Below are 71827 nucleotides of genomic sequence, written 5' to 3'. Positions count from 1 at the left end.
GGAGATCTGATCTAACCAATCCCCATCTTGCGTTTTTTTTCTTTGGTTTTGTTTTTGAGATGATGTCTTGCTGGCTCCTGGTCTGGAGTGCAAAGGCACGATCATGGCTCACTGCAGCCTTGATCTCCTGGGCTTAAGTGATCCTCCCACCTGAGCCTACCAAGTAGCTGGGACTACAAGTGGGTGCCCCCATGCCCGGCTAATTAATTTTTTTTTTTTTTTTGGTAGAAATAGAGTCTTGATATGTTTCCCAGGCTGTTCTTGAACTCTTGGCCTTAAGCGATCCTTTCTCCATCTGCAATCTGCCTGCTTTGGCCTCTCAAGGTGCTAGTATTACAAGTGTGAGCCACTGTGCTCAGCCTCTTCCCCTTTTTTTGTGGCTATCTTGACACTGAGTTTTTGAATAGCCCAGGCCAGTTGTTTTGTATAACATCCCATACTTCTGGGATTGTCTGATTGTTTATGATTAAACTATCCTTTACCCTAAGTCCCTGCTGCAAACAGATCCCGGAAATAAACATTTGCACATAAACCTCTAAAATAGAGGCCCGGACTCAGCTAGGTGCAGTGGCTCACGCCTGTAATCCCAGCACTTTGGGAGGCTGAGGCAGATCACTTGAACTCAGGAGTTCGAGACCAGCCTGGCCAACGTGGTGAAACCCCATCTCTACTAAAAATACAAAAGAAAATTAGCCGGGCGTGGTGGCGTGTGCCTCTAATCTCAGCTGCTCAGAATCCTGAGGCAGGAGAATCATTTGAACCTGGGAGGCGGAGGTTGCAGTAAACCGAGATCGCGCCATTGCACTGCAGCCCAGGCGGCAGAGTGAGACCCCACCTCAAAAAAAAAAAAAAAAAAAAAAAAAAAAAAAAAAAAAAAATAGAGGCCAGGACTCACAGCATCCTGGAAATGGTTGTGCAGAATCTACACTCCAGCCAGAAACACTGGGGAAAGAGGAGCCCACCTTTTCCTCTCCTTACCCTCCGTTCAGGCTTCTGCCCACTAGAGGGCAGCCAAGTCAAACAAGTTCTAAAGGTTTACCCAGATTTGCTGATCTCTTCTGAGATCTTTTTTTTTTTTTTTTTTTGAAACTAGATATGGCTCTGTTGCCCAGGCTGAAGCGCGGTGGCGCGATCTTGGCTCATGTTGGCAACCTTCGCCTCCTGGGCTCAAGCTATCCCCCTGCCTCAGCCTCCCGAATAGCTAGGATTACAAATGCGTGCCACCATGCCCGGCTAATTTTTGTAATTTTTGTAGAGACAGGGTTTTGCCATGTTGTCCAGGCTGGTCTTGAACACCTGGGCTCAAGCAATCCGCCTGCCTTGGTCTCCCAAAGTGTTGGGATTACAGGCATGAGCCACCAGGCCCGGCCTTCTGAGACTGTTAATGTGAAAAATTCTATCGAAGTTGTCTATCAAAGTTGCCACGCACCATTTGTCTCTTATGAGTGTTCTTTTTTTTTTTGAGATGGAGTCTTGCTCTGTCACACACGATGGAGTGCAATGTCGCGATCTCGGCTCACTGCAAACTCCTCCTCCCAGGTTCAAGCAATTCTCCTGGCTCAGCCTCCCGAGTAGCTGGGATTATAGGCGTGCGCCCGCATGCCAGCTAATTTTTGTATATATATATATATTTTTTTGAGACGGAGTCTCGCCCTGTTGCCCAGGCAGGAGTGCAGTGGTGCGATCTGGGCTCACTGCAAGCTCCGCCTCCTGGGTTCATGCCATTCTCCTGCCTCAGCCTCCCAGTGGCTGGGATTACAGGCCCTCGCCACCACGCCCGGCTAATTTTTTGTATTTTTAGTAGAGACGGGGTTTCACCGTGTTAGCCAGGATGGTCTCTATCTCCTGACCTCGTGATCCGCCCACCTCGGCCTCCCAAAGTGCTGGAATTACAGGCGTGAGCCACCGCACCTGGCCTAATTTTTGTATTTTTAATAGAGGCGGGGTTTCACCATGTTGGTCAGGCTGGTCTCGAACTCCTGACCTCAGGTGATACACCCGCCTCTGGCCTCCCAAAGTGTTGAGATTACAGGTGTGAGCCACCGCGCCCGGCCCTTATGAGTGTTCTTTTGGGACCCTGTCAGAGCAGCTTACTTACTACCACTGTAGTTTTATAAAATAAGGAGCAATGTTAATAGCAGTTTGTTTCTCAGAATAAATATAAGGAAAACATTTTCACACTTATTGAGTGACCCACATACAACTATTAATGAAAATTCAGATTTTCTCCAAACTTAAACTCTGTTGCATAAGAACTCATGCTAGAAAAATATAAAACATTTCATAAACTTCAGTCTGAAAATCCAAAGTCTATTTATGCTTCATCCATCATAGAGATTTTGAGCTCCGATTCATCAAAAACAAAACAAAAGAAACCTTTATTATTCTGTCCTGTTGGTCCCTCTCTTACAAACAGAGGCCCAGATGCACCAGTACTCAACACTATGGACAGCACCACAGAGAAAAAGCAGGTTTAGGGGTCTTGGACATCAAGGACAATATTATCACTGCAGCTTCAAATCCCTGGGCTCAGCCTCCTGAGAAGCTGGGACTACAAGTAGGTGCCACCACGCCCACAAAAAAGTTCTACTTTTTGTAGAGACAAGGTCTTGCTAAGTTGCTCAGATTACAATTATTTTGAAACAAGGGGAAAAAAAAGGAATTCTTTGAGGGCAATCGTTGAATTTCTGTGGTTCTCTAATGATTACTTAGATTGAAAACCTCTGATGCTAACTTTGTCTTATTTTTCCTTCAATTCCTTCTGGTTATCCCACATAAAGCCAGGCAAGTGTTGACACACAACATTCTTAGAACAACTGAAGGAATTAGGACATTTCATCTAAATTTCCCCAAATTAAAAGGTTTCTCCCAAAGCCTCCAGTTCCACCTGTGTGGCTGTTAACAGCTACCTAACCTTTCAGTGCTGTCAATCATCTGAGACTGGGTAAGGATTTTGGGTTAGAGTCTCTGACATAACTACATGCTACAGATGGACCTTACTCCTAATGGCGTCTCAGACATTCCAGGGACCTTGTCACTCACTCCTTGCGCCACAGGAAGGTTTATCCTCTTTGATTTCTTGATGCCTCCCATGAAACCCCTCAGGCCCTCTTGGTGATGACCACTTCTGCTTTATCCCCTTCAAGCAAAAACCAAAATGCTGTGAAGTTTGGTGAAGTTTTAATGAGCACGTGTAGGGGAAGGAGTGAGGAGGGATCATGCTGTTGTTAGCAGGCTCTGGGAACCGCATGGTCACGTAGAAAGAGAGATTCCTCGACAGTGGGGAGTATGGTCAGTACCTCAATCTCAGACACACGTTGAGATCAGGGAGACCCCTCTCCACACTTGCACCATCTTCACAGACCCTGGCAGGAGTCTACGGGCGAAGCTGTAGCAGTGTTGGCTACTTACCATTACCTGCAAGAGGAAAAATGCATCAGAAAGACAGTATTTTACCAAACAAGCTTTCAGCCTCCTTTCCACTCTGCCCCAGTACCTACAACATCCACCTAGAAAACTCCTAATCATGCATCAAAACCCAGCAGACACACTTCTGTTTACAGACTACACTTTGTGGCTATCTGAGACAGTTGCTCACTGTATTTTCAATATTTCCTCTCATTCTTCCAGTGAGGCTCTACCCCTCTGGGTCACATGGTCCCTGTTGGCTGGATCTTTCCTCTAGTCTGGAAGATCCCCATGGCCAGGGACTGTGTCTCATGGCCTTGAATTCCTGCATCTTGCACAGGGCCTGCCACGAGGTTAGTGCTTGACAATGTTTATTGAATGCATACTCTTAAGTTCCACCAACTATATGACTCCCATTCACTGCTGATGGCCCAGTTTCTCTTTGGAGTAGCCCAGATCTGGGCTGGAGGTGGCCAAGAATGAAACCAAGTGTTCTTAGAGAGGTAGAACAGGGCAGATGTTGCAAAACATAGGATATCATTTCAGCAGCCTATAGTAGGCATGTGAAAAGATGCCTCACTTAGAGCTGAATAAAATGTTCATCTTTTGGCCTACCCATTAGAGAAGGTGAGAAAGTTTGAAGATAATCTGCATTGCTATAACTATGAAGAAAGTCATCTTAAAGGTATTAATTTATGAAATTTTAACCCGATATTTTCACACAATTTTCAACCGGTTATTTTATGTCTTTGTAAGTATCCTGCAAGATAAGTATTGGTAGGTTGATAACTACAAAAGGGTTGATTAGAAAGCTTCATACAGCACCCTTTGTGACAGCAAAATACTAAAAATCACGCAGTAACTATCAAAAGGGTCAAGTTCAATATTTTTGGATAATCCTTCTACTGGCATGTTATGCAGTCTTTAAAAAATGAAGCAGTGGCCGGGCGCGGTGGCTCATGCCAGTAATCCCAGCACTTTGGGAGGCCGAGGCGGGTGAATCACAAGGTCAGGAGATGGAGACCATCCTGGCTAACACGGTGAAACCCCGTCTCTACTAAAAATACAAAAAATTAGCCAGGCGCGGTGGCGGGCGCCTGTAGTCCAGCTACTCAGGAGGCTGAGGCAGGAGAATGGCGTGAACCTGGGAGGCGGAGCTTGCAGTGAGCCGAGATTGCACCAGCGCACTCCAGCCTGGGTCACAGAGCGAGACTCCGTCTCAAAAAAAAAAAAAATGAAGCAACAGGCCAAGCGCGGTGGCTTATGCCTGTAATCCCAGCACTTTGGGAGGCCAAGATGGGCAGATTACCTGAGGTCAGGAGTTTGAGACCAGCCTAACCAATGTGGAGAAATCCTGTCTGTACTAAAAATACAAAAAATTAGCCGGGTGTGGTGGCGCATGCCTGTAATCCCAGCCACCTAGGAGGCTGATGCAACTTAATCGTTTGAACCTGGGAGGTGGAGGTTGCAGTGAGCTGAGATGGCGCCACTGTACTCCAGCCTGGACAACAAGAGTGAAATTTTGTGTCAAAAAAAAAAAAAAAAAAAAGGAAGCAGCACCATGGATAGGTGAATTCTCCAAGATATGTTCTTCGAGTGTAAATCGACTCGTTTCTAAAGTGTAATGCACAAAGACATTTATACCAGCGTTTATTTAAAAAGAAATGAAAGTATGTGTATATATATGAATATGTGTATAAGGGTATATATAAAAAGGAATGAAAGTGTATTGTATATATGAGGAAGAGGAAGCACGTGTATATATATACACACACATATACGCTTCTCTAATGGTGGATTGTCTCCGGAAGGAGAGCAGAGAAGCTGGTAGTGCTGTTCTGGGGAGCAGGAGTGAGGTTCAGGGGTGAAAGGAAGAGTTGATTTTTGAATAAAATAAAATGATTCATCTGATATTTTATCTATTTGGCCACATGAAAATGTAAATAACAGCGTGAACAGAAGTGACAGCTATGGAAACAATTCTCCACCTTGGGGGAAACGGCAGGTGAACCAACCTTGACCTTGGTCAGATTTGGGAAAGAGCTGAGGGCGGCAGTGCAAGCAGAGGGTGCTCTGTGATGAAAACCTGGGGCAGGGGTAGTCATGGGAGATGGGCCCTGAGGGACAGGTGGGGCCAGGGCAGGGAGAGCTGCCTCCTGCTCTGGGAGTCCACGGAGGCTGCATGCTGGGAGCTCCCGGGGGCTCACCCAGTACTCGTTGTCCAGCACTGAGACGTGCAGGTCAAATGATTTGCCATCCTCAAAGGGCACATTGTCAGATTTCACCTCACACTCCCAGACCCCACACTCATGGCTGTTCATGGCCACACAGTGGCCAAAGCACACTTGGAAATGGAAGGCGATGTCTGAGTCTGCATCCATTCCGGTGTGGAAATCCACCTGCAGCTGTGGCTCCTTGCTGAGGGCAAAGCGCACTGTGTGTCGGGCAGGTCCTTCCCTTGCGGGGCACACACTTACACCAACACAAATTCCTGCCCCGCTCAGAATCCCTGGGAGAGAGATGCGGGTATCAGTCGATGTCATTTCCCTGTGATTTCAATGTGCAGACAGGATTGAGAAGCAGCGGGTTAGAATAAGTTGTCACAGAATTGATGGTGTTATGTGGCGGATACCCTTTTTCACAAGAGGTGTTAGGAGGATTTGGGGAAACGCTTATATGAGTGTAGCCTAATTTTAACTGGCCCAGCCCCATGAAGAAGCCCACCTTCATTTTCTTCAGTGAAATATAAAGGGAAAAAGAAAGATACAGAGACCAAATTTTTTGTTTATTAGAAGTCAGAACCTGGACAACATGGCAAAACCCCATCTCTACAAAATATAACAAATACAAAAACAAACCAACAAAAAATTAGCCAGGCATGGTGGCATATGCCTATAGTCCCAGCTACTCAGGAGGCTGAGGCAGGAGGATCAGTTGAGCCCGGGAGGTCAAAGCTTCAGTGAGCCATGATTGCACCAGCCTGGGTGACAGAGCAAGATCCTGTCTCAAAGGGAAAAAAAAGAGAAGTCAGTATTCGTAGATTTATTATGGGAAAGCACAGTTGCAGTTCTGGGACGACCTCTAGAAATAGTCCATCTCCTCAAAATATACACAAAGTTTCAGAGGAGACCTCCACTCAACAAGGTAACAACAGAGGAAGTACTTAGTAAGCTGCTCTGACAGGGTCCCAAAAGAACACTCATAAGGGCCAGGCGCAGTGGCTCACACCTGTAATCCCAGCACTTTGGGAGGCCAGAGGTGGGAGGGTCACCTGAGGTCAGGAGTTCGAGACCAGCCTGACCAACATGGTGAAACCCTGGCTATACTAAAATACAAAAATTAGCTGGCATGGTGGAGCACGCCTGTAATCCCAGGTATTCAGGAGGCCGAGGCAAGAGAATCGCTTGAACCTGGGAGGAGGAGGTTGCAGTGAGTCGAGATCGCACCATTGCACTCCAGCCTGGGTGACAGAGCAAGACTCCATCTCAAAAAAAAAGAACACTCATAAGAGACAAATGGTGCGTGGCAACTTTGATAGACAACTTCGATAGAATTTTTCACATCAACAATCTCAGAAGGCTGGGCCTGGTGGCTCATGCCTGTAATCCCAACACTTTGGGAGACCAAGACGGGTGGATTGCTTGAGCCCAGGAGTTCATGACCAGCTGGACAACATGGCAAAACTCCATCTCTACAAAAATTACAAAAATTAGCCTGGCATGGTGACATGCATTTGTAATCCTAGCTATTCGGGAGGCTGAGGCAGGGGGATAGCTTGATCCCAGGAGGCAAAGGTTGCTATGAGCCGAGATCGTGCCACTGCACTCCAGCCTGAGTGACAGAGCCAGGCCTTATTTCAAAAAAGAAGGAAAGCAAGCAAGCAAACAAACAAACAAAAAAACAAACAAAAAAACACTGTCTCAGAAGAGATCAGCAAATCTGGGTAAGCCTTTAGCTTCTCTCAAGATTTGACTTGGCTGCCCTCTAGTGGGCAGAAGCCTGACCCGAGGGCAAGGACAGAGAAAAAGGTGGGCTCCACTTCCCCCAGTGTTCCTAGATGGAGTGTGGATTCTGCACAACCATTTCCAGTATGCTCTGAGTCCTGGCCTCTATTTTTCTTTTTCTTTTCCTTTTTTTTCTTTTTTTTTTTTTTGAGGCGGAATCTCACTATGCCACCCGGGCTGGAGTGCAGCGGTAAGATCTCGGCTCACTACAACTTCTGCCTCCCGGGTCCAAGTGATTCTCCTGCCTCAGCCTCCCGAGTAGTTGGGATTACAGGCATGTGCCACCATGCCTGGCTAATTTTTTTTCTATTTTTAATAGAGATAGGGTTCCACCATGTTGGCCAGACTGATCTGAAACTCCTGACTTCAAGTGATCTGCCCACCTCGGCCTCCCAAACTTCTGGGATTACAGGTGTGAGCCACCGCACCTGGCTGAGTCCTGGCCTCTATTTAGAAGTTTATGTGCAAATGTTTTATTTCCAGGATCTGTTCACAGTAGTGACTTAGGGGAAAGAGAGTTTAATCATAAGGAAACAATCAGAGGCTGGGTGCGGTGTGTCACGCCTGTAATCCCAGCAGTTTGGGAGGCTGAGGCGGGCGGATCACCTGAGGTCGCGAGTTTGAGACCAGCCTGACCAACATGGAGAAACTGCATCTCTACTAAAAATACAAAAAATTAGCTGGGCGTGGTGGCGCATGCCTGTAATCCCAGCTACTCGGGAGCCTGAGGCAGGAGAATCGCTTGAACCTGGGAGGCAGAGGTTGCAGTGAGCGAGATCACACCACTGCACTCCAGCCTGGGGAACAAGAGTGAAACTCTGTCTAAAATAAGATAAAACAAAACAAAACAAAATAAAATAAAATAAAATACAATCAGACAATTGCAGAAGTATGGGATATTATACAAAACAACTGGCCTGGACTATTCAAAAACTCAGTGTCAAGATAGCCACAAAGAAGGGGAGGAGGCCCAGCGTAGTGGCTCACACTTGTAATTCTAGCACTTTGAGAGACCAAAGCAGACAGATTGCAGACTCGAGGAGGATCGCCAAAGGCCAAGAGTTCAAGAACAGCCTGGGAAACATATCAAGACTCTATTTCTACCCAAAAAAAAAAAAAAAAAAAATAGCCAGGCATGGTGGTACCCACTTGTAGTCCTGGCTACTTGGTAGGCTCAGGTGGGAGGGTCGCCAAATGGAGGCTGCAGTGAGCCACGATTGTGCCTTTGCACTCCAGACCGGGAGACAGCAAAACATCATCTTGAAAACAAAATCAAAAGAAAAATAAAAAACCCAAAAAAAACGCAAGTTGGGCATTGGTTAGATCAGATGTCTTCCACTGTCATAATTTTCTCACCGTTATCATTCGTGCAAAGGTGGTTTCAATCCTAAGCATAAAAATGAACCATTTTTCCTGTATTTTTGGGTCTTCAATCTGAAAGCACTTGTGTATACATGTTAAATAAATTTGTATACCTTTTCTCCAATTAATCTGCCCTTTGCAAATTGATTTTTCAGCAACCTTGAGGGGACCAAAGCCCTTGGCGCCTACAAGGGATTTATGGCTTTTATTTTCAGACTTCTTATGGAAGTTGGCTGCCTTTCGAATTAAAAAAAATACTTGCCATAGGAAATTGTTTTCTTTTTTATTTTTTTAAATAATAGAGACAAGGTCTTGCTATGTTGCCCAAACCAGTCTCAGACTCCTGGGTTCAAGCAGTCTGCCACCTCAGCCTCTCAAAGTGCTGGGATTACAGGTATGAGTCACAGTACCCAGCCAGGTAATTCTTTTCATTTGTCATCCTTGTACGGTAGCTGAGACCACACAGGTGTGCACCAACATGTCTGGCTAATTTTTGTTTTTGTTTTTGTAGAAACAGAGGCAGGCTGTGTAGCCCAGGTGGGTCTCAAACTCCTGGCTTCAAAGAATCTCCTGCCTCAGCCTCCCAAACTGCTGGAATTACAGGCATGAGCCCCTACGCACTGCCTATAATCCCATGTAGCTGGGATTATAGATACCCACCACCACTCCCAGCTAATTTTTGTATTTTTGGTAGAGACAAGCTTTCACCATGTTAGCCAGGCTGGTCTTGAACCTCAAATAATCTGGCCGCTGTGGCCTCCCAAAGTGCTAGGATTACAGGCATTAACTATTGTGCCCAGTCTGTCACCTTGATTTAAATGAATGCAGCTTTCTTAGAGTCTTGATGTTTGTGAATTTCTGTGGAGTTTGACACTGCTCCTTTTGCTGCTTGTTCTGTTTTTCCAGAGTCCCCTTATCACTTGACCTGCTGTTATATTATGTTTGATTTATTACAGATACCCCCATCAGCCTGGGTCTCTCTTTACAGCCTTTGTACACATATGTCTACACATAGGGATTTGGATTATCTCAGTATCCCACATCCTCACTGTCCCCTGTCCCCGCCAACACCTTTCTGAAGTTTTCTAGTCCCTCCTTTTCGTTTGTGCTCCTTAAAGCCCAGCCCCATGCCTGACTTTGGTTCCCACTGAGTTCTGCTACAAGCATTCTACATTTGTGGATATTAAATCTTTGGCAAGGTCATTTACCTGGGCTGGAATAGGGTTCTCGGCTGATCTTCCTTCTTAAACACCCACCCAATGGGAGAGGCTGATACTCAACATGCAAACCTTGTTTTTTACTTCTCCAGGCAAAGGATGTTGGAAGACATTCTCAAAGGGGTGTGTTGTGAAGATTTACAAATAGTCTTTGAATATCTGCTTCATGATAGGTCTTGGAGGTGCCGTGTGGGTGTGGCTTTGGAAGGATGGTTACAAGGAAATTGTGGATATTAAGGAAGTCAGGAAAGGAAAAGATCAGTCACAATTCAATAATTCAGAGAAAGCTACTAGGGGACTTGCTGGCTGCTTGATGTCCAGAGGCCAGGCCATAACTTCTATCAAGGCTCAGGACTGTGGATAAAGAATTTAAAGGGGCACCAAAAAAGAAACAAACTCAGTAATCAAGATAAACAAATTTTTAATGTAATATCTTTAAAAACACAAACTAATGCATAAAGAAAACACCCATATTGAACAGAAAGTGCCTCTGCTTCAATTCCACCCCACCCTCTGGAAGTTTCCCTCAAGCCACACCTGTAAGATAAAAAAAAGATAAAAACCTGTAAGATAAAAGATAAAAATGAGCTGGGTGTGGGGGCTCAAGCCTGTAGTCCCACCACTTTGGGAGGCCAAGGCAGGTGGATCACTTGAGGTCAGGAGTTTGAGACCAGGCTGGGCAATGTGGCGAAACACCGTCTCTACTAAAAATACAAAAAAAGAAAGAAAAAAAAATTGGCATGGTGGCGGGTGCCTGTGATCCCAGCCACTTGGGAGGCTGAGTCAGGAGAATTACTTGAACTCAGGAGGCGGTTACAATGAGCCCAGATCTCGCCATTGCACTACAGCCTGGGAGACAGAGCAAGACTGTCTCAAAAAACAAAACAAAACAAAAAAACACCTCGGGAATTTCTGGCTCAAGCCTCCAATCCTCACCACCACTATCATCAGGGGATCTTTTGCTGTTCACCCAAGTCCAGCCTGCGTCCCCTAAAATCCTGGGGAAACGGTGACCAGACTCTCCCTATCTTCATTCCAGGAGTTTGCCCCAAGCCAATATTGCTCTCCCTGAGAACAGTCTGGGGGTTCCCTGTCCTGATACACTGTCCTACTCTAGGGGACACAGGGCTAGTGTCGCCCCCAAACCGGGAGTTCCGGGAGAGCATTGCCTCTCCCTGAGCCACTTCTGCCCCAACCTGGCATCTGCTTGGGGAAGGGTGCACCAGGGCAGAGACTTGCGCGGTGAGCTCAGCTCACCTGCAGGTGAAGGTCAGCGCACACTGGCCACCCGGGACCACATTTTCCAGAATCCTTCGGCGGTCACATGATGCTCTCTCAGTCAGCAGATTTCATTGACTGGCAGAGGAGAAACTTGTCAACGTCACTTGGGCATCTTAACAGTGGGCTCCTAAACTCGGCTGTGTGCGCTGTGCAGATGTCAGAGGCACCCTGTGTGGGCAAAGCCAACTGCTTGCCCGCCTCTCTAGCTCCAAAACTACAATACCCAGAGGCCTCTGCGGTCACTTCCACTACGTAACCTACACAACTTCCGTGCGTCGCGTTAACGTCAGAAGCACTTCTGGTCGCCGGTCCCGGCTGGTTAGGCTGGTTGGCACCCAGGGAGGCCTCCCTCCAGGTCTTGCCCACACCTCTGCACCTCGTTACCTGACCGGCTTCAGGATCCGCAGCGTGCACCCGCATTCCGTGAGTGCCCTATAGGCAGGCAGCATGCCCCTCTGTGCGTCCCTGTGTTACTCACGGGGACTCAGGCTGGGAGCCGTAGATCTGTCTCGGAACTCGGGCGCTCTCCTGTGGGCACCTCCAGGCCGTTTTCCTTTCACTGGAGCCCACAGGGTTAGAGACAAACCCTCACTCTGCTGCTTGGGGACAAGGGCTTCACTCCCTGGCCCGAGCTTGGGGCTGAGCTTGAGGGTGCTGGGTCATCCTGGGTCCCCTGTGGATGGGAATTGGCTGCCCTGGTGATTTCTGTGACATCCCCGACCCCAACTGTGGGGCTCTGGAGCGGACTCCGCTTCACCTCGTGGGGAGGGGGTTTCCACCTGACAGTCAAAAAAGAGGTGAGAGTTACCTGTAATTCCATCTTGGATGTCAGCAGGATGTCACCCGTTACCTTTTCTTGCCCTGGAGGCTGCCTTGTTGGTACTGGGGAAAGTTCATTCCTAGTTCTGGAAGAGGGGCTCATTCGAACAGGAGTCCTCCTTCAGCATTCCTTTCTGCTCCATCCCTACCGCAGTCATTCATGAAGTAGTTAATTGTAAACACACAAGGAATGGTTTAAATGAAAGTACAGAGACATGTGCACTTAATTTTTCAGTGATGTGGATGAAAGGCAGGGACAGCAGAGATGCCTGTGATTTCAAGTGGTTGGGGAGGACTCCCAGAAGTAGGGCTGTCTCAGCTGCCCCTGACCAGTTTGTTATCTTGGAGATGCCGGGAAAGGCGTTCCAGTGGGAGGCGGAAGGACGCCTAGTCTGGGAGGCTGGGCTCTTGCTAGTGTAGAAGGATTATGGTGGCCAAGGGCCTTCTTAAGGTTGATTTTTAAATATGCATAGGTGACGATACAGACTAGCTGTTCACACATAGAACAAGGAGAAGCTTGATATAGTCCGACCTGAATTTTACATTTGAGAGCATTTTCAGCTTCTGGCAATTGGGACATTTCACCCAAAATTCCAGGTTCCCTGCTTCTTTGAAAATAAATCTGCTTTAACTCTGCACTATTCTTGTTTTTTGAGATGTAGTTTTGCTCTTGTTGCCCAGGCTGGAGTATGATGGCATGATCTCCGCTCACTGCAGCCTCCGCCACCTGGGTTCAAGTGATTGTCCTACCTCAGCCTCCTGAATAGCTGGGATTTACAGGCCTGCACCAGCACGCCTGGTTAATTTTCTTGTAATTGTTTTTTTTAGTGGAGATGGAGTTTCACCATGTTGGTCAGGCTGGTGTTGATCTTCTGACCTCAGGTGATCCACCTGCCTCGGCCTCCCAAAGTGCTGGGATTACAGGTGTGAGCCACCTCACTTGGCCAGTCTGCACTGTACCTTAGTGTCAGACAATTTGAGCCAAACAATGCCTTTCTCATTCGGATATGACCTTCTGGGTCTAATTTTTGTATTTTTGGTATAGCCAAGGTTTCAACATGTTGGCCAGGCTGGTCTCGAACTCCTAACCTCATGTGATCCATCTGCCTCAGCCTCCCAAAGTGCTGAGATTACAGGCATGAGCCAGCGCTTGTCCTTGCCTGGCTAATTCTTTGTATTTTTGAAGAGACAGGGTTTCACCATGTTGGCCAGGATGGTCTTGGATCTCCTGACCTCCTGGTCTGCCTGCCTCAGCCTCCGAAAGAGCTGGGATTACAGGTGTGAGCCACTGTGCCCGGCCTCAGTGTAGCTCTTTATCAAAGTATTTATGTGGGAAAAATTAATCAAAGGGCACAAGCATTTCAATACTTAGGTTGTTTAAGATGAAATCTGTGACTGGAAGAGTGCCAGACACACATGAAATGTTTCCTGCAGGAAGGAACCACAACTGAAATAAACAAATTTGAAGGAACTAAGTAACAAATGATTTTCTGTTGTTTGTTTTGGTATATTATTTTGGGAATGTATTAATTACATATGTCAAGGGTGTTGGGAAGAATTTCCAGATACCCTGATATGCATGACAGCTTTATCATACAAAATAAAGCAAGGCTATCTTAGGAAATTAGGTATCACTGCCAAGGACCTTTACATGAGAGGATAAATTAAAATTACTATTAACTTGTAACAATCAGATGGGCTGGCAGGCAAGTTGTGTCATTTTTTCTTGGCATTTTTTCTTTTCCTTGATTCAGTAAAACAAACTTAAATGCCAGCTATCTGCAGAACACTCACTAGACTATGTTTAATGATATGTGAAACACAGCCTGCACACTCACAGATCCTTGCCACGTCCCTTTCCCATCCTCTCAAAACCTGTGTTGCCGGGTGCAGTGGCTCAGGCCTGTAATCCCAGCACTTTGGGAGGCCGAGGGGGGTGGATCACCCAAGGTCAGGAGTTCAAGACCAGCCTGGCCAACATGACGAGACCCTGTCTCTACTAAAAATACAAAAATTAGCTGGGCCTGGTGGCAGATGCCTGTAATCCCAGCACTTTGGGAGGCTGAGGCCGGCAGATCATGAGGTCAGGAGATCCAGACCATCCTGGCTAACACGGTGAAACCCCGTCTCTAGTAAAAAATACAAAAAACTAGCCGGGTGAGGTGGCGGGCGCCTGTAGTCCCAGCTACTTGGGAGGCTGAGGCAGGAGAATGGCGTAAACCCGGGAGGCGGAGCTTGCAGTGAGTTGAGATCCAGCCACCGCACTCCAGCTTGGGCGACAGAGCAAGACTCCGTCTCAAAAAAAAAAAAAAAAATGGCGGCGACGAGGCGGCTTCAGGGACTGGGGCAGCCCTGACAGCGGCGGCTGCGCAGTCCGAGGTGGCGGGTGGGAAGAGGACTATGAGAGGGGCCTATGGGAGACCCAGCGTCGGACCCATAGGAGTCCTGTTCTCAGGACTTTCTCCATCGGTCTTCTGCTTCGGTTCCCGGTGGTGCCGGCTGGCCTCTCCAGACTTCTTTTCAGATCCGATTATGGATCCGGCCGGGTGATCAGGAATGAGGTTACAGTGTAGTGAGGTGGGAAGGGTCTCGCTGGGGCACAGAAAGATCCCAAGGGCCACGGGGCGTACTATCCGCTGAAAATGCACTGACCGGTGAGCCTACTGCCTCCCTCCTTTCTGGGTGGAGCAGTGGACTCCTGCCTTAATCTCCAAGGCCCGGGTACTCCGCATCTCAACACTCCTTTCTGCCCTATGTGCAAAGAGAGACAGAGGCGAGTCCAAGATGGAGGCAATGTGACCACACGTGGCACTGACGTCCCCCAAGAGCAGATAGAGTGAGCGTGTGTCTTTGAGGCCATATGGGGTGATGCCCAGACGGACAGTGATGGAGGTACCCTGAGGCCACCTCCCTTGCACCCAGCAAAACCCAGTCCTTTGGCCCCCTGACATCCGTGGCAGCGAAAAGATTCAGTGCTTGCAGGCACTTTCCTCAGGAGTAGAGGAACTAGATGACCCTCAGGAATGAGACAGAAAGTGCAGGTGGGATGCAACACTGCCTTTTCCAGAAGGCAAAGGTGAGTCATGCTGGTGTCGTCTCCTGCTCTTCCTGGACCGACCAGGCAGACAGCAGTTGGGACATGGAGACCAAGGGAGCTTCTCCGTCCCAGACAGGTATGGAAGCCCAGAGCTCCAGGATCATCACACCTGCCCAATCAACCAGAAATAGGTTTGCAGAGGGAAGCAGTCATGAAATGGACCCCCACGAAGTTTGTCCCTGATAGACTGGGAAGTGATCTTTGTTGAAGACACTGAGCCAGACGAAGAAGCCTCAAGGCTTGTCCAAAATTGGGCAGACAGAGCAAGAGGGAGGACAGAGCAGAGGCCAGAGCCCAGGCAGGATACGGCAAATGCAACCATCACGGGCATCGGGGAGAAGTGCAAAATGGGTGACTTGGACAGAAAGGCCAGCGTTTGTGTAACAGAGATGCTTGCCCCATGTCATTGCCGGCTTCTTTCTCTGTTCCTGTGTCGAGCTGTGGCTAGATTACTCAATGAGGGCGGAGGGCAAAAGGAGTGAGAACCGTCTTCTTGAAGGTCTGTGGGCACCCTCCTGCGGGTGGACAATGAGCACCTGGGAGGCGTTTGTCCTTGGCTGGGGTGTGGTCCTCTGGATCCTAGCAAAGAGGCGGCTCAGAATGGAAAGGGGATGAAAACACTGTGGGGCAGGCTGGAGACTCGGAGCCCTGATACTCAAGCACTGCCACGGAGGGCTCCTTGAGCCCTCCTTTGCCAAACCTGAGGGACGATTTCTGAGACAACCGTGGGAATCAGTATGACAGGAGAGTCAGCTCGCGCTTCGCGCATGCGCATTGGCTGGTCCGACTCGCACTCTGCTCCTGGAAGTCATACTGTGGCCCCTTGAAACAATGGCGGCTGCGCGGCGGCAGGGGGGGCTACTGCTGCAGCCGCGGTGGCGGCTAGATCCAGGGTCCAGTAGGGGACAGCGTGGGAGAGGGGGCCGCGGGCGTCCCATGGCCAAATCCTCAGGAGTCCTGTCTTCAGGACCTCCTGGAGCCGACTGCCACCGGTGGAGGGGGAGCCTCAGGGCGCCTGCTGGGGTCTCAGGACTCCTCTTCAGATGCGATTTTGGACCCCTTTCGGTGAGAAAGGATGGGCTCACCGCATATGGTGAGGCAGGCAGGGCCTTGCTGCAGCGCAGAATGATCCTATAGGCCTTAAGGCGTGGTGTCAGCTGAAAATTCACTGACCTATGAGCCCTCTGCCTCCCTCCTCCTTTGAAAGAGCAGTGGCCTGCCTGGCTTCTAAAAGCCCTAGGGCTCCTGCAAGCCGACACCGCTTTCCAGCACAGGTTCACACAGGGATGGGGGCAAATCCGAGGTGGAGCCAGTGCAACCACACCGTCGCACTGGTGTATCCCAGAGCAGATGGTGTGAGTGTGTGATACAGAGGGCATATGGGGCAATGGCGAAACAAACGATGGTGTCCAGGCATGTGCCTGGTGGAAGGGGGGCACAGGTGACCTTTCCATCAATGCCAAGGAAAATCAAAGAACACCTGGGAACCAGGAAGGGGTCTCTGCGTGAGCCCAAGCCACATTTTGAAATGCTTGCCAAAGGAGCAAAGAGGTTTCTGCAAAGTTCACCCCACTCCCGACACTCCACCGCCCAGGTAGCCCTGACACAATCTCCCCTGTGTCCAGCCCCAGGCTCAGCCCAGTCCCGTTGGTTCCCCGACATTCCTTACAGCCAAAAGATTCAGTTGTGGAATGCAGCCCACCCAGGAGCAAAGGAGAGGATGTCCCTCAAGAATAAGACAGGAAGTACAGAGGAAATGCACTTTCCTAGAAGCCAAGGCCAGTCACTGTCGCCTACCGCTCATTCTAGGCAAACTACGCAACCATCAGGGAAACATGGAGACCGAGGGAGCTTCCCTGTCTGAGACAGGTATGGAAGTTCAGAGCTCCAGGTTGTCAAAACTGCCTAAGCAACCAGAAGCAGGTTTGGAGAGAGAAACATTGATGACACGGATCTCCACAAAGTTTCTCCCTGATGGACTGGGAAGTGTTTTTTGTTGAAGGCATTGATCCAGACCAAGAAGCACCTAGACCCCTCAAAACAGGGCAGACAGAGCAAGAGGGAGGACAGAGCAGAGGCCAGAGCCCAGGCAGGATACAGCACAGTTTCACCACCACGGGCATAAGGAAAGGAGTGCCAAATGGGTGAGTTGTCCAGAGAGCCCAGCGTCCCAGTACAGGGATCCTTGCCATGTCTCCTTTCCTGCTTCTTTTTAAGATTGTGTCCTGATGTGGTTTCATTTCTCGGAGAAGAGCCACGAGGAGATAGAACCATCTTCTTTGACTTCAGTTTGCTTCCCTCCTGCAGGACAATGAACTCCTGTGAGGCTATTTGTCCTTGGCTGGAATGTGGTCATCTTGATCCTAGAAAAGAGGCCGCTCAGGATAAGGATGAGATTTCAGTTTCTCTGGGACCGATGCCTCTCCACATGTCGTCGAAGCCTTCACAAACCCAAAGTGGAACCGCAGCAAAAAGGACTGACAACCTACCATGTGACCCAGCCAGAGACGCAGAAAAGAGGCTCACTAAAGACAGGCAGACATGCCAGAAATCGCTTTGTGGTGCATAGGGCACATTCACCCCAACACTTACTCGCACACGGGCCACAGACAGAGAGACAGGGAAAGTGAGAGAGACAGACAGAGACTGAGAGACAGAGAGAGAAGAAAGAATGTGATACACACCCACAGACACACAGCAGCGGCACAGAAACACCCCCGCCCAGGCAATCCCTGTGGCTGTGGGGTTCTGCTCTTTAGGAGAACGACTCTCGGGTGAGAGAGCAGTCCACGGGCACACAGGCAGACCTGTCCTCGAGATCACAGTGGGTACGACTTTTGGGGGGACTCACCGGATCACTGTCCGGGCAGGCCTGAGGCTGGGATGCCGCGCTGCTTTCCTTGGACTCCGTCTGTTTCTGCATCCTGGTAGGCCCTTTGTGTATCGCGGTGTCCCAAAACGGTTTTGTCGATCCCTTGGATTGGTGAGGCTGGTGCCTCGACACCGACGCACTGCCACGGAGGGCTTCTGCTTTGTCGGGACTCTGGGAGTCGTCCTCAGCCAACCGTTGGAGTCACTGTGACGGGAGAATGGGCTCGCGCCTCGCGCATGTGCATTGCCCAGCCGACTCGTGCTTTGCTCTTGAAAGTCCCGCTGCGGCCCCTTTACACAGGTTCTCCGACATGTGTGCAGGGGCTTCTGTGGCAGTCGCGGTGGCGGCTGGAGCGGGGATGTAGTAGTGAGCATTGTGGGAGTGGGGGCTTCGGGCCTCGCAGAGTCGGCTCCCCGGGGGTCCTGTCCTCAGGATCTCCTTGAGCTGACTTCTACCGGTGGAGAGGGAGATTTAGGGCGCCAGCTGGAGTCTCCGGACTCACAGGCTGGAGTGTATTGGTGTGATCATAGCTCACTGCGGCCTCAATCTCCCAGGTTTCAACGATTTTCTTGCCTCAGCCTCCCACGTACCTGGGACTACAGGCATGTGCCCCCACACTCAACTACTTTTCTTCAAAAACATTTGTGTATGAATAGGGACTTACTATGTTGCCTGGCTCATGTCAAGCTCCTGGGCTCAAGCCGTCCTCCTGCCTTGGCCTCCCCAAGTGCTGAGATTAAGGTGTGAACTTCACATGCAGCTAAATTCTTATATCTTAAATCCCCACCTCCCACAATAAGCAGATGTTAGTCCTGCTTATTTTATAACTTTTTGCTGTTCATGTCTCTTTTTGTCCCTGGACACAGTGATTAGCAACCTACTCTCCACCAAATTTCAAGTCATTAAGGGCATTATGCTGTGTCCCAGGAGTGGCCCAGGCTTCAAGGACCGGCTGCTCTAACCTAGGCCTGCTGAGGAGTACAATTCATCTTGTGTTTCTGTGTTGTTTAACGACCTTCCTGAGCTCCTCTAAGTCAGTCCATCCTGCCACAACTGGGAAGAATCACGAAACTCTCCAGGAAAACATTTCTCAACCTTCCTGTTGGCAGGCAGAAGACAGGTCTGCTGACCATGGCAGGCCTGGCAGCACGGGACAGTGAGCACCCCCCACCGTGTTTGCTATTCACTGCATGTTCCACCTGAACTTTCCCATCTGCTCAGCGAGTCTTGACAGTGGGGTAAAGGAGACTCACACTCAAAGACCAAGGCTGACCCTCTCTGAATACAACTTCTTGACCTAGTTACTGTCACCATGGTTTTGTCTTCAGGGACCAAAAGATACAATAAGAATTTGTTCCTTTAATCGTCCTGTTGATGCACAAAATACTTAAATGCTTCTACATAGGTCTGCTCTTTTGCACCACAGAGCAGTAAGGGAAAGTCCCCACAATAAGAGTGCCTTTCACCTGAGCTGCTACGTGTGACAGTTAGGCAGCTAAAGGTTAAAAAAAATCAAAGCTCCCCAAATGTTGTGGATATGACAGCTGGTCCAACTTCACAGTCTGTACTTTCCCTCTCTAACAGCATGGATAAATACAGAGATAACTAGCAACTGATACCCTAGTGTGCCAAGTCATTGATGTATCTGGGTGATTAAAAACCAGCATTTAACCATACCCTAGATACATTAAAAATCAACCCGGCACTCATAGTAATCAAAGTAATCAAAGTAATTCCACTTTGCTTCCAGATGGCAGTTACAATTGGAAAGGAAATACCTAGTTTACAGGAGGCATTAATACTTACGTTGTTGCACAACCTGAACGCTTGTAAGAAAATATTCTGGACTTTCTGACCTGGATACTAACAAATAGTGAAAAATGCGTATCTGAGAATACTCTTGGAACAGAAATGTGAAAAACCCAAAGTAAGAGATATTATGAAGGATCAAATATAAAATGACCCACTGCTAAAGAGGCAACAAAGAAAATTGTAGAAGAAAATGACAAAAGGTACTATGCCTTAGTGGGTTTGTGCTACTGTGTAACAAAATACACTAGACTGGGTAATTTCTGAAGAACAGAAATGTATTTCTCACAGTTCCCTAGGCTGGAAGTCCAAGATCAAGGTGCCAGCAGGATTGGTGTCTGGTGAGGGCCTGGTCTCTGCATCCAAGATGGCGCCTTGTGCACTGTGTCTTCAGGAGGGGATGCACTGTGTCCTCATATGGCAGAAGGAGGAAGGGCAAAACAGGGGAAGCCCACTCCCTCCAGTCCTTGTGTAAGAACCCTAAACCCATTAGTGAAGACTCTCCTTTCATGACTGAATCACTTCCTAAAGGCCCTACTTCCTAATCCTGTGAATTGCTGATTAATTTTAGGGGGACACATTCAGAGTATAGCACCATATATTCAATTTCTTAAAAATTATTTTGTTGTTTTGCTTTTCTGTTTTTCAAATGGCTTAAAGTGCACAAAATTGGATTCATCATAATCCTTGGCTCATAGCATACCTTGGCTCCTATTTCATCCTTGTCTGTGCCTGGGCCTCTATATAAATATATTTGAATGTATTTGAGTAATACGGTAATCACTTGTGAACCCACAACACAACCCAAGAACTAGGGTTCTGATCCTAACATCTGCTCCTCCTTTGTCCCTTTTCCTGATTTACACCCTTCAGGCCCAGAGATAACTACTACCCTGAATTTATGTTTAGGATTCCCTTCCTTTAAAAACAATTGTTTTATTGCATATATATGATTGCCGTAAATGACATACTATTTAGTTTTTTAAGGGTATAATTTATTTACCCATTCTCCTATTAATTTGCACATTCTCCTATTAATGAACATTTGGCTTATTTCTAGATTTTTGTGATTATGAATGACATTACAGGAGCATTTCTTTTCTTTTTTTACTGCTTATGGTATGTATGGGCAAGAGTTTCTCCAGGGCCTACGGTAGAGGAATTACTGTGCCATAACATATGAGTATGCTCATTTTTATAAGATAATCCAAATTATTTTCCAAAGTGGTTGTTCTAATTTAAACTCTCACCTCCTGTATTAATTCAAGATGATCTTGTTGATCCACAGCCTCTCCATATTTGGTGATATGGTTTGGCTGTGTCCCCACCCAAATCTCAGGTTGAATTCTATCTCTCAGAATTCCCACATGTTGTGGGAGGGACACAGGGTGCGGTCACTGAATCATAGGGGCCAGTCTTTCCTGTGCTATTCTTGTGACAGTGAGTAAGTCTCATGAGATCTGATGGGTTTATCAGGGGTTTCTGCTTTGACTTCCTCCTCATTTTCTCTTGCTGCTGCCGTGTAAGAAGTGCCTTTTGCCTCCTGCCATGACTCTGAGGCCTCCCCGACCATGTGGAACTGTAAATCCAATTAAACCTGTTTTTCTTTTCAAACTCGAGTTTGTCTTTATCAGCAGTGTGAAAACGGACTAACACAGTAAATTGGTACCAGTGGAGTGGGGTGCTGCTGAAACGATATCCAAAAATGTGGAAGCAACTTTGAAACTTGGTTACAGACAGAGGTTGGAACAGTTTGGAGGGCTCAGAAGAAGACTGGAAAATGTGGGAAAATTCGGAACCTCCTAGAAACTTGTTGAATGGCTTTGACAAAAATGCTGATAGTGTTATGAACAATAAGGTCCAGGCTGAGGTGGTCTCAGATGGAGATGAGGAACTTGTTTGGAACAGGAGCAAAGGTGACTCTTGTTATGTTTTAGCAGAAAGACTGGCAGCATTTTGCCCCTGCCCTAGAGATTTGTGGAACTCTGAACTTGAGAGAGATGATTCAGGTTATCTGGTGGAAGAAATTTCTAAGCAGTAAAGTAGTATTCAAGAGGAGACTCAGGTGATGTTAAAGACACTTAGTTTTATAAAGGAAGCAGAGCACACAAGTTTGGAAAATTTGCAGCCTGACTTTGTCATAGAAAAGAAAATCCCATTTTCTGAGGATAAATTCAAACTGTCTGCAGAAATTTGCATAAGTAACGAGAAGATGAATGTTAATCCCCAAGACAATGGGGAAAATGTCTACAGGGCATGTCAGAGGTCATCACAGCAGCCCCTCCCATCACAGGCCCAGAGACCTAGGATGAAAAAATGGTTTTGTGGGCCGGGCCCAGGATCACTGTGCTTTGTGTAGCTTAGGGCCTTGGTGCTCTGTGTTTCAGCCACTCCAGCCATGGCTGAAAGGGTACGAGACAGATCTCAGGCCATAGCTTTAAGAGTGCAAGCACCAAGCCTTGGCAGCTTCCACCTGGTTCTGAGCCTGCACATACACAGAAGTCAAGAGTTGAGGTTTGGAAACCTCCACCCAGATTTCAGAGGATATATGAAAATGCCTGGATGTCCAAGCAGAAGTTTGCTGCAGGGGTGGGGCTCTCATGGAGAAGCTCTGCTAGGGTCGTGTGGAAGGGAAATGTGGAGTCAGAGCCCCTACACGGAGTCTCTACTGGAGCACTTCCTAGTGGAGCTGTGAGAAGATGACCACTGTCCTCCAGACCCCAGAAAGGTAGATTCACTGATAGCTTGCACCGTGAGCCTGGAAAAGCTTCAGACACTCAACATCAGCCCATGAAAACAGCCAGGATGTGGGCTATACCCTGCAAAGTCGCAGGAGCAGAACTACACAAGGCCATGGGAGCCCACCTCTTGCATCAGCATGACCTTGATGTGAAACATGAAGTCAAGGGAGATCATTTTGGAGCTTTAAAATTTGACAACCTGGCTGGATTTTGGACTTGCATGGGGCCTGTAACCCCTTTGTTTTAGCCAATTTCTCCCATTTGGAACAGCTGTATTTACTCAATTACCTGTACCCCCTTTGTATCTAGGAAGTAACTAGCTTGCTTTGGATTTTACAGGCTCATAGGCAGAAGAGACTTGCCTTGTCTCAGATGAGACTTTGGACAGCAGACATTTGGGTTAATGCTGAAATGAGTTAAGACTTTGGGGGACTGTTGGGAAGGCATGATCGGTTTTGAAATGTGAGAACATGAGATTTGGAGGGGCCAGGAGCAGATTAATATGGTTTGGCTATGTCCCTACCCACATCTCAGTTTGAATTGTGTCTCTCAGAATTCCCATGTGTTGAGGGAGGGACCCAGGGCGAGGTAGTTGAATCCCTTGGGCTGAGCTTTCCCATGCTATTCTTGTTATAGTGAATAAGTCTTACAAGATCTGATGAGTTTATTAGGGGTTTCATCTTCTGCTTCTTTTGCTTCCTTCTCATATTCTCTTGCTATTGGCATGTAAGAAGTGCCTTTCATCCATGGCTATTACTCTGAGACCTCCTCAGCCATGTGGAACCATAAATCCTTTAAGCCTCTTTTTCTTCACAGTCTCAGTTATGTCTTTATCAGCAGTGTGAATATGAACTAATACATTTGGTATTGTCAAACTTCTCAATATTTGTGGAGAGAATAGATATGTAGTATCTTGTGCATTTTCCTGATTACTAATGAGGGTGAGAAAATTTTTATGTTTTGGGGGCATTCTATTTGTGAAATCCCTATTAATGTCTTTTCCCAATTTACTGTTGGGTTGCTATTTTTAAAATTATAGGAGCTCCTTATACTTTGTTGATATGATATTAATCTTTCACAGGTTTTAGGTATTGCAAATGTCTTCTAGTTTATAGTTTATCTTTTTACTTTTTTACTTTTATTTTTTATTTTTTAATTTCTTTTTGAGACAGAGTCTTGCTCTGTCATTCAGGCTGGAGTGCAGTGGCTCACTGCAACCTCCACCTCCCAGGTTCAGACGATTCTTGTGCATTAGCTTCCCAAGTAGCTGGGATTACTGGTGTCTGCCGCCAATGAATGCCTGGCTAATTTCTTGTATTTTTAGTGGAGATGGGGTTTCACCATGTTGGCTAGCCTGGTGTCAAACTCCTGACCTCAGGTGATCTACTGTTGGGATTACAGGCTTGAGACACCATGCCCAGCCTATCTTTTCACTTTTTGATGTAAAAAGTTCTTAATTTTGTGATAGTCAAAACGTCTAATCTTTTTAAATGGTTAAGTGGCTTTTTGTATCTCATTCACTTACATTTTATGCTAAAAGTTTTAAAATTTTGTTTCTGATAGGTAAGTCTTTGGTACATCTGGAATTTAATGTTTGTATATAGAGCGAAGAAGGAATATAATTTCATTTTGTTTCCTATATCAATAACCATTATTTTTCTTTTCTATTTATTGAAAAGTGCTTTCTTCCCTTGCTGATCTGCCATGTCACTTGCATCACATATCAAAGATTAAATTTGTGGAGATCTGTTTGGGAGCTCTCTATTCTGTTTCATTGGTCAGTTTATCAGTGAAGACCACACTGTCTTAATTGCTGTAGCTTTATAAAACTTCTGATATTTGACAGGACATCTTTCCTCTTCTTCAATAATGTCTTTGATATTCTTGGCCCCTTCCCTTTTCCATATATATATATATATATAAGAGAGAGAGAGAGAGAGTGAGAGAGAGAGTGACAGGGTCTCACTTTGTTTCCCAGACTGGAGTACAGTGGTACAATTGTAGCTCACTGCAGACTTGAACTCCTGGGCTCAAGAGCTCCTCCTATCTCAGCCTCCCAAGTAACTAGGACTCTAAGGCATGCACCACCATATCCAGCTAATTTTTTAAAAAGTTATTATTTTTTTGTAATGATGGTGATCTTGCTATGCTGCCCAGGCTGGTCTCAAACTTTTGGCCTCAAGCAATCCTCCCACCTCAGGCTCCCAAAGTGCTGGAATTACAAGTGTGAGCCACCACATGTGGCTCCATTTTCCATATTTTAAGACCATATTTTAAAAGCTGCTCAAGCCTGCTTTTTTCTCTTGGTGCTACTTGCAACTCCCTTACTTAGCCTTGGAAATACTATTAGTGAAGAAAATTTGAAGAGTCGAAAAATAAAATCTTCTTTCTTTTCTTCCAATTGCAAAAGAGCAGACACCCTCCTGAATCATAAAACTAGTTTTGATAAATTGGTAAACTGAGAGCATATGCAGTATTATTAATTCTGTTCTAATTTCTGCTTCACTGTGGAGTCTCTTTGCATAGTCTTAAAAGATTATTGCTATGAAATATTCTTATACATTTAACCCATAACCTCTACAATTCTGCAGTTGTAATTGGTTGTCTTACCTAATAATCTGTTGCTTTGCTTCATAATATTTAAATTGGCATCTCTATTTTCCAAAAGGCATAAATACTAGTATAGATTTTTTAGTTAAGCCAGAAGAAAGTTCACTTTATTTACTAACATAACTTATACATAAAGGTTTAATACATCTCCCTGCTTCTTTTCTTTTGCATCATGACAAACACTGAAAATAATATTTCTATAGCAGTTGGGGGTAAATAGACAGTGGCTTTTGTGGTCAGAGGTGAATGGCCCAGGGTCTCCAGCACTCCAGGTCCCACTGAGCCTGCCACACAGCTGAGGGCATCGGTATTTCCACACACCTATAGTGCATGGTGCCCCAGAATAGAGATCGGATGCTCTCCTTTATTCAAATGGGGAGTTGAGAGTATTGTCATTATAATTAAATTAATACATACATATTTATACACTGTTAAAATCTAGTTGGATTTGTGTCCCTTCACAAAACAAATTGCTTAAATGAAACCACAGAGTTAACATAATTAAGTACATCTGCTTCTGTGAGATGCTGCTCTTTTAAATTGAATTAGAATCTAATTTGAAATGTCAATAAAAAGTTCAAATACTCAACTCAATTATATTTAGATTTCTTTTTATTTTGAGATGGAGTTTAGCTCTTGTCACCCAGACTGGAGTGCAATGACATGATCTCAGCTCACTGCAAGCACCTTCTCCTGGGTTCAAGCGATTCTCCTGCTTCAACCTCCCGAGTAGCTGGGATTACAGACATGTGCCACCACACCCAGCTAATTTTTGTATTTTTAGTAGAGATGGGGTTTCACCACGTTGGCCAGGCTGGTCTCGAACTCCTGACCTCAGGTGATCCACCCAGCTCAGCCTCCCAAAGTGCTGGGATTACAGGCGTGAGCCACCACACCTGGCCTTTTTAGATTATTTTACTTTATTTTAATTACTTATTTTTGTGATTTTATTGTTATAAAAATGCTGGTTTTAAAAAAAATCAATCAATATAACAAAGAACAAAGAAGATGATCAACAAGCATTCCCGCCTCCACAATCTGGAAATAACTGTCATCAGTCCAAAAGCTGACGCATGGTGGATCCCTTCACACCAGTTCACAGTACAAAGTAACCCCTTGCTTATAGAAAACATTATTATCATTATTATTTTTGAGACAGAATTTGATTCTTGTAGCTCAGGCTGGAGTGCAATGGTACAATCTTGGCTCACTGCAACCTCTGCCTCCCAGGTTCAAAGGATTCTCCTACCTCAGCCTCTCAATCAGCTGATATTACAGGCACGCACCACCATGGCCGGCTAATTTTTTGTATTTTTAGTAGAGATGGGGTTTCACCATGTTGGCTAGGCTGATCTTGAACTCCTGACCTCAGGTGGTCCACTTGCCTCAAGCTCCCAAAGTGCTGGGATTACAGGCGTGAGCCACCGCACCAGGAATAGAAAATATTATTAAGTAGCAAACAGTAGCAGTATGCTTGGGGGTTTTAGGATTGGTTATTTTCAAATCTCTAGAAAAGCTATAATTCCAGGGCAGAGTCTCATCTGTTAATGGGGGACTGGTCTAAGGTTCCTTCCAGCTCTCAGATAAATTGTTTCCCAGGTTGATCTGCTCCCTGCCACCCACCCATCCTCAGTTTTGTTTGTTTGTTTGTTTTTACAGAGACAAGGAAGGTCTCACTATATTCCCCAGGCTGGTCTTGAACTCCTGGCCTCAAGTGATCCTCCTGCCTTGGCCCCCCAAAGTGCTGGAGTTACAGATGTGAGCCACTGTGCTCAGCTCATCCTTGGCTGTTCAAGTGTGGAGGTAAATAGATGCCAAGGTTACCTCCAGGTCAGAAGCGGCAGATGCCCCAGGGCAGAATCGTAAACCTAACCAGGCCTCCCGCTGCACAAAGACTTTATTTTCTGAAGCTTAAACCTGGACAAAGGTCTGACCAGTAGTACTGTGTTCATGAATATCAGGTCAAAATTTAAAACTGGGACTATCCAGAAGAACCTGGTAGCTGCAGGTGCATTCTGCAGTCCAATGGTCAGCTACGAAAACAGCCTACTCGTACTTTCTCTTTTTCATGGAGTCTTTGACGTAAAAATTGATAACACTTTCTTGCTTCTGGTGTGCTTCCCTTTCTTCTTCATTTTCCATAAGTAGCTTCCTCCATCCCACCTCCCAACAGGCCACAGTCAATTCAAGACATTTTAACCATGAAAATGAGTCTCCGTAACACAAATTTAGAGGACAGGCATGGTGACTGATGCTAGTAATCCCAGCACTTCAGGAGGCCGAGGCGGGCAGATCACCTGAGGTCAGGAGTTCGAGATCAGCCTGACCAACATGATGAAACCCCGTCTCTACTAAAAATACAAAATTAGCCAGGCATAGCAAAAGGGCTGTCATCTGCCATCTTGGTAGGAACTCCAAGAAGCTGAGAATGGAGGCTGTGGGTAAGTGCTACAGAGAAACGTTCCCAGGGAAAATGAAAATAGGTGTCTGGTTGGTTTCACCAATGATATGGATTAGGGACTGCTGTCTATTTTATTTTGCCCCTCTAAAATAGGTGTGTTCATTGCCTTTTTCTTGTCTTTTTCAGTCTTCTTTGCTTGATTTGTATAAAGCAGATAATGTGTTCCTTTGACGCACAGATTGAGAGAGATTGCATGTGATAAGTTGTAGTCACATCACAGACACCATATTCTGATTAGATAAGACACTGCACTTTACTCTGAGCCTGTTCCTATAATTGTATGCCTTCAGAGATTCCTTACAGGGTGTGTTTTTGGTATATGGGAAGTAGTTCTCAGTGGAACTAGTTGCCAAGGATGGCCTCTCATGACTACAGTCACAATAACTACAGCTTGTGGAGTGCTCTCCTTTTGATTAGGGCTGTCTGTGTGACTCACCTTGATCAATGTAAAGTCATAGAAGTGACACCGTCTGCCATTCAAAGGTAGGTCCTGTGATGCTGTGTATCTTCTCCATGAGCCTTTTGGAAGACTTTCTTTGGTGAAAGCCAATCACCATTCATTAAGTCTAAGAACTGTGAGAGTCTATTTGAGGAAATTAAAGGCATGAATGGGAAGGTGAGGTAGTGAAGGAAATAATTAGCCAGTTTCCAGGTGTTCAGTCAGCCCTAGTGTTGAATTGGGCATGAGTAAAGCATCCCTTGAAATCCCAGCCTAAAAGATCCCTCAGAAAATTTGACTCCCATCACATAATCTACCACTCACATGAGTTCAGTAAACCTGTAAAGCTGGGAGAGATAAAAATACATGATTGCTTTTAACCAATATGTGTTGGGTGGTTTTCTATGCTGCAGTTTATCACAGGAATAGCAGCAAAGCAGAGTCTGCTCACTGTGTCCATGTACATGAATTGTGTCTATTCCAATAATAATCTTCGTGTTCTCTGATCTAAAACCATGACCATTTATTTCCAAAGAGAAACCCCTGGATTCTCCCCACATAAAATGAAAAACTTTTCAAATATTTGCAAATAAGAATAATTGGGATTATTTAAGGGGAATCACTGGGCTCCCGTGATTCTCTATTACTTGGATTGAAAACTTTACATGCAAAACATGTCATCTTTTTCTTCACTTCCTTCACAGCAGCCTGCACAAAGCCAGGCATAGGGTTCATACACAATAAGCATCCTGAGAACATTGGAAAAATTAAGAAATTCCACATAATTTTCCTCAAGTTATAGGTTTTCCCCAAAGCTACTAGGTATACCTGCATAGCTGTAAACAGCTGTCTAACATTTAAGTGCTGTGAGTCATCTGAGATTGGGTAAGTATTTTGGTTCAGACTGTCTGACGTCAACTACGTACTATAGAAGGATGCTGTTCCCAATGTCTTATCAGACATTCCAGGGACCTTGTCACTCACTCCCTTTGTCACAGGAAGGTTTATCCCCTTTGATTTCCTGATGCCTCCCATAGAATGCCCTGGCCCCTCTTGGGGATGATCACATCCTGTTTCCCCCTCTTAAAGCAAGAACCAAATCATGTGCGGTTTCGTGCTGTTTTAATGACCAAGTGTAGGGGAAAGGGTTGAGGAGGGATAATTCTGTTAGCAGGCTCTAGGAATCCCATGGTCAGGTAGAAAGAGGGTTTCCTCAACAATGAGGAGTGTAATCATCTCCATCCATTGCTGACAAGCACTGAGTCCAGGGAGACATCTCTGCACACTTGAATCATCTTCACATATGATGGTGGGATTCGATGGACAAAGGCGTAAATGTATTCACCATTTACCTTTACCTTTAAGAGGAAAAATGCATCAGAAAGACAAGTTTTCAGCCTCCTCTCTACTCTGCCCTAGTACCAATAACATTCTCCAAGAAAACTCCTAGTTATACAAGTGAATGTTGTAGATACACTTCTGTTTACAGATGATGTTTTGTGCCTATTTGAGACAGTTGGTCACTTTATTTCTAATGTTTCCTCTCATTCCTCTAGTGACGTTCTACACTCTGTGTCACACAGTCCCTGTTACTCAGCCTCCCTTCTAAACTGGACGACCCCATTACCAGGGACTGTGTCTCAGGAACTTGAGACCCTGCATCTCACACAAGACCTGCCACAGGGTTAGTGCTAGACCATATTCATTGAAATGCATACTTTTCAGTTCCACGAACTGTGACCGCCTTTCATTACTGATGGCACAGTTCCTCTTTGGAGTAGCCTACGTTTGAGGTATTAGTGGCAAAGAATGAAGCCCAGTGTTCTTAGAGAGTTAAAGGAAGACAGGTCTTGTATAACATAAGATATTATCTTCAACAACTTCTAAGCATAGGAAAAGATCCCTCACTTGAATCTGAATGAGATGGGAATCTTTTGGCCTACTCATCAGAGAAAGCAAGAAAGTATGGATATATTCCTTATATTGAGGCTATAGAGAAAGTCACCTTATTAGTATTAGTTTTTCAAATTTAAAATGCACATATTTTTCAACCAATTTTTTTCATTTTTTTTTGTAATTATGTCCCAATATAAGTATTGGGAGGTTGGTAATGACAAAAGGATTTATCTGAGAGCCTGATACAGCATCATTTGTGAGAGCAAAATACTGGAAACAACTTCAATGCCCAACTGAACAATTGAAGCAGCACCATGGATTGAGAATGTCTTCATGATATATTCTTTGGTAAAAAACCAACTTAGTTCCTAAAGTGTAATGTGTAGAGCAGCTTATACCAGGATTTGCTTAAACACAAATGAAATCATAGACATATCTGTATGCTTCCATAGGCAAAGATTTCCTCTGAAGGGGTTGGCACGGTGGCATATGCCTGTGATCCCACTATATTGGGAGGCTGAGTTGGGCTGATAACTTGAGACTGGGAGTTCAAAACCACCCTGGCCAACATGGTGAAACCCTGTCTCTGCCAAAAATAAAAAAAATTAGCCAGATGTGGTGGCATGCACCTGTAATCCCAGGTACTTGGGAGGCTAAGGCAAGAGACTCACTTGAATCTGGGAGGTAGAAGTTGCAGTGAGCTGAGATCACGTCACTGCCCTCCAACCTGGATGACAAAGTGAGTCTCTGTCTATAAAAAAAAAAAAAAAAAAGGGGATTCTCTCTGAAGGAGAGCAGAGCTCTGGTAATGTTATTCGTATGAGTAGAATTGGGGCCCAAAAGTGAGACGAAGACGTAATTTTTTTTTTTTTTTTTTGAGACGGAGTCTTACTCTGTCGCATGGGCTGGAGTGCAGTGGTCGTATCTCAGCTCACTGCAAGCTCCGCCTCCCGGGTTCACGCCATTCTCCTGCCTCAGCCTCCCGAGTAGCTGGGACTACAGGCGCCCGCTACCTCGCCCGGCTAGTTTTTTGTATTTTTTAGTAGAGACGGGGTTTCACAGTGTTAGCCAGGATGGTCTCAATCTCCTGACCTCGTGATCCGCCCGTCTCGGCCTACCAAAGTGCTGGGATTACAGGCTTGAGCCACCGCGCCTGACCAAAGATGTAATTTTTGATTGATAGAAAAAACTTTTTTCTTAAGTATGATTGATAGAAAAAACTTTTTTCTTAAGTATATTGTATTCATTCAGCTACATGAAAATTTAAATACTGGCATACATAGAAATGAGCACTATGTGAGAAGACAGAGGAGATTCTCCACTATTGGGGAAATGGAAGGTGAGCCGACCTTGACCTTGGTCAGATTTGGGAAAGAGCTGAGGACGGCAGTGCAAGCAGAGGGTGCTTTGTGATGAAAACTGGGGCAGGGGTAGTTATGGGAGATGGGCCCCGAGGGACAGGTGAGGCCAGGTCAATGAGAGCTGCCTCTTGCTCTGGGATCCCAAAGAGCCTGGGTGCTGGGAGCTCCAGGGGTGCTCACCTCATACTCATTGCGACACACATAGATGCGCAGGTCAAATGGTTTGCCATCCTCAAAGGGCACATAGTGTAAATTCTCCTCCAACATCCATACCCCAAACTCACGACTGTTCATGACCACACGACGGCCTAAGTGCACTTGCAAATGGAAGGCAATTTCTGACTCCTCATTCATCTCAGTGTAGAAATCCACCTGCAGCTGTGGTTCATTGCTGAGGGCAAAGCACACAGTGTGTTGGACAGGTTCCTTCATTGTGCAGACACACACTTGACACACACACAAATCCCTTCCCCCATTTACTCAACAAAAAAGTCTCCCTGATGATACTGCAGGCCTGATCCCTGTGGGGATGCTTCAGCTCCTTGTGCCCCCAGCAGAGAGATTCTGTGCTCCCCATCCCCAGATGGAAACTGAGTCACAGTCACTGACCTGGGCCTATGACTTGTTCATTCCCTGAAAATTCTATGCCCCTTGATGAAGAGCCACAGCTCCAACCTACTGAGTGTCCTCCTTCCCTAGACCCCATGAGTGGCCCACATGTAGTTGCTGCAGGTTTCATGCCTGATGCTGGAGGGTCTCTAGGACCTGCATCTGCATGGGGCCTCCGTCCTGCCAACTGGACATTTCCACACCACCCACACATAAGGTCGAACTGTTAGCAAATATACTCCTTTCTCCTCCACCCTCTCCATTGGACCATGGAGTACTCACACAGAAGAGTCGACTGGTGTCCCTTTGATTATCACGCAGGAACCAACAGACAAAGACACAGGCAGTTTGTATGGCACCTGCCAGAGTATTGAGAGTAAGTGAGAGGTGCAGGGGTCAGGCGCAGTCTCCCCTCCTGTAACATATTCCCATAGTGCAGGAGGTTAGAGATCACAGGAAGACTCTGTGGACTCTCCCCTTTCACCCTACCACATCAGGACCCCATGTTCCTGAAAATATAGTGGACCCATAGGTAAGAGCAAGGGTTCAGGAGCCAAGATGCCCGGATTCCGGTCCTCATTCTGCCTTTTACTAGCCGTGAAATCTTAAATCGGTTACTTCCTCAGTTTCCCTAAAACAAAGAGGATTGTCACAAATTCCTACTTCGTAAGAAGTTCTCCATAATAGAGCAGTTAATATATGTAAACCTTTTACCCTAATCCCTGGCATGGGTAGGGCCTGTTAGTGGTGACCTAACAGAACCGGGGAGTCCTCCTGAGACACTGACCTGCCTTCATTTTCAACTCTGAAAATGAAAACAAGACTTGAGGATGTAAGAATTTAGAAATTCACTCCAGTGAGAAACAACACTTGTTGAAAGAGAGAGAAATGATGAAAGAACAGGAAACCCCTGTGTGTGGGAGGCACATGTATCACGATCATCAAGGGCATTGGACGTCCTTCCCAGAAGGGGCACACATTACTGAGAGCACAGCCCCAGTACTTGTACAAAAGAAGCCTGTGGGTCAGAGACATAGCTGGAGGGAACGATTGATTTCTACCACGACTACAAGTGGTCGATGATTTTTCTGTATTTTTGAGATAGAGTCTTGCTCTGTTGCCCAGGCTGACATGGAGTGGTGCGATAATAGCTCAATGAAATGTCGAACTCCTGGGCTGCGGTGATCCTCACACATCTGTCCCCTCTTGTGTAGCTGGGGCGAAAGGTGCCTGCCACTCTGACAGTCTGATATTTAAAGTTTTTTAAAGAAAGGGTCTCACTATGATACCCAAACCAGTCTCAAACTTCTGGCCTCAAGTTATCCTCTCATCTGTCAAATTGGTGGGATGATGGCCATGAGCCAGTAAACCCAGCTGCTTTGTTGATTAATATCCACTGTAAGTTCTGTCTGAACTGAGACTAAACTTGTTCCTTCATGGGTGGAGGAACAAGTTTAGACTCAGTTGAGACAGAGCTTACAGTGGCTATTTTACATGATTCAGTCTCTGAAACCACGGCCTCTAATGTCCTTCTCTAGCAAACCTCCTGTCTCACAGTGAAAAATACAGGGTAGGCTGGGGACAGGGAAGCTGAGCCTGGGAGGCAGGAGCCAGTGGTCACCCTGTGCAGACCCCACCTGAGGAACCATCACCCCCATAGTCTCCATTCCTCTTCCCCACTCTTACTGGGAAGAGACATCTACTGATCATACGTTCCACTCTCACAAGTGATCTGAAACAAGTCCTTGGTAACTCACAATCTCCAAGATCCCCACCAGTTAAACCATCTGGGATTCACATTGCCACACATGAAAAGACACACAGTTCCTTCATCAGAGATGCTGCTGTGTGGGGAGGAACCTTCACATGCACAGAAGGCCACATGTATGTTTTCCCTTCAATACCCAGTCACATCCCAGCACACAGATCCACAGTGACACAGAGCCACGCCACTCACTGAGTCACACACACCTGTTCACTGTATGCATAAGATGCTCATGCACTGGTCTGGCTGTGCACAAGCACACACTCATATCACAAAGAGGAACACAAAGCACAATCACCCGTTACACTGATATGCACACCTGCTTGACCTGGTGGGCCATCCACCTCCCACCTAAAGTCATATCATCTCAGCAGAGTTCACTCTCATCAGATACCACCTCATGCTCACACAGGGTTACATTGGTCCAGGATCCACACCGCACATGGTACAAGCATCTCAGATACCTAGCCTCAATGTTTCTCTTCCACACACCCAGAACTCTCAGTAAAGCATTCACAGTAGGAATGCTCATATTTTCATCTCATAAAATACCCCATTTCTTTCTTGGTTTGTGTGACTTGAGATCATTGAAGGCTGTGCCTTTTCAACTCACAGTTAGAAATGACATTGTTCTCTCCTTCTGGGCGACCTTCAGAATTGTGTCCAGTCTTCTGAGTGAATCTCTGAGTTGCAGCACTTAAATGACCCCTTTAAGCCTTGCCCTCTGGCTTCATTCCAGATTCCATGCTCCTCCCAGCAGGCTTTCCTTGCAGCATGAGAAAGGGTCAGGTGTCACGAAGAAACTCAGTCACAATCATAGCTATTTGCAAGTCTGTGTCTGTAATGCAGCAGAAATGACAGTGGGGAAGGTATCAGGCTGTGGATTGGGTTACCAGGGAAATGCATAGATGAGGATGATGGAGTGAGGGGTAGTGATTGTAAAGCCCAGCCTTTGTGCCTGTCAATCCTTTCTTCCACTATGCAGAATCTACCCAGAAGGTGTACATTTTCCCAATTTTGTACAATGGCTAAACAAGAAAAAAAAGTTGGAGATTTTGGGAAAACATGTTAACCCTATAGGGTAATTCTTCTCTCTACCTTTAAACGTTCTGGGACAGCACTGACCTTGATCCTGAGGAGGATCTGGGGAGAGAAGTAGAGAAAGTTCTTGAATGAACCTGCCCCACACTAAGCCACTTGGCTTTGCCAGGTAAGGGCCACTTTCATCTGACTGTCACACACTTGGGCTCTAGCTACACTCTCTGTTGATGTCCATGCAAATCAAAGTTTCAGAGACACTCTTTCTTCTGCATATTCTGGCAGAAAGGTGAGATTTATTACTATTATTATTATACTTTAATTTCTAGAATACATGTGCACAGTGTGCAGGTTTGTTACCTAGGTATACATGTCCCATGTTGGTTTGCTGCACCCATTAACTCGTCATTTACATTAGGTATTTCTCCTAATGCTATCCCTCTCCATCCCCCCATCCCAGACAGGCCCCCATGTGTGATGTTCCCCGCCCTGTGTCCAGGTGTTCTCATTGTTCAATTCCCACCTATGAGTGAGAACATGCAGTGTTTGGTTTTCTGTCCTTGTGATAGTTTGCTCAGAATAACAGTTTCCAGCTTGATCCATGTCCCTGCAAAGGACATGAACTCATCCTTTTTATGGCTGCCTAGAATTTCATGGTGTATATGTGCCACATTTTCTTAATTCAGTCTATCATTGATGGACGTTTGGTTTGGTTCCAAGTCTTTGCTATTGTGAATAGTGCTGCAATAAACATGTATGCATGTGTCTTTATAGCAGCATGATTTATAATCCTTTGGGTATATACCCAGTAATAGGATTGCTGGGTCAAATGGTATTTCTAGTTCTAGATCCTTGAGGAATCACCACACTGTCTTCCACAATGGTTGAACTAGTTTACAGTCCCACCAACAGTGTAAAAGCGTTCCTATTTCTCCACATCCTCTCCAGCATCTGTTGTTTCCTGACTTTTTAATGATCGCCATTCTAACTGGTGTGAGATGGTATCTCATTGTGGTTTTGATTTGCGTTTCTCTGATGGTGAGTGATGATAAGCATTTTTTCATGTGTCTGTTGGCTGCATAAATGTCTTCTTTTGAAAAGTATCTGTTCACATGCTTTGCCCACTTTTTGATGGGGTTGTTTGTTTTTTTCTTGTAAATCTGTTTAAGTTCCTTGTAGATTCTGGATATTAGCCCTTCGTCAGATGCGTAGATTGCAAAAATTTTCTCCCATTCTGTAGGTTGCCTATTCTGTCCCATACTAAGCCACTTGGCTTTGCTAGGTAAGGGCCACTTACCTGCCAGGTTGCCCACTCTGATGGTAGTTTCTCTTGCTGTGCAGAAGCTCTTCAGTTTAATTAGATCCCGTTTGTCTATCTTGGCTTTTGTTGCCATTGCTTTTGGTGTTTTAGTCATGAAGTCCTTGCCCATGCCTATATCCTAAATGGTATTGCCTAGGTTTTTTTCCCCAGGGTTTTCATGGGTTAACTTTTAAATCTTTAATCCATCTTGAATTAAGTTTTGTATAAGGTGTAAAGAAGGGATCCAGTTTCAGCTTTCTACATATGGCTAGCCAGTTTTCCCAGCACCATTTATTAAACAGGGAATCTTTTCCCCATTTCTTGTTTTTGTCAGGTTTGTCAAAATCAGATGGTTGTAGATGTGTGGTGTTATTTCTGAGGGCTCTGTTCTGTTCCACTGGTCTATCTCTGTTTTGGTACCAGTACCATGCTGTTTTGGTTACTGTAATCTTGTACTGTAATCTTTGAAGTCATGTAGCATGATGCCTCGAGCTTTGTTCTTTTTACTTAGGATTGTCTTGGCAATGTGGGCTCTTTTTTGGTTCCATATGAACTTTAAAGCAGTTTTTTCCAATTCTGTGAATAAAGTCATTGGTAGCTTGACGGGGATGGCATTGAATCTATAAATTACCTTGGGCAGTATGGCCATTTTCATGATATTGATTCTTCCTATCCATGAGCATGGTATGTTCTTCCATTTGTTTGTATTCTCTTTTATTTCATTGAGCAGTGGTTGGTCGTTCTCCTTGAAGAGGTTCTTCACATCCCTTGTAAGTTGGATTCCTAGGTATTGTATTCTCTTTGTAGCAATTGTGAATGGGAATTCACTCATGATTTGGCTCTCTGTCTGTTATTGGTGTTTAGGAATGCTTGTGATTTTTTGCACATTGATTTTGTATCCGGAGACTTTGCTGAAGTTGCTTATCAACTTAAGGAGATTTTCGGCTGCGACAATGGGGTTTTCTAAATATACAATCATGTCATCTGCAAACAGGGACAATTTGACTTCCTCTTTTCCTAATTGAATACCATTTATTTCTTTCTCCTGCCTGATTGCCCTCTCCAGAACTTCCAACACTGTGTTGAATAGGAGTGGTGAGAGAGGGCATCCCCGTCTTGTGTCAGTTTTCAAAGGGAATACTTTCAGTTTTTGCCCATTCAGTATGATATTGGCTGTGGGTTTGTTATAAATAGCTGTTATTATTTTGAGATACGTTCCATCCATACCTAGTTTATTGAGACTTTTTAGCATGAAGGGCTGTTGAATTCTGTCGAAGGCCTTTTCTGCATCTATTGAGATAATCATGTGGTTTTTGTCACTGGTTCTGTTTATGTGATGGATTACGTTTATTGATTTGCATATGTTGGACCAGCCTTGCATCCCCTATATGAAGCCGACTTGATCATGGTGGACAAGATTTTTGGTGTGCTGCCAGATTCAGTTTACCAGTATTTTATTGAGGATGTTTGCTTCGATGTTCATCAGGGATATTGCTCTAAAATTCACTTTTGTTGTTGTTGTTGTGTCTCTGCTAGGCTTTGGTATCAGAATGATGCTGGCCTCATAAAACGAGCTAGGGAGGATTCCCTTTTTTTTTTTTTTTTTTTTTTTGAGACGGAGTCTCGCTCTGTCACCCAGGCTGGAGTGCAGTGGCCGGATCTCAGCTCACTGCAAGCTCCGCCTCCCGGGTTTACGCCATTCTCCTGCCTCAGCCTCCCCAGTAGCTGGGACTACAGGCGCCCGCCACCTCGCCCGGCTAGTTTTTTTTTGTATTTTTTAGTAGAGACAGGGTTTCACCGTGTTAGCCAGGATGGTCTCGATCTCCTGACCTCGTAATCTGCCTGTCTCGGCCTCCCAAAGTGCTGGGATTACAGGCTTGAGCCACCGCGCCCAGCCGATTCCCTCTTTTTCTATTGATCGGAATAGTTTCAGAAGGAATGGTACCAGTTCCTCCTTGTACCTCTGGTAGACTTCAGCTGTGAATCCGTCTGATCCTGGACTTTTTTTTTGGTTGTTAAGCCATTAATTATTGCCTCAATTTCCAAGTCTGTTATTGGTCTATTCAGAGATTCAAATTCTTCCTGGTTTAGTCTTGGGATGGTGTATGTGTCCAGGAATATATCCATTTCTTCTAGATTTTCTAGTTTATTTGCATAGAGTTGTTTACAGTATTCTCTGATAGTAGTTTGTATTTCTGTGGGATCAGTGGGATATCTTCTTTGTCATTTTTATTGCATCTATTTGATTCTTCTCTCTTTTCTTCTTTATTAGTCTGGCTAGTGGTCTATCAATTTTGTAGATCTTTTCAAAAAACAAGCTCCTGGATTCACTGATTTTTTTGATGGTTTTTTTTGTGTATGTGTCTCTATCTCTTTCAGTTCTGCCCTGATCTTAGTTATTTCTTGTCTTCTGCTAGCTTTTGAATGTGTTTGCTGTTGGGTCTCTAGTTCTTTTAATTGTGATGTTAGGGTGTTGATATTAGATATTTCCTGTTTTCTCTTGTGGGCATTTAGTGCTACAAATGTCCCTCTACACGCTGCTTTGAATGTGTCCCAGAGATTCTGGTATATTGTGTCTTTGTTCTCATTGGTTTCAAAGAACATCTTTATTTCTGCCTTCATTTCGTTATTTACCCAGTAGTCATTTAGGAACAGGTTGTTCAGTTTCCATGTAGTTGAGCTGTTTTGAGTGAGTTTCTTAATCCTGAGTTCTAGTTTGATTGCACTGTGATCTGAGAGACAGTTTATTGTGATTTCTGTTCTCTTACATTTGCTAGGAGTGCTTTGCTTCCAACTATGTGGTCAATTTTGGAATAAGTGCGATGTGATGCTGAGAAGAATGTATATTCTGTTGATTTGGGGTGGAGAGTTCTGTAGATGTCTATTAAGTCTCCTTGGTCCAGAGCTGAGTTCAAGTCCTGGATATACTTGTTAACCTTCTGTCTCAGTGAGCTGTCTAACATCGACAGTGGGGTGTTAAAGTCTCCCATTATTATTGTATGGGAGTCTAAGTGTCTTTGTAGGTCTCTAAGGACTTGCTTTATGAATCTGGATGCTCCTGTATTGGGTGCATATATATTTAGGACAGTTGGCTCTTGTTGAATTGATCCCTTTACCATTATGTAATGGCCTTCTTTGTCTCTTTTGATCTTTGTTGGTTTAAAGTCTGTTTTATCAGAGACTAGGATTGCCACTCCTGCTTTTTTTTGCTTTCCATTTGCTTGGTAGATCTTCCTCTATCCCTTTATTTTGAGCCTATGTGTGTCTCTGCACATGAGATGGGTCTCCTGAATACAGCAGACTGATGGGTCTTGACTCTTTATCCAATTTGCTAGTCTGTGTCTTTTAATTGGGGCATTTAGCCCATTTACATTTAAGGTTAATATTGTTATGTGTGAATTTGATCCTGTCATTATGATGTTAGCTGATTATTTTACCCATTAGTTGATGCAGTTTCTTGCTAGCATCAATGGTCTTTACAATTTGGCATGTTTTTGTAGTGGCTGGTACCAGTTGTTCCTTTCCATGTTTAGTGCTTCCTTCAGGAGCTCTTGTAAGGCAGGCCTGGTGGTGACAAAATCTCTCAGCATTTGCTTCTCTGTAAAGAATTTTATTTCTCCTTCAGTTATGAAGCTTAGTTTGACTGGATATGAAATTCTGGGTTGAAAATTCTTTTCTTTAAGAATGTTGAATATTGGCCCCCAGTTTCTTCTGGCTTATAGGGTTTCTGCCAGGAGACCTGCTGTTAGTCTGATGGACTTCTCTTTGTGGTCTGACCTTTCTCTCTAGCTGCCCTGAACATTTTTTCCTTCATTTCAACCTTGGCTAATCTGAGAATTATGTGTCTTGGGTTACTGTTCTCGAGGAGTATCTTTGTGGTATTCTCTGTATTTCCTGAATTTGAATGTTGGCCTGCCTTGCTAGGTTGGCAAGTTCTCCTGGATAATATCCTGAAGAGTGTTTTCCAACTTGGTTCCATTCTCCCCACCACTTTCTGGTACACCAATCCAACGTAGATTTGTTCTTTTCACATTGTCCCATATTTCTTGGAGGCTTTATTTGTTTGTTTTTACTTTTTTTTTCTCTAAACTTCACTTCTCACTTTATTTCATTAATTTGATCTTCGATCACTGGTACCCTTTCTTCCACTTGATCAAATCGGCTACTGAAGCTTGTGCATGCATCACGTAGTTCTCATGCCATGGTTGTCAGCTCTATCAGGTTATTTGAGGTCTTCTCTACACTGTTTATTCTAGTTAGCCATTCATCTAATCTTTTTTCAAGATTTTTAGCTTCCTTGCAATGGGTTCAAATATTCTCCTTTAGCTCGGAGAAGTTTGTTATTACCAACCTTCTGAAGCCTCCTTCTGTCAGCTCATCAAAGTCATTCTGTGTCCAGCTTTGTTCTGGTGCTGGTGAGGAGCCATGATCCTTTGGAGGAGAAGAGGCACTCTGGTTTTTCAAGTTTTCAGCTTTTCTTCTCTAGTTTTTCCCTCTCTTTGTGGTTTTACAGCATTTTTGATGCTGATGACCTACAGATGGGGTTTTGGTGTGGATGTCCTTCTTGTTGATGTTGATGCTATTCCTTTCTGTTTGTTAGTTTTCCTTCTAACACTCAGGTCTGTCAGCTGCAGATCTGTTTGAGTTTGCTGGAGGTCCACTCCAGATGCTGTTTGCCTGGGTATCACCAGTGGAGGCTGCAGAACAGCAAATATTGCAGAACAGCAAATATTGCTCCCTGATCCTTCCTCCAGAAGCTTTGTCCCAGAGGGATACCCACCTGTATGAGGTGTCAGTCGGCCCCTGTTGGGAGCTGTCTCCCAGTTAGGCTACAAGGGGGTCAGGGACCCACTTGGGGAAGTAGGCTGTTGGTTCTCAGAGCTCAAACACCATGCTGGGAGAACCACTGCTCTCTTCAGACCTGTCAGACCGGGACGTTTAAGTCTGCAGAAATTTCTGCTGCCTTGTCAGCTATGCCCTGCCCCCAGAGGTGGGGTTTACAGAGGCAGCAAGCCTTGCAGAGCTGTGGTAGGCTCTGCCCAGTTTGAGCTTCCCAGCCACTTTGTTTACCTACTCAAGCCTCAGCAATGGTGGACACCCCTCCCCCTGCCAGGCTGCTGCCTCCCAAGTCGATCTCAGACTGCTGCACTAGCAGTGAGCAAGGCTCCATGGGCATGGGACCCGCGGAGCCAGGCACAGGATATAATCTCCTGGTGTGCCGTTTGCTAAGACCATTGGAAATGCACAGTATTTGGTCGGCAGCCTCCCGATTTTCCAGGTACAGTCTGTCATGGCTTCCCTTTGCTAGGAAAGGGAAATCCCCCGACCCCTTGTGCTTCCCGGGTGAGGCAATGCCCTGCCCTGCTTCAGTTCACCCTCCTTGGGCTGCACCCACTGTCCAACCAGTCCCAATGAGATGAACCAGGTACCTCAGTTGTAAATGCAGAAGTCACCATCTTCTGCGTTGATCACACTGGGAACCACAGACCAGAGCTGTTCCTATTCGGCCATCTTGGAACAGAATTGAGATTTGTTTTTTTCTTTGATTTATTTTTCCTTTTATTTTAGGTTCAGTGGTACATATGCAGATAAAGTTGTGTCATGGGTTTTGTGGTAAATATGATTTCTTCATCTGGGTACTAAGCATAGTACTCAATAGTTATTTTTTGTACCTTTCACCCTCCACCTTCAAGTAGGTCCCAGTGTGTGTTGTTCCCCTCTTGGTGCCCATGAGTCTTATCATTTAGTTCACTCTTATAAGTGAGAACATACCATATTTGGTTTTCTATTCCTGCATCAGTTTGCTGAGAATAATGACTTCCAGCTCCATCCATGTTAATGCAAAAGACATAATCTCACTCTTTTGTAGGACTGCATAGTATTCCATTGCATACATGTACCACATTTTCTGTATTTAATCTGTCCTTGATGAGCATTTGGGTTCATTCCATGTCTTTGCTATTGTGCATAGTTTTGCAATGAACATTCATGTGCATATGTCTTTATGGCAGAATGATTTTTTTTTCTTTTTCTTTTTTTTGCAAGAGGTAAGTAAAAGATTCAATTTGATTCTTCTAGAGGGGGGAAAAAGGAGTTGAAAGTAGGTCTTCATTTTGCAGTCATCATCTGTACGAATTCTTCATAGTTGCCTTGTCCGTCTCCATCAATATCTGCTTCATCTGTACGAATTCTTCATAGTTGCCTTGTCCGTCTCCATCAATATCTGCTTCTCTGATCATTTCATCTACTTCTTCATCTGTTAGTTTTTCTCCTAAGTTTGTCATGACGTGACGTAGTTCTGCTGCACTGATGTAACCATTGCCATCCTTGTCAAAGACTCGGAATGCCTCACAGATTTCTTCTTCACTATCTGTATCTTTCATTTTTCTAGCCATCATAGTCAAAAATTCGGGGAAGTCAATGGTGCCATTACCATCAGCATCCACTTCGTTGATCATATCCTGCAATTCAGCTTCTGTTGGGTTCTGACCCAGTGACCTCATGACAGTTCCAAGTTCCTTTGTTGTGATGGTGCCATCGCCATCCTTATCGAATAGGGAGAAAGCTTCCTTGAATTCAGCAATCTGTTCCTCGGTCAGCTGATCAGCCATGGTGCGATCGAAGGGAGGAAGAGCAGAGGGAGCGAGGGCGGGGATGCCTCCGATGATGTTGCTGCTGCTGCCGCTAAGGCGCGCTGTGCGCTGTGCGCTGTGCCGTCGCCGCCGCCGCTTGCGCCGCCGCCTGACTACGAGTAACCGCACAGCGTCCACGAGACTCCCAGCACCACTGCCCACTGCCCTATGGCAGAATGATTTCTATTCTTCTGGGTATACACCCAGTGATGGGATTGCTGGGTTGAATGGTAGTTCTGTTGTAGGCTGTCTGAGGAATCACCACGCTGCTTTCCACAATGGGTGAACTAATTTACACTTCCACCAACAACGTGTAAGTGCTCCCTTTTCTTCATAACCTTGTCAGTATCTGTCCTTTTTTGACTTTTTAATAAGAGCCATTCTGACTGGTGTGAGATGGTATCTCATTTTGGTTTTGATTTGTTTTTCTCTAATGTTCAGTGATGTTAAGCTTTTATTATATGCTTTTTGGCCACCTGTATGTCTGCTTTTGAAAAGTGTCTGTTCCTGTCCTATGCTCATCTTTTCTGTTGTTGTTTTAAAAGAGGTCTCACTCTGACACACAGGCTGGAGTGGTGTGGCACTGTCTCAGCTCACTGCACCCTCTGGCTCCTGGGCTCAGGTGATCCTCCCAGCTCAGCCTCCTGAGTAGCTGGGACTACAGGCTCATGTCGCCATGCCAGGCTAATGTTTTCTAATTTTAGTAAAGAGGGGTTTTTGCCATGTTACCCAGCCTGTTCTCAAATTCCTGGGCTCAAGCCATCCACCAGCCTTGGCTGCCCAACGTGCTGGAATTACAGGCATGAGCCATTGTGCTAAGCCCTTTACCCACTTTTTTATGGGTTTGTTTTTTCTTTCTTGTAAAGTTGTTTCTTATAGATTCTCAGATACTAGATCTTCTTCAGATACATAGTTTGAAAATATTTTCTCACATTCTGTAGGTGTGTTTGTAGTTCTCTCATTCCAGCGTGTTTCTAGTTTTGGATTTTACATTTAAGTCTTTAATCCATCTTGAATTGATTTTTGTATATGGTTTGAAGAAGGAGTTCAGTTTCAGTATTCCGCATATGGCTAGCCAGTTCTCCCAGCATCATTTCTTGAACAGGGAGTCTTTTCTTCATTGCTTGTTTGGTCAGATTTGTTGAAGATCAGATAGTTGTAGGTGTATGGCCTTATTTCTGGGGTCTCCATTCTGTTCCATTGGTCTAGGTGTCTGAGACCACCATATTTGGCAGGCTGGTCTCAAGTTATCTTCTGACCTCATGATAGGCCTGCTCCAGCCTCCCAAAGTGCTGGGATTACAGGCATGAGCCACCGTGCCCAGCCCCTTTGCCCACTTTTTAATGGAGTTGTTTGTCTTTTCTTGCAAAGTTACTAAAGTTCCTTATAGATGCTAGATATAAGACCTTTTTCAGGTACAAAATTTTCAAATATTTTCTCCCATTCTGTAGATTGTCTGTTGACTCTGTTGATAGTTTCCGTTGCTGTGCAGAAGCTCTTTAGCTTAAATAAATCCATTGTCAATTTTTACTTTTCTTGTGATTGCTTTTGGCATCTTTGTCATAAAACTTTTTTCCATTTCTACATTCAGAATGATATTGCCTGTGTAGTTTTCCAGGGTTTTTATAGTTTTGCATTTACATTTAAGTCTTTAACCCATATTGAGTTGATTTTTCTATATAATGTGAGGAAGAAATTCAGTTTCAATCATCTGCATATGACTAGCCAGTTACTCAGAACCATTTCTTGAATAGGAAATCCTTTTTACATTGCTTGTTTGGTCAGCTTAGTCGAAAGTCAGATGGTTGTAGGTGTGCGACCTTATTTCTGGGCTCTCTCTTCTCTCCCACTGGTCTGTGTGTCTGTTTTTGTACCAGTACCATACTGTCCAGTTACTGTGGCTCTGTAGTACAGTTTGATGTTGGGTAATGTGATGTTTCCAGCTTGGTTCTTTTTGCTTAGAATTGTCTTGGTTATTCAACTCATTCTTGGTTCTATGTGTATTTTAAAATAGTTTTTTCTAATTCTATGAAGGATTTCATAGGTAGTTCAATAGAAATAGCATTGAATCTGTACATTTCTTTGGGCAGTATGGCTGTTTTAATGATAATGACTCTTGCTATCTAAAAACATGGGATGTTTTTCCATTTGTTTGGGTCATCTCTGGTTTTTTAAGCAGTGTTTTGTAATTCTCAGGGTAACAATCTTACACCTCCTGGTTAGCTGTATTTCTAGGTATTTTATTCTTTTTATGGCAATTGTGAATGAAACTGCAGTCCTGATCTGGCCCTGTGCTTCACTGTTGGCATATAGGAGTTCTAGTGATTTTTGCACAGTGATTTTGTGTCCTGAAACCAGCCTAAGAATCGTTTGGGCGGTGACTATGATATTTTCTAGATATGGAATCAGGTCTGCAGACAGGGATTGTTCGACCTCTCTTTCTGTTTGGATGTCTTTTCTTTCTTTCTCTTGCCTGATTGCTCTGGCCAGGACTTCCAACACTATGTTGAATAGGAGGGGTGAGAGAGGGCACTGCAGAAATTGTGGTCTGAAAATCCAAATTCAATTCCTGTTCCATTCATCATACATTTTTTGAGGTGTGATTTATCAAATACAAAACAGAACAAAACAAAAAATTTCTCTGTTAATTCTGTCTTATTGGCCCCTCACTTGCAAATACAGGCCCATACACACAAGAGCTTAGCACCACGGACAGCACCACAGAAGAAACACAGCTTTGGGAGACTTGGACATCAAGGACAACATTGTCAAAGAGCAGATTTATTATTTGGGGGCTTTCAGCGAAAACAGAAAAGCCCTAAAGACTTTTCAGTAGGTAAGCTTTTAGAGTGCAGAAATAACGTACTGTGTTTTGAGCAATGATATATTTGCTGGGAGAAGACCATGAATTTGGGTTGACAAGCATGAAAGAGACATTCAGTAAGTCTCCAGAGGTAAATAAAAAATCTTTTGTTCAACATTGGTTCCTTGGCTCTATGTCTTCTCTTTTTATCTGAGACATCACTCCTGGCCACCATGAGCATAGGGTAGTAGCTGGTATGAAGATGAGTGTAACAAATGGCTTACATGAGCTGAACTGAACTGGTGAATATTAGCCAAGAAAAGGCAGTCACTGTGTGTTTGTATAGTAGGGGCAGCATGTAGGACACTGTAGGTTATTCAAATACAATGGGCATCATCCAGCGACATGTAGATATGAAATCAAATTCATCTTCTGCTCAGAAATTCATGGGTTCCAAGATAGTTTTTATCCACTCAGAGCAAGAATTGCCTAATTCCCCAAGAAATGATTTCCATGCTGATGAGGGGCCTATGAACCATCATCAAAATAGAGAGGTGACCAAAACTGTGAGAGGGATGATATAAGGAGGAAAGTGTACCTAACAAGAACCTGAGACTTACCAGTGAAAGTGGAGGGAATTTCAGTTCATACAGGAAAGCAACAAGAAAGAGAGGCATGAAGGTGTCATTTACTGTGCATTGACACCTCAAGGTATCTGGATATTAGCTTAAAGGAGGGCAAGGAGAGAGGCATACCCATGAGTAAGGTTGGAGTTGAACAAGCTGTGGCAATGAACATGGAAAGAGAGGATGAAGATGATCAAGTTGACACCTGTGATAGGCCCTGCAGACAAAGAGGCTATTTGTTGAGATCCTTTTCAATCTGCATTGTTTGGGTTTTAGGTAATATATTGTTTATCTTCTCGTAAACAGTTCTCTATTTGTGCTATGAACCAGATGACAACAGCTTTTATAGAGGGAAAAGGGCTGTCATTGTGCCTACTTGGTAGGAGTTCTAAGAAGCTGACAGTAGAAGGTGGAGCCAATTGTTGCAGAGAAACATTTTCAGAAAAGATGAAAATAGGGATCTGCTGATTTCAGCAATGATGAACCAGTGACGGATGTCTATTTTTGTTTGTTTGTTTGTATTGGTTTCTTTGTTTTAATTTTTATTCATGTACAAAAAGCTAGCACGATTTCTTTCACTGAGTGGATGTCTTGCTTATTAATTCAAGGAACATCACTTAATCCAACTTAAAGAGACCTATATCCTTTAAGTACTTATGGAAGCAGAAGCGGCACATATCAAGACAATATTTTCAGACAAGGCGATGCTGGTTTGAGCAGATGCAACAAGGGTAAGAACCCTGGCTGATTTTTTTTTTTTTTGTGGGTGGCTCCAGTAGAGCTGTTGGTGACCCATCTTGCTTTCAGGGTGCTGCCTATTATCTTTTGCCCCTCTAAAATAAATGTGTTCACTGCATTTTCCTACATCTGTTTTAGTCTTGTATGATTAATTTGTATAGGGCAGATAATGTATTTCTTTAGTGCTTATGTTGAAAGAAAGTGCATCTGATAATTTGTAGTCACTTCATGGACACCAGATCCTGATGGGATGATAACATTGTGGACGTCAATCTGAGCCTGTTTCTATAAGTGTATTGCCTTCAGTGGTTCCTTACAAGATTAGTGCTTTTGGTATATGGGAAACATGTAAGCCAGTGAGGACTGAATGGAAATAGTTGCCAAGGATGCTCCCTCATGACTACATGTCAAAATAACCACATCTTATGAAACCCCCCTCCCTTGATTTGGGCTTGTGTATGGCTCAGTTTGATCAATATAATGTCATAGAAGTGACACTGTCCACCTTTCAAAGCCAGGTCCTATGATGACTTGCACCTTCTTCCTGAGCCTTTTGGAAGGCTTTCTTTTGTGGCAGCCAATCATCATTCCTTAAGTCCAAGAACCATGAGACTCTTATGATTTGAGGGAATTCAAGGCATGAATGGGGAAGTGACGTAGGGAAGGAGATAATCAGCCAGCCCGTAGGTGTTCACCCAGCCCTTGTGTTGAGTCAGACATGAGTGAAGCATCCTCTGGAATCCCAAACTAAAAGACACTTCAGAAAACATGACTTTCACCACATGATCTACTACCCACATGAGTCCAGTTAACCAAGAAAGATCAGAGTAAATGATTTCTCTAAGCCAACATGTGTTGGGAGATTTGCTGTGCTGCAATGCCTAATGAAACGGCAGCAAAGCAAGGTCGGCTTACTGTGTCCATGTGTATGAATTGTGTCCATCCCAAAAATAAACTACATATTTTCTGATCTAAAACCATGACCACTTGTTTTAAAACAGAAATCCAAGGATTTTGCCACATACTTTTGAAAAAAATCTCGTAATTATTATTATTATTTTTTAGTTAAAAAAAAATTGTACTCTAGTTCTGGGTTACATGTACAGAACGTGCAGTTTTGTTACATAGATATACATGTGCCGTGGTGGTTTGCTGCACCCATCAACCTGTCACCTACATTAGGTATTTCTCCTGATGTTATCCCTCCCCTAGCCCCCACCCCCAAACAGGCCCCGGTGTGTGATGTTCCCCTCCCTGTGTCCATGTGTTCTCGCTGTTCAACTCCCACTTATGAGTGAGAACATATGGTGTTTGGTTTTCTGATCTTCTGCTAGTTTGCAGAGAATGATGGTCTCCAACTTCATCCATGTCCCTGCAAAGGACATAAACTCATCCTTTATTATGGCTGCATAGTATTCCATGGTGTATATGTGACACATTTTCTTAATCCAGCCTATCATTGATTGACTTTTGGGTTGGCTCCAAGTCTTTGCTATTGTGAGTAGTGCTGCAATAAACACACATGTGCGTGTGTCTTCATCGTAGAATGATTTATAATCCTTTGGATATATGCCCAGTAATGGGATTGCTGGGTCAAATGGTATTTCTAGTTCTAGATCCGTGAGGAATTGCCACACTGTCTTCCACAATTGGGGTTCCTTAAAAGAAATCTTTGGACCCCTGTGATTCTCTAACTATTGCTTGGATTGAAATTTTCATGTGAGAAATCTGTCTTTTTGTAAAACTCCTGGATGGCAGCCTGTACAGAATGCCATCCAGGCACCATGTTAACACACAATGAATATCCTGAAAATAATGGAAAGAATTAGGAAATTCCACGAGATGGTTCTTAAGTTACAAAATTTCTCCCCAAAGCCATGAGGTACATCTGTATGGCTGTAAACAGCTACCTAACATTTCAGTGCAGTGAGTCATCTGAGATAGGGTAAAGATTTTGTCTCAGATTCTCTGATGTCAACAACGTGCTGTTGAAGGATGCTGTACCTAATGTCTTCTCAGACATTCCAGGGACCTGGTTATTCACTCATGGAGTCACAGGAAGGTTTATCCCATTTGATTTCTGGATGCCTCCCATGAAGTTCCTCAGGGCCTCTTGGGGGATGACCATTTCCTCTTTCCCTCTTAAAGCAAGAACCAAATTCTGGGAAGTTTGGTGATGTTTTAATAACCAACTGCAGGGAAAAGGGTGAGGAGAGATCATGCTGTTAGCAGGCTCTGGGGATCCTATGGTCACATGGAAAGAGGGATTCCTCAACAATGAGGTGTGTGGTCTTCTCCCTCAATTGCAGACAGACATTGAGATCAGGGAGACATCTTCCCACAGTTGCACAGTCTTCACAGAACATGGTGGAAGTGGATGGGCAAAGATGTAATGGTGTTGGCCATTTGTTATTACCTACAAGAGGAAAAATGCCTCAGAAAGACAGTATGCCACCAAACAAACTTTCAGCCTTCTCTCCACTCTCGCCTAGTACCTACAACATCCCCTGAGAAAACTACTAGTTATATAACTGAACCCAAGATTCACACTGCTGTTTAAGATTAACTATTTGAGAGAGAGCTCACATTATTTCTAGTGTTTCCTCTCATTCCTCCAGCAAGGCTGTACCACTCTGTGTCACATTGTCTATGTTTGCTCAGCTTCCCATCTAGCATAGAAAATCCCCATGGCTAGTGACTGTGTTTCATGAACTTGAATCCCTGCATCTTGTACAGGGATTCAAATAGGATTAACACTGGATTATGTTCATTGAATGCATATATATCAGTTCCATGAACTGTGACTGCCATTCCCTGCTGATGGCCCCGTTTCTCTTTGGAGTTGCCTAGATCTGGGCTGATGGTGGCCAAGAATAAAACTCAAGTGTTGGAGAGGTAGAATTGGACAAGTGTTGCAAAACATAGGCTATCATTTTGAACAGTTTCTAAGCATAGAAAGAGATCCCTCACTGGAATCTGAATAAAATGTGAATCTTTTGCCCTACTCATAAGAAAGGGCCAGAACATTTGTACATATTCTTCATTACTGAGGCTACAAAGTAACCTTCTATGTTTCAATTTGTTAAATTTAAAATGCACACATTTTCGAACCAGTTATTTCATTTATTTGTGGTTATCTTTCAATATAAGTAAGGGAGGTGGATAAAACAAAAGAATTGACTAGAAGTCTTAATACAGCACCATTAGTGAGAGCAAAATATTGAAAATAACCTCAAGGCCCTTCAAAAGACTCAAGATCAATAATTTTGGGTAATCCTTATAATGCAATGTTATGCGTTCTTTAAAAACTGAGGAAGCACTATTAATAGATGATATCTTCAATATATATTATTTGACAACAAATCAACTCAGTTTTAAAGGTGTAATGTGTAGAGCAATGTATACTAGGATTTTCTTAAAAACAAATGAAATTATAGATCTATATGCTTCTATAAGCAACGATTTCCTGTGGAAGGAGAGCAGAGCAGGGGTAATGCTCTCAGAAATAAGATTGGGTCCAGGAGTGAGACAAAGACTTAATTTTTCATTAACTAAACAATTTTATTCTTATGAATATTGTATTCATTCAGTGAAGTGAAAATTTAAGTAGCAGCATAAGTAGAAATGAATACAGTGGGAAAAGACAGAGGAGATTCTTCACCTTGGGGGAAATGCCAGATGAGCTGATACTGATCACGGTCAGATTTTGGAAAAGAGCTGAGGATGGCAGTGCAAGCAGAGGGTGCTCTGTGATAAAAAGCCCGGGGCAAGAGTAGTTATGAGAAATGGGTCCTGAAAAACTATTGGGCCAGGCCAGGGAGAGCTGCCTCCTGCTCTGAGAACCCATGGAGGCTGGATACCGGGAGCTCCTGGGCACTCACCGGGTATTCATCGTCCAGCACCAAGATGCTCAGATCAAATGGTTTGCCGTCCTCAAAGAACACATTGCAGCATCTCCCCTCACTTCCAGGCCCCACACACGTGGCTATCAATGACCAAACAATGGCCAAAGTGCACTCAGAAGTGGAAGGTGATGTCTGAGTTCTCATTCATCCCAGTGTAGAATTCCACCTGCAGCTCTGGGTCACTGCTGAGGGCAAAGCACACAGAGTGTTGGGCAGACCCCTCCCTTGTGGGGCACACACTCAACACACACACAAATCCCTTCCTTCCTTTCCTCAAAGCAGAAAAAAGCCTCCCTGGTCTCCGTGGTGATACTGCAGGCCTGGTCCCTGTGGGGCTGTCTTAGCTCCTTATATATCCCCCAGGTGAGGAGATGCTCTGCCCCTTACAAGTTGGAAAGTGAGCCACAGTCACTTACCTGGGCCTATGCCTTGTCCATTCCCTGAAAATTTTATGCCTCTTGATAAAGAGCCACAGCCCTAACCCCTGAGTGTTCTCCTCCCCTAGGCTGTGTGACTGACTGACAGTTCATCCACTGCAGGTCTCATGCCTGGTGCTGGAGGGTCTCCAGAACCTGCACCTGTATGGTGCCTCCATCCTGCCAACTAGACATTTCCACATGTCTGGTTCACATGAGACCACCTCCTGAGTAAATATTCTCCTTTCTTTTCCACCCCTGTGCCATACAGTACTCACATGAAAGGGAGGATCAGTGTCCCTCTGATTTTCATGCAAGAACCAATGGACAAGGACACAGGCCTTCTGTGCGGCACCTGCTAGGGGACTGAGAGTGGGTGAAAGGGGCTGGGCCAGGTTCAGCCTCCCCTTTTGTGACAGATTCCCATGATGCAGAAAATTAGGGATCAACAGGCAAACTGTGAGGACTTCCCTCTTTCACCCTATCACAGTCAGAACTCCATATTCCTAAAGACACTAGAGTCTCATAGTTAGGAGCTAGGATTCAGGAGCCAGGCTGCCTGGACTCCAGTCCTGATTCTGCCTCTTACTGGCAATGCCATCTTAGATCCATTACTTGAACTCTGCTTAATTTAGTTTCCCGGGTACAAAGAGGATTATTTAAAACTCTTTTTTCCTCTACTTTACTTTTTATTTTTTGTCTTTATTAGTAATTCTTACTTTGAAGGGTTACCATAGTCTGGATTCTTCTTTTCCACTCTGCCTGGGAAGAGACATCTACAGATCATACATTCTGCTCTCGCGAATGCTCACAAATGAGTCATTGGTAACTTCCAGTCCCCAAGATCCCCACCAGTTCTGCCATCCAGGATCCACATTGACGTATATGAGAAGATACGTGGGTGCTTCATCAGAGGTCCTGATGTGTGAGGAGGAAACTTCGCATGGACAGAAGGTCGCGTGCATGTTCCCAGTTCAACGCCTAGTCACATCCCAGCACACACACAACCACAGTCAAACAGAACCACACCACTCACTGAGTCACACATGTCTGCTCACTGTCCATATAAAGATGCTCATGCATTGGTCTGGGTGTGCTCACACACACACTCACATCACAGGAAGACAAAACACAGTCACCCTCTTACACTCAGGCACGTCCCAGCCATCCTGGTGGGCTCTCCACCTTTTACCTAAAGTAACATCATCTCAGCAGAGCTGACTCTTATCAGACACTGTCACACCCTCACAGAGCGTTACACTGGTCCAGGATTCACACCGACATCCCACAAACATCTCAGACACCATAGCCCCAGGGTCTCTTCCACACACCCCCAATCTCAGTAAAGCACTCACAATAGAAACTCATATTTTCATCTCATAAAATCTCCCTTTTTCCACATTCTTTTATGTGACTTCAGATTACTGAAGGCTGTGCCTTTTTAACTCACAGGTAGTGGTGACATTTTTGCTTCCTTGGGTTGGTTCTTCTGAATTGTGTCCAGGCTTCCGTGTGAATCCCTTTGAGTTGCAGCATTGAATGGTCCCTGTCAGCTCTGCTCTCTGGCTTCATTCCTGATTCCAAAGCCCTCTCAGCAAGAATTCGCCACAGGGTGAGAAGGGGTAAGGTGTCAGAAACAGACTCAGTCACAACCACACTTGTTTGCAAGCCTGTGTCTGTGATGCAGCAGAAATGACAGTGAGGGAGGCACCAGGGGGAAGAAGGGGTCACCAGGGAAACGCACAGATAAGGATGATGGAGTGAGAATGAGGGATTGTAAAGTCCAGCCTCCATGACTCTCATTAAGCCTTCTCTCCACTGTGCAGAATCTACCAAGAAGGTGTGCATTTTCCTAATTTGTTCAATGGTAAAAATAGTGAGGATTCTGGTGGAAATTATTGGCAATGGAAGGTAACCCTTCTCTTTGCCTATAGAGGTTCTGGGAGAACACTGGCCTTGATCCTAAGCAGGACCTATGGAGGGAGGTAGAGAAAGCCCCTGTGTCCCCCTGATCCCACACTGGTCCCCTTGGCTCTGCTAGGTGAGGCCGGTTCCCATCTGCCTGTCACACAGCTGGTCTCTTAACTCCACCCTTTTCTTTTCTGAGTGTCCATGGGTATCAAAATTGGAGTAAGTTGAGATTCTTGTCTAGTTCTTGATTTGTGTGTTCCTTATTTCCAGACTGTGTGAGGACAGGGGCAGGTACAGGTGATTGGACTTCAGTCACAATGCAGTCTTCTTCAACTGGTGTGGAGGACTCAAGTTCTCTGTTCATGATGAAAGGAAACATCCTTAAGACATATATTAGAACTTAAAGATCAAGTGAATTAGAATTCCCTTTCTCTCTTGCTTCTTTCTCCCTGTTACTTCATTTTTCTCTTCAGTTTTATTGCCAGTGAATTTAAACCATTGATAGAAAAAATGTATCCCAGTTGCCAAAGAGATGTATATTATGATGAGTAACCTTTCTGAGGACCTGTCATAACGTTTTCCACAGCAGCCACACCATCTTACACTCCAAACAGCAATGTTCCAGGGTTACAGTTTATCCACATCCTCATACTTGTTAGTTTTCATTTTTAAAGTAATAGCCATCCTAATGAATGTGAAGTGGTATCTCGTGGTGCTTTTGACTTTCATTTCCCTAATGACTCATGATGTTGGGTATCTTTTCTTGTGCATATTGGTCATTTGCCTGTCATTTATTTTTAATTTTTGTGGGTACATAGTGTATACATTTATGGAGTACATAAGATATGATACAAGCATGCAAATCATCACATCATGGAGAATGGGGCAACCATCCCCTCAAGCATTTATCCTTTCTGTTGCAAGCAATCCAATGATAGTTGTTTGGGTGTTTCAAAATGTAAAACTAAATGACTACTGGGTAAATAACAAAATTAGGCAGAAATAAATAAGTTCTTTGAAACCAATGAGAAGAAAAACACCACATACCAGAATTTCTGGGACACAGCTAAAGCAGTGTTCAGAGGGAAATTTATAGCACTAAATGCCCACAGGAGAAAGTTGGAAAGACCGAAAATCGACCCCCTAACATCAAAATTAAAAGAACTAGAGAAGCAAGAGCAAACAAATTCAAAAGCTAGCACAAGACAAGAAATAACTAAGATCAGAGCAGAACTGAAGGAGATAGAGACACAAGAAACCCTTCAAGAAATCAATTAATCCAGGAGTTGTTTTTTTGAAAGGATTAACAAAATGGATAGACCACTAGCCAGACAAATAAAGAAAAAAGCAGAAAAGAAACAAATAGACACAATAAAAAAATGACAAAGGGGATATTACCACGGACCCCACAGATATACACACTACCATCAGAGAACACTATAAACACCTCTATGCAAATAAACTAGAAAATCTAGAAGAAATGGATAAATTCCTGGGCACATACACCCTCCCAGGACTAAACCAGGAAGAAGCCGAATCCCTGAAAAGATCAATAACAAGTTCGGAAGTTGAGGCAGTAATTAATTGCCTACTAATCAAAAAAAGCCCAGGACCAGATGAATTCACAGCCAAATTCTACCAGAGGTACAAAGAGGAGTTGGTGCCATTCCTTCTGAAAGTATTCCAAAGAATAGAAGAACAAGGACTCCTCCCTAACTCATTTTATGAGGCCAGCATTATCCTGATACCAAAAACTTGCAGAGACACAACAACAACAAAAAAAACAAAAAACAACAACAAAAAAAGAAAATTTCAGGCCATTATCCCTGAAGAATATCGATGCTCAAATCCTCAATAAAATACTGGCAAACTGAATCCAGCAGCACATCAAAACGCTTATCCACTATGATCAAGTTGGCTTCATCCCTGGGATGTAAGGCTGGTTCAACATACACAAATCAGTGAACATAATCCATCACATAAAAAGAACCAATGACAAAAACCACATGATTATCTCAATAGATGCAGAAAAGGCCTTTGATAAAATTCAACACCCTTTCAGGCTAAAAACTCACAGTAAACTAGATAGTGATGGAAGGTATCTCGAAATAATAAGAGCTATTCATGACAAACCCACAGCCAATATCCTACTGAATGGGCAAAAACTGGAAGCATTCCCTTTGAAAACCAGCACAAGACAAGAATGCCCTCTCTCACCACTCCTATTCAACATAGTATTGGAACTTCTGGCCAGGGCAATCAGGCAAGAGAAAGAAATAAATCGTATTCAAATAGGAAGAGAGGAAGTCAAATTGACTGACTCCATTCTATGGTTCTTGCTCTCTCCTGTTTCTTCAAATTTCATATCATTCATTGGGGTTTACATGAAAAAATAGAATATTTGATAAATATTAATTCCTCCAAAGAAAATTTTTTTTTTTGCCTACCCAAATTTAACCCAAGCCAATTTAAACTTCAAGCCTGAATCAAACAAAAAGGAGAAAAACAAAAGAAAACCTCAAAAACATTTCTTTCAAGCTAGCTTTCCTTTCATTACGAAAGTAAGTTCTCCAATTCCACAATACCATTCCAGGTACCCATTACAACTGCTGCCTTTATTGCATCAGGAGTTTGCGTCAACATTGCTTTAGGGTATATGAGGTCATTTTTCACTCCTTTGTTGTTTACCCAGTATATGGGGGTTGTAATGTTTATCTCAGTCCTTGAATGATTTCTGAAGACACAAGGTCTTGCTATGTTGCCCAGGCTGGCTATGAACTCCTGGGATCAAGTGATCCTCCTGCCTCAGCCTCTGAAGTGGTTGGGACTACAGGCCCACGCCACTGTGCCGGGCTGGGCATGTAAATTTGAAGTGAATGATTAAACATGCATCTAGTTGAAAACATGGCAGACCAGTAACAGAAAAGCTACAATGTGTTTTTGAAACTATAAAGTGAATGGTTTCTTGGGAAAAATTGTGACTTTGAATATCCATTGTTGAAATCAGAATAAACTATATTTCGCTTGCATATTCTTAAAATGAATTATTAAATTTTTCAGACGTCAGTGGTATATAGAAATACCATTTTGCAATGTTAATCTGTGTGAATCTTTGGAGAAAGTGGTTTCATTATAGGTGCATAATGCACTCTCAATATTTTAAACAAATTGTTCACTCTTCCATTTAAGGTATAACAGTTTCTTGTATAAAATGACTGGATGCATATAAAGGAATTATGTTGTCTTGTGCTTTTAACCCAATTTCAGTAATTACTATATCTCATGTTTATAATAGTTTTGTTAGATGAGAGAACCAAATGAAAATATTTTATGTTTTCTCATCACTTTAGATTTTACCATTGCGTAAATTATTTTGTTCTTATTATTTCCTAACATGAATGCTTAATCATTTTTAAGTACACATAATTTCTTCTGTGCCACTTAAATAAAATATTTTATAACTTAAAAAAACCAAACCAAACCAAACCAAACAAAAACAAAAACAAAACAAAACAAAAAAACCCAACATTCCCAATAGGGAGGAAAGCAGTTCCAGTAAACCACCCTAACTAAAACCCCAATAGCTCAGGAAATGAATGAAAAAGAAGCCAATTTTTAAATGCATTTTAAGAGACCTGTGAAAAACCAGGGCCAAACCTCTGTTACTCTAAACTGTTTATAATGAACCAAAAGCCAGGTAAGAATTTTGTAGCCTTTATGGAAAGGCCAAGAGAGGCATTAATAGAGTACACCTCCTTATCCCCTAATTCAGTGGAGGAACAGCTCATTCTGAAAAAGAAGTTTATTATACAGGTAGTTCCCAATATTAAAAGAAAACTACAAAAGCAAGCTATAGGACCAAATAGCACCTCAGAGAGCCTCCTGAAGGTGGCGACTTTTTTCTTTTATAATAGGGACCAGGAAGAGTCCCCAGAAAGAGGAAAATTTTCGGGGAACAACAGAGACTTCAGCAGCAGCTTTGCAAGCTTGTAAAGTCCAGAATTCCCAAAGTGCATCCGCTAGTTGCTATTGGCATGGCAGACCACGGCATTTTTAAAACAAATACCCAGGCAGCAAGATGAAGCAACCTCAACCCTGTTCAGGCTGTGGCAAAAACCACTGGAAACCTGCCCCCAGAGGCAGAGGTCACTGGGTTCAAAACCAGTCTCACAGGTGGTTCAGCAGGACTGATGGATCCGAGGGCTTAAACCTTAGCTCCAGGGGCTCAAATTGCCAGTATAGCACAGGATCCCTGGATAATTCTGGAAATTAAAGGTAGGAAAGCAAACCTCCTTCTAAACACTAGAGCCCATCTCTCTCTTCTCTCTAATCCAGGCCTCCCTTTTAAGATAGCACAACTGTAAGGGACATCTCAGGAAAACCTCGAATCCAATAGTTTTGTCAACCTTAGGTGTAGTTAGAAAGACTTATTTACACATGCTTCCAAGTCATTGTCATAATAGCTCTACTAGTCAGAAAAGCCTCCAAGTTAACCCTAGGAAATAATTCAGCTGTTTACAGCCCACATAATGTGGCAGGATCACTGTCCTCTAAGGGGAGCTCTTAGCTAGCAAACAGCCGGTAAAGCAAGAAGTGCATAAGGCAGGATAAGCAGTAATCACTCTCCCCAAACACAAGCCCTCAATTAGCTGAGCTGCTCTTACAAGAGCATTTAAGTTAAGCAAGGAAATGGTAGCTAACATTTCTACTAACTCGAAGTGTGCTTTCCTAATTTTCTATGCTCATGCTGCCATTTAAAAGAAAAGGCACTTTCTTACCACTAATGAATCTCCCATAAAACATCACCAGGAAATTAACAGGTTACTATCCTTACGTTTTCTTACACATGAAATAGCAGGGATGCATCGTGGGGAATGTCAAAAGAGAACAAATAAGGTAGCCAAAGGAAATAAATTAGCTGATCAGCCAGCTAAGCCAGAGGCAAGGAAGCCTCAAGCCATTAACACAACTAGCAAAAGCCCAAAGAAATAAAACCACCTCTATTTAACCCAGGAAATTTAGTCTTTCTTTTTCCTTAAGCCAAGCTGGGAAGGGACCTACATTGTTCTTATTTCAACCCTGTTGGAAGTAAAATTTACAGGAATCAACTCCTGAATACATCTCACTCAAGTCAAAGCCTGAAAAGCTGAGGGAGCAACCCCTGACCGTCCAGAGAATCATCCAGAATATCAATTGTGGAAAAATAAAAAATCATAAGCTAAAAATCACAAAAATTAAGAAACTGACTAAGGGCTACTCATTTTACTCAGTCCCACATTTACTTAAACAGATAATATTTGTCATTTCCACACTTTACTCTCAAAATTTGCCACCAAATAATAAAATTTATTTTTAATTCATATTTGCAGGGAATTTTAATGCTACATGAAATTGCAATTGTAACTCTGTAAATCCCCAAAGGGAAATGTTTTACTTTGGGCAAGTAAGGTTTTAAATAATTTTTTTTACTACACCAGTCTTGTGGCAATTGTTATAGTCACGCTACTATTTGCGGTAAAAGTATACACTGTGGCACCCATAATGTGGAATTCTGGTTGCAGAATTCTAATTCGTGCTCCATGAGAATCTAATGCCGGCTGATCTGTCAGGAGGCCACTCATGGGGTAATTCTTACCTGCTGCTCACCTCCTGCTGTGTGGCTCCATTCCTAACAGGTCACAGATTGTTACTGGTCTGTGGCTTGGGAGTTGGGGACCCCTGCTCTGGGGTATATCCCTTTCAGGGTTCCAACTAAAAGCCTAACTCTCTCTCTCACTTGGCAGGCACCAACGTACAATTTTTGTGTCTTCAGATCCACAAGACTGATAGAAGTTCTACTCTGCCACCACGTAAGAATCAACATCTAATTTACAGTACTATTTTAATTTTCCCAGTTGTATAAAAGCATGTCCTTTATAGCTGTTTTAAAATCCATCACTCAATCAGGTTTCATGTACTTTGTTGCTATGCTTCTTTAGTCTCTTTTAAACCAGAACATTCTCCCTGCCTTGTTATGACATTTTTGATGCTTTTTGAATTTGTCATATATGATGCTCCAAAAATGCAAATGAGCTTGGTGTGTATGAGAAATTGAAAGGAGGTCAGTATATCAGGTTTTTCTTGTACCACATGATATCCTTTCAGCCCTACCTCTTCATCCAGCCATTACTAAGTTGACCAGGCCTAGAGAGTTTTTCACTAGCTTCATGCAGGTGCACACTGACAGTGCCTTTCCTTAGTATCTACCTTTCCAGTACCTTCCTCTTTCCAGCACTGGGCTTCTTTGAGATGGTGGACTACGACCCTTGCAGAAATACTCTCAGCAGCCATGCATCTGCAAACCAAAATTGTGGGAGACTTAATGCCAATAGGATGACTTTTTAACAACTGGGGATGGGGGCAGATGGATAAATACTTCCTTTCATCTTCTGGGCACACAGTACTAAGAAACATTTCGTATTTGGTAGAGAAGGGTGGAAACCAACTTTAGGCCAGAAAAAGTCATAGAAAGAAGCTGGATCCTTATTATGAGAACCTATATCTCTTATTGGGCAGATTATAATAAAGATCCATTGCTGATAAGTGATGTGGTGATTACCCATGGCATACTTAGTATCACAATTACTAAGAATAGTCACCTGTGCTTTATGGGCAGAAAGTGCTGAGAGAAGGTGAAAGACTCCAGTAGCTATAGCACTAGAATGGTAGGGGTATGATGGTAATCATAGGATTGTGGAAGTACTTGTTTTGGTTTTAACTGCATTGGAATTCTTTTTTAAAAAAGAAAAAAGAATGAAAGAAAGAAGGAAAGAAAAAGAGGGACACATTAATGCCCACCAACTACCAATTCAAGGCACATTTGGAACACTAGATGTTCCTGGTGATAGCATTTAAAGAAACCCTCACATCCTGCAAGCACAGGGAAGAGAGTGCTGAAACTCATATGGAGGATCTGATTTCAAAAAACATGGCATACCTGCAAAGGAAAATGACTGCATGGTCCCAACAACTCCCAGATGTCAAAGTTAATGTTGTGATGGTGAAACTACAGTAATCAGAATACACTGATATTGGCTTAAAAACAAACTTATAGACCATTGGAACAGAATTGAGAGTTCAGAAATAAACCTAAACATCCGCTGTAAATTGATTTCAGCAAGGGTACCAAGACCATTCAGTGTGGGAAGGAATTGTCTCTTGAATAAATGATTTTTGGTTTTGTTGGGTTTTTTTTGTTTGTTTTTAAGCTTTATTTTAAGCTTTATGTTCAGGGGTACATGTGCAGGATGTGCAAGCTTGTTATACAGGTAAACCTGTCATGGAGTTTTGTTGTACTGAATATATACATGTAAAAGAATGAAGCTGGGCCCTCACCTTATACCATATACAAAAATAAACTCAAAATGTGTACCCAGTATATTTCATTGCGACTGGACAGTGGGTGCACCCCACGGACAGCGAGCCGAAGCAGGGTGGGACATCACTTCATGTGGGAAGTGCAAGGGGTTGGGGAATTATCTCCTCTACCCAAGGGAAGCAGTGAGGGACTGTGCCTGAGGAATGAAGAGCTCCAGCCTAGATACTGCACTTTTCCCAGTCTTCGCAATCCGCCGACCAGGAGATTCCCTCTGGTACCTACACCACCAGGGCCCTGGGTTTCAAGCACAGAAGCAGAAGTGTTTTTTTTTTTTTTTTTCCCCATACCCCAGTGGTGCCTGGAATGCCAGTGAGACAGAACCATTCACTCGCCTGGAAAGGGGGCTGAAGCCAGGGAGCCAGACTCCCTGGGAAAGGAGGCTGAAGCCAGGGAGCCAAGTGGTCTAGTTCGGCGGCTCTCACCCCCATGGAGCCCAGCAAACTAAGATCCACTGGCTTGAAATTCTCCCAGCCAGCAAAACAGTCTGAGCTCAATCTGGGACACCCGAGCATGGTTGGGGGAGGGGCATCTGCCATTGCTGAGGCTTGAGTAGGTAGTTTTCCCCTGACAGGGTAAAGTCACCAGGAATTTCTAAAGGGGCAGACCCCACCACAGCTCAGCAAGGCCACTGCAGAAGGGTATCTCTGAAAAAAAGGCAGCAGCCCCAGGCAAAGATCTATAGATAAAACCCCCACCTTCCTTGGACAGAGCACCTAGGAGAAGGGGCGGCTGTGGGTGCAGCTTCAGCAGACTTAAACGACCCTCCCTGCCTGATGGCTCTGAAGAGAGCAGCAGACCTCCCAGCACAGCATTCAAGCTCTGCCAAGGGTCAGACTGCCTACTCAAGTGGGTCCCTGACCCCTGTGCCTCCTGACTGGGAGACTCCTCTCAGTGACACCTCATACAGGAGACCTCTGGCTGACATCTAGCGAGGGCCCCGCTAGGACGAAGCATCCAGGGGAAAGAACAGACAAAAATCTTTGCTGTTCTGCAGCCTCCACTGGTGATACCCAGGCAAACAGGCTCTGGAGTGGACATCCAGCAAACTCCAGCAGACCTGCACCAGAGGGGACTGACTGTTAGAGGCCCCCACTTGAAGGTCACCAACATCAAAGACCAAGGTGGATAAATCCGCGAAGATGGAGAGAAACCAGCGCAAAAAGGTTGAAAATTCAAAATACCAGAACGCCTCTTCTCCTCCAAAGGATCAGAACTCCTTGCCAGCAAGAGAAAAAACTTGTTGGAGAACGAGTTTGACGAGTTGACAGAAGTAAGCTTCAGAAGGTGGGTAATAACAAACTCCTTGGAGCTAAAGAAGCATGTTCTAACCCAATGTAAGGAAGCTAAGGACCTTGAAAAAAGGCTAGATAATTGCTAACTAGAATAACTGGTTTAGAGAGGAACGTAGATGACCTGATAGAGCTGAAAAACACAGCATAAGAACTTCGTGAAGCATAAACAAGTATTAATAGTGGAATCGATCGAGTGGAAGAAAGGATATTAGCAATTGAAGATCAAGTTTATGAAATGAAGTGAGAGGAGAAGATTGCAGAAAAAGGATGAAAAGTAACGAACAAAGCCTCCAAAAATTTGGGATCATGTGAAAAGACCAAATCTACATTTGATTGGTGTACCTGAAAAGTGATGAGGAGAATGGAACCAACTTGGAAAACACTCTTTAGGATATTATCCAGGAGAATTTCCCCAACTTAGCAAGACAGGCCAACATTCAAATTCGGGAAATGCAGAGAACATCACAAAGAAACTCCTCAAGAAGAGTAACCCCAAGACACACAGTCGTCAGATTCACCAAGGTTGAAATGAAGGAAAAAATGTTAAGGACAGCCAGAGAGAAAGGCTGGGTTACTCACAAAGGGAAGCCCATCAGACTAACAGTGGATTTCTTGTCAGAAACCCTACAAGCCAGAAAAGAGTGGGTGCCAATATTCAACATTCTTAAATGGAAGAATTTTCAACCCAGAATTTCATATCCAGCCAAACTACACTTCATAAGTGAAGGAGAAATAAAATCTTTTACAGACAAGCAAAAGCTGAGAGATTTTGGCACCACCAGGCCTGCCTTACAGGAGCTCATGAAAGAAGCATTAAGCATGGAAAGGATAACCAGTACCAGCCACTGCAAAAACATACCAAATTGTAAAGACCATTGACACTATGAAGAAACTACATCAACCAATGGGCAAAATAACCAGCTGGCATCATAATGACAGGATCAAATTAACACATAACAATATTAACCTTAAATGTAAATGAGCTAAATGTCCCAATTAAAAGACACAGAGAGGTGAATTGGATTAAGAGCCAAGACCCATCAGTATTCAGGAGACCCATCTCACCTGCAAAGACACCCATAGGCTCAAAATAAAGGGATGGAGGAATATTTAACAAGCTAATGGAAAGAAAAAAAAAAAAAAAGAAGAAGCGGGAGTTGCAATCCTGGTCTCTGATAAAACCGACTTTGAGCCAACAAAGATCAAAAGAGACAAAGAAGAGCATTACATAATGATAAAGGGATCAACACAACAAGAAGAGCTAACTATCCTAAATATATATGCACCCAATACAGGAGTACCCAGATTCATAAAGCAAGTCCTTAGAGACTTACAAAGAGACATAGACTCCCACACAATAATAGTGGGAGACTTTAACACCCCACTGTCAATATTGGGCAGATCAACGAGACAGAAAGTTAACAGGGAAATCCAGGATTTGAACTCAGCTCTGCACCAAGTGGACCTAACAGACATCTACAGAACTCTCCACCCCAAATCAATAGAATATACATTCTTCTCAGCACCTCATTGCCCTTATTCTAAAACTGACCACATAGTTGGAAGTAAAGCACTCCTCAGCAAATGTAAAAGAACAGAAATTATAACAAACTGTCTCTCAGACCACAATGCAATCAAACTAGAACTCAGGATTAAGAAACTCACTCAAAACAGCTCAACTACATGGAAACTGAACAACCTGCTCCTGAATGACTACTGGGTACATAACAAAATGAAGGCAGAAATAAAGATGTTCTTTGAAACCAATGAGAACAAAGGCACAACATACCAGAATCTCTGGGACACATTTAAAGCAGTATGTAGAGGGAAATTTATAGCACTAAATGGCCACAAGGGAAAGCAGGAAAGATCTAAAATCGACAATCTAACATCAAAATTAAAAGAACTAGAGAAGCAAGAGCAAACACATTCAAAAGCTAGCAGAAGGCAAGAAATAACTAAGATCAGAGCAGAATGGAAGGAGATAGAGACATAAAAAATGCTTCAAAAAATCAATGAATCCAGGAGCTGGTTCTTTGAAAAGATCAACAACATTGATAGACTGGTAGCCAGACTAATAAAGAAGAAAAGAGAGAAGAATCAGATGGACACAATAAAAAATGATAAATGGGATATCACCACCGATCCCACAGAAATACAAACTACCATCAGAGGATACTATAAACAGCTCTATGCAAATAAACTAGAAAATCTAGAAGAAATGGATAAATTCCTGGACACATACACCCTCCCAAGACTGAACCAGGAAGAAGTTGAATCCCTGAATAGACCAATCACAGGTTCTGAAATTGAGGCAATAATTAATAGCCTACCAACCAAAAAAAGTCCAGGACCAGATGGATTCACAGCCGAATTCTACCAGAGGTACAAGGAGGAGCTGGTACCACTCCTTCTGAAACCATTCCAATCAATAGAAAAAGAAGGAATGCTCTCTAATTCATTTTATGAGGCCAACATCATCCTGATACCAAAGCCTGACAGAGACACTACCAAAAAAAAGAGAATTTTAAATCAATATCCCTCATGAATATGGATGCAAAAATCCTCAATAAAATATTGGCAAACCAAATCCGGCAGCCCATCAAAAAGCTTATCCACCATGATCAAGTTGGCTTCATCCCTGGGTTGCAAGGCTGGTTCAACATATGCAAATCAATAAATGTAATCCAGCATATAAACAGAACCAAAGACAAAAACCACATGATTATCTCAATAGATGCAGAAAAGGTCTTTGACAAAATTCAACAACGCTTCATGCTAAAGACTCTCAATAAACTAGGTATTGATGGGACATATCTCAAAGTAATAAGAGCTATTTATGACAAACCCACAGCCAATATCATACTGAATGGGCAAAAACTGGAAGCATTCCCTTTGAAAACTGGCACACCCTGTATTGGGTGCATATGTATTTAGGATAGTCAGCTCTTCTTGTTGAATTGATCCCTTTACCATTATGTAATGGCCTTCTTTGTCTCTTTTGATCTTTGTTGGTTTAAAGTCTGTTTTATCAGAGACTAGGATTGCAACCCCTGCTTTTTTTTTGTTTTCCATTTGCTTGATAGATCTTCCTCCATCCCTTTATTTTGAGCCTATGTGTGTCTCTGCATGTGAGATGGTCTCCTGAATACAGCAGACTGATGGGTCTTGACTCTTTATCCAATTTGCCAGTTTGTGTCTTTTAATTGGAGCATTTAGCCCATTTACATTTAAGGTTAATATTGTTATGTATGAATTTGATCTTGTCATTATGATGTTAGCTATTTATTTTGCTCATTAGTTGATGCAGTTTACTCCTAGCATCAATGGGCTTTACAATCTGGCATGTTTTTGCAGTGGCTGGTACCAGTTGTTCCTTTCCATGTTTAGTGCTTCCTTCAGGATCTCTGGTAGGGCAGGCCTGGTGGTGACAAAATCTCTCAGCATTTGCTTGTCTGTAAGGGATTTTGTTTCTCCTTCACTTATGAAGCTTAGTTTGGCTGGATATGAAATTCTTGGTTGAAAATTCTTTTCTTTAAGAATGTTGAATATTGGCCTCCACTCTCTCGTGGCTTATAGAGTTTCTGCCGAGAGATCTGCTGTTAGTCTGATGGGCTTCCCTTTGTGGATAACTCGAGTTGTCTCTCTGGCTGCTCTTAACATTTTTTCCTTCATTTCAACTTTGGTGAATCTGACAATTATGTGTCTTGGGGTTGCTCTTCTTGAGGAGTATCTTTGTGGCGTTCTCTGTATTTTCTGAATTTGAATGCTGGCCTTCCTTGCTACATTGGGGATATTCTCCTGGATAATATCCTGAAGAGAATTTTCCAACTTGGTTCCATTCTCCCCATCACTTTCATGTACACCAGTCAGATGTAGATTTGGTCTTTTCGCATAGTCCCATATTTCTTGGAGGCTTTATTCATTTCTTTTTTCTTTTTTTTGTCCAAACTTCTCTTCTCACTTCATTTCATTTCATTCATTTGATCTTCAGTCACTGATACCCTTTCTTCCAGTTGATTGAATTGGTTACTGAAGCTTGTGCATTTGTCATGTAGTTCTTCTGTCATGGTTTTGAGCTCTATCAGGTCATTTAAGGACTTCTCTACATTGGTCATTCTAGTTAGCCATTCGTCTGATCTTTTTTCAAGGTTCTTAGCTACTTTGTGATGGGTTCGAACTTCCTCCTTTGGCTCGGAGGAGTTTGATCATCTGAAGCCTTCTTCTGTCAACTCATCAAAGTCATTCCCCATCCAGCTTTGTTCTGATGCTGGCGAGGAGCTGCATTCCTTTGGAGAGGGAGCGGTGCTTTGATTTTTAGAATTTTCAGCTTTTCTGCTCTGTTTTTTCCCTACCTTTGTGGCTTTATCTACCTTTGGTCTTTGACGATGGTGACATACAGATGGGGTTTTGGTGTGGATGTCATTTCTGTTTGTTAGTTTTCCTTCCAACAGTCAGGATCCTCAGCTGCAGGTCTGTTGGAGTTTTCTCGAGATCCACTCCAGACCCTGTTTGCCTGGGTATCAGCAGCGGAGGCTGCAAAAGAGTGAATATTGCTGAACAGCAAATGTTGCTGCCTGATTATTCCTCTGGAAGCCTCATCTCAGTGGGGTACCCAACCGTGTGAGGTGTCAGTCTGCCCCTACTGGGTGGTACCTCCTGGTTAGGCTACTCAGGGGTCAGGGACCCACTTGAGGAGGCAGTCTGTCCATTCTCTGATCTAAAACTCTGTGCTGGGAGAACAACTACTCTCTTCAAAGCTGTCAGACCAGGATATTTAAATCTGCAGAGGTTTCTGCTGCCTTTTGTTTGGCTATGCCCTGTCCCCAGAGGTAGAGTCTACAGAGGCAGGCAGGCCTCCTTGAGCTGTGGTGGGCTCCACTCAGTTCGAGCTTCCCAGCAGCTTTGTTTACCTACTTAAGCCTCAGCAATGGTGGACGCCCCTCCCCCAGCCTTGCTGCTGCCTTGCAGTTAGATCTCAGACTGCTGTGCTAGCAATGAGTTAGGCCCCGTGGGCTTGGGACCCTCTGAGCCAGGCATGGGATATAATCTCCTGGTGTGCCATTTGTTAAGACCCTTGGAAAAGTGCAGTATTAGGGTGGGAGTGACCTGATATTCCAGGTGCTGTGTATCACAATTTCCCTTGGCTAGGAAAGGGAATTCCCTTACCCCTTGTGCTTCCCAGGTGAGGAAATGCCTCACCTTGCTTTGGTCTCAGTGGGCTGCAACCCACTGTCCTGCACCCACTGTCTGACACATTCCAGTGAGATGAACCTGGTACCTCAGTTGGAAATGCAGAAATCACCTGTCTTCTATGTTGTTCATGCTGGGAGCTGTAGCCTGGAGCTGTTCCTATTCAGCCATCTTGGAACCGCCCCCAGTCCCCCAACGTCTTGAATCATTTCAGCATTAATTCAAAAGCCCAAAGTCCAAAGACTCATCTGAGACAATACAAACCCCTTCAACCTATGAGCCTGTAAAATAAAATACAAGGTAGTTACTTTCAAGATACAATGGAGGTATAAGCAATGGGTAAATACTCCCTTTCCCAAAGGGAAACATCTCCCAAAACAAAGGGGTTCCAAGCCACTGCATGTCTGAAACCCAGCAGGGCAGTCATTAAATCTTAGAGCTCAAAAATAATCTTTTTTTGAGTCCATATCTCACATCCAGGCAACACTGATGCCAAGGATGGCCTCCCAAGGCCTTGGACAGCTCTGCCTATGTGGCTTTGCTGGGTAGAGCTCTCATGGGTGCTTTCACAGGCTAGCATTGAGTGCCTGCAGCTTTTCCCAGTACATGGTGTGAGCTGTCAGTGCATCTACCATTCTGGGGTCTGGAGGATGGTAGCCCTCTTATCACAGCTCTACTAGGCAGTGCCCCAGTGTGGTCTTGTGTGGGGGCTCAACCCTATATTTCCCCTATGCACTTCCCTAGTAGAGGTTCTTTATGAGGTTTCTGCCACTGCAGTGGATTTGTGCCTCGACATCCAGGCATTTCCATACATCCTCTGCAATTTAGGCAGAGACTTCCAAGCCTCAGATCTTGCCCCCAGTGTACCACAAGCTTAAAAATTCATGGAAGTTTTCAAGGCTTTTGGCCTGCACCCTCTGAAGTAACAGCCTGAAACATATTTGGCACCCTTTTAGCCGCGGCTGAAGCTGGAGGAGTTGCCACTCGGGGAGCAGTGTCCCAAGACTGTGCAGGGCAGCAGGGCCCTGGGTCCAACCCATAGAACCATTCTTTCCTCGTAGGCCTCTGGGTCTATGATGGGAGGGGCTTCTGTGAAGATCAACAAATGCCTTCAAGGCTTTTGTTATTTTGGCTCTTCTTTATTTATGCAAATGTTTGCAGCAAACTTGAAAATTCCTCCCCAGAAAATGAGTTTTTCTTTCCTACCATGTGATCTTGCTACAAATTTTCCAAACTTTTATGCTCTGCTCCCCTTTTAAATGTAAGTTCCAGTTTCAGATCATCTCTTTTCTCATGCGTATGACCATAAAATATTAGAAGCTGCCAAGCTACTTTTGAATGCTTTGCTGCTTAGAAATGTCTTCTGTCGGATACGCTTAATCACCTCTCTCAAGTTTGAAGTTCCACAGATCTATAGAGCAGGGGCAAAATGCTACCAGTCTCTTTGCTAAAGCAAGGTAAGAGTGACCCTTATTCCAGCTTCCAATAAGTTCTTTATCTCCACCTGAGACCGCCTTAGCCTGGACTTCACTGTCCCTCCTCCAACACTGGGGATTACAATTTGCTGTGAGATTTGGGAGGGGACACAGATCCAAACCATATCAGTGGGGGAAGAACACCATGGTGAATGGTGCTGGGAACACTGACAAGCCACATGTAGAAGAATGAAACTGAATTCGCATCTCATCTTATTAAAAAATCAACTCAAGGTGGATCAAAGACTTAAATCTAAGACGTGGAGCCATTCAAATTCAAGAAGATAACATTTGAAAAACTCTTCTAGACGTTGGCTTAGACAAAGAATTCATGACTAAGAACCCAAAAGCAAATGCAACAAAAATAAATAAATGAGACCTAACTAAACTAAAAATCTTCTGTACAGTAAAAGAAATGATCAGCAGAATAAACAGACCACTCACAGAGTGGGAAAAAAAATTTATAAACTCTGCATTGACAAAAGACTAATATCCAGAATATACAAAGAACTCAAACAAATCAGCAGGAAAAAAAACCAAACAATCCCATTGAAAAATGGGCTAAAGACATGAATAGAGAATTCTCAAGAGAAGATATACAAATGGCCAAGCAACACATGAAAAAATGCTCAGCATCACTAATCATTATGGAAATGCAAATCAAAACCACAATGCAGTATCACCTCACTCCTGCAAGAATGGTCATAATAAACAACCAACCAACCAACCCACCAACCAACCAACCAACCAAACAAACAAACAAACAAAAAACAGTAGATGTTGGCATGGATGCAGTGATGAGGGAACACTTCTATACTGATGGTGGGAATGTAAATAAATATAGTTAGTTGCTATAGAAAATGGTGTGGAGATTCTTTAAAGAACTAAAAGTAGAACTACGATTTGATCCAGCAATCCCACTACTGGGTATCTACCCAGAGGAAAAGAAGTCAATTTTCAAACAAGATCCTTGCACACGCATGTTTATTGTGGCACAATTTATAGTAGCAAAATCATGGAACCAATACAAATGCCTATCAATCAACGAGTGGATAAAGAAACTGTGAGATTATCTATCTATCTATCTATCTATCTATCTATCTATCTATAGGATATATGTGTATATATATGTATATATACACACACATATATGTATATATATGTGTATATACACACACATATATATCTATGTATATACATATATACATAGATATATATACATATATACATAGACATATATGTGTGTGTATATATATGTGTGTGTGTGTGTGTGTATATATATACATCCATGGATCAATAAGTGGAGAAAGAACATGTGGTAAATATGCACCATGGAACACTACTCAACTATAAAACAGAATGAAATTATGGCCATTGCAGCAAGTTGGATACAACTGGAGGTCATTATTCTAAGTGAAGCAACTCAGGAATAAAAACTCAGATGCTGTATATTCTCATTCATAAGTGGGAGCTAAACCATGAGGATGCAAAGGCATTAAAATGATATAATGAACTTTGGAGACTCGAAGGAAGGGTGGGAGGGGTGACAAATAAAATGCTACATATTGGGTACAGTGTGCACTGCCTAGGTGATGGGTGCAGCAAAGTCTCAAAAATCACCACCAAAGAATGTAACTATGTAATCAAAAACCACCTGGATCCCACAAATTATTGAAACAAAAATACATATAAATATTAGAATACAAATTATTCTACCATAAAGACACATGCACACGAGTGTTCACTGCAGCACTGTTCACAATAGCAAAGACATGGAATCAACCTAAATGTTCATTAATGACTGACTGAATACAGAAAATGTGGTACGTATACACCATGGAATACCATGCAGCCATAAAAAGAACGAGGTCATGTCTTTTGTGGGAACATAGGTGGAGCTAGAGGCCATTATCCTTAGCAAACTAATGCAGGGCCAGAAAAAAAATACTGTATGTTCTCACTTAGAAGTGGGAGCTAAATGATGAGAACTCATAAACACAAAGAAGGGAACAACACAAACAGGGGTCTACTTGAGAGTGGAGGGTGGGAAAAGAGAGAAGAGCAGAAAAAGTAACTATTGGGTACTTTGTTTAGTACCTGGGTGATGAAATAATCTGTACAACTAACACCCATGACAAAGGATTTACCTATATAACAAACGTGCACATGTACACTTGAACTTAAAATAAAAATAGTAAAAATAAATTGGGGAAAAATTTTTAAATTTCTCTTTTATTCCAACTTCTTGGTCCCTCACTTGCAAATAGAGGCCCACATACACCAATGTTTAATAGCATCACAGATGGCATTCCAGAGGAATAGCAATGCTGTGGGAATTGGACATCAAGGGCAATATCATCACAGAGTATATTTATTCTTTGGGAGCTTTAGCAATAACTGGGAAGACCAACAGATCTTTGAGATGAGGAGGCTTTAGAGTTCAGAAATAGCTTTCTCCTTCTTGAGCAATGCCCTATTTGCTGGGAGAAGATAATGAATTTGGATTGAGCAGGATGAAGAAAGATGTTGAATAGGTTTCCAGAGGCAATTCAAAAATTGTTAGTTGAATGTTGGCCCTGGACTCCATGTCATCTCTTTGTGTCTGAGATATCATTCCTGGCTACCATGAGCACAGAGTAGCAGCTGAATAAAAATGAATGTAATGAACGGCCCATAGGAAGTGTACTGAGCTGGTGAATATCATTCAAGAAAGGGCAGTCACTGTGTGTTTGCCTAACAGGGCTGGAATTCAGGACTCTGTTGGTTATTCAAATAAAATGGATGCCAGGCAAGCAGCAAGTAGATACAAACTCCAAGTCATTTCTGCTCAGGAAGCCAGGGGTTCCAGGATAGGTTTCATCCACTCAGAGCACAAACTGCATAATTCCACAAGAAATGAATTCCATGCTGGTGATAGGGTCTGTGATCCATTATCAAAAAGAGAAGTGACCGACACTGTGACAGGGAAGTTGTAAGGAGGAGAGTGTACCTCATCAGAACACAAGAGTTTCCAGTGAGAGGGCAGGGAATTTTATTCCATCCTGGAATAAAACAAGGAAGAGAGGCATGAAGAGTGTCATTCACTGTGTTTTGGCACCTCAGAGTGTCTGGATGTTAGTTTAAAGGAGGGGTAAGGAGAGAAGCATACTCATGAGTGAGGTTGGAGTTGCAGAAACTGTTGCAATGAACATGGGGAGAGAAAATAATGAACAAAATGACTCCTGAGATAGTCCTTGCAAACAAAGAGGCTATTTGGTGGGACTCTCTTCATTCTGGTTTCATTAATTTTTAGGTTATATATTGTTTCTCTTCTCATAAGTGGCTTTTCAT

General features: G+C 43.8%; 2 protein-coding genes and 1 long non-coding RNA gene across 3 annotated transcripts; 1 reads left to right on the top strand and 2 right to left on the bottom strand.

Moving 5' to 3' along the window:
* The first annotated feature begins 11563 nt into the window (after window positions 1–11563).
* On the top strand, window positions 11564–60449 carry LOC111554062. Its single transcript, XR_002735138.1, has 4 exons — window positions 11564–11695; window positions 45404–45557; window positions 46759–46881; window positions 58904–60449. It is a non-coding gene; the product is annotated as an uncharacterized LOC111554062 (long non-coding RNA).
* Window positions 29228–34441, bottom strand: LGALS16 (galectin 16). The gene is made up of 4 exons (XM_023229336.1): window positions 34365–34441; window positions 32269–32345; window positions 31558–31768; window positions 29228–29478 (listed from the first exon to the last, which is right to left on the bottom strand). Exons 1-4 carry the CDS (start codon window positions 34377–34379, stop codon window positions 29353–29355), a joined length of 429 nt encoding a protein of 142 aa, XP_023085104.1. The 5' UTR covers window positions 34380–34441; the 3' UTR covers window positions 29228–29352.
* On the bottom strand, window positions 42106–42735 carry LOC111554058 (calmodulin-like). The gene is made up of 2 exons (XM_026447694.2): window positions 42292–42735; window positions 42106–42238 (listed from the first exon to the last, which is right to left on the bottom strand). The coding sequence occupies exons 1-2, from the start codon at window positions 42698–42700 to the stop codon at window positions 42198–42200; spliced, it is 450 nt and encodes a 149-aa protein (XP_026303479.1). The 5' UTR covers window positions 42701–42735; the 3' UTR covers window positions 42106–42197.
* Window positions 60450–71827: the final 11378 nt, after the last annotated feature.

Source organism: Piliocolobus tephrosceles, chromosome 21, assembly GCF_002776525.5.
Source record: "Piliocolobus tephrosceles isolate RC106 chromosome 21, ASM277652v3, whole genome shotgun sequence".
Lineage (NCBI taxonomy): Eukaryota > Metazoa > Chordata > Mammalia > Primates > Cercopithecidae > Piliocolobus > Piliocolobus tephrosceles.
The sequence above is the reverse complement of the archived record's forward strand: the minus strand, read 5'-3'. Positions and strand labels throughout refer to the sequence as shown.

What these genes read in the sequence shown, in the direction of transcription:
- LGALS16 (XM_023229336.1), bottom strand. An exon ending in ACACCAGTCGACTCTTCTGT is followed by an intron (nt 31,769 to 32,268) that starts GTGAGTACTCCA and finishes CTTTGCCCTCAG; the next exon opens with CAATGAACCACAGCTGCAGG. An exon ending in TGTGTCGCAATGAGTATGAG is followed by an intron (nt 29,479 to 31,557) that starts GTGAGCACCCCT and finishes TTCCTCTTAAAG; the next exon opens with GTAAAGGTAAATGGTGAATA.
- LOC111554058 (XM_026447694.2), bottom strand. Translation starts at nt 42,700, where the DNA reads ATGGCTGATCAGCTGACCGAGGAACAGATTGCTGAATTCAAGGAAGCT. An exon ending in TATTGATGGAGACGGACAAG is followed by an intron (nt 42,239 to 42,291) that starts GCAACTATGAAG and finishes GAGACGGACAAG; the next exon opens with GCAACTATGAAGAATTCGTA.